The sequence below is a fragment of the Lissotriton vulgaris genome, chromosome 3_1 (genome assembly GCF_964263255.1).
Source record: "Lissotriton vulgaris chromosome 3_1, aLisVul1.2, whole genome shotgun sequence".
Classification (NCBI taxonomy): domain Eukaryota; kingdom Metazoa; phylum Chordata; class Amphibia; order Caudata; family Salamandridae; genus Lissotriton; species Lissotriton vulgaris.
The window spans coordinates 1,211,475,594-1,211,547,682 of NC_141689.1; positions in this window are offsets into that span (position 1 = coordinate 1,211,475,594).

Here is a 72,089-nt window from a genome sequence, read left to right on the forward strand (position 1 = left end):
GTGAGGGTGATAGATAGATAGATAGATAGAACGATAGATAGATAGATAGATAGATAGATAGATAGATAGATAGATAGATAGATAGATAGATAGATAGATAGATAGATAGATAGATAGATAGATAGATAGATAGATAGATAGATAGACAGAGTGAGGGTGAAAGATCGATAGAGGGCGATAGATAGATAGAGTGAGGGAAAAAGATAGATAGATAGATAGATAGATAGATAGATAGATAGATAGATAGATAGATAGATAGATAGGGTGTGGGCGACAGATAGAGTGAAGGAGAAAGATAGATAGATAGATAGATAGATAGATAGATAGATAGATAGATAGATAGATAGATAGATAGATAGATAGATAGATAGATAGATAGATAGATAGATAGATAGATAGATAGATAGATAGATAGATAGAACTAAACCTTTCATGTCTATTTTACAACATCTAGATAGCAAAAGACTGGGATCCAATGAAGAAAGTGGAGGGGACACCAAAATAGCTGGAAGCAACAATATAATTTAGGGGCGCATTACCTCGGCTGTTTAATCGGGTGTGATCTTGGGCATGACAGCCTTCAGTGAGCAAAGCCATAAACGGCGGAGGCAGGGGAGCGGATCCCTTTGAAGTCTGATGCCGGCTGCAAGCAAACCAGCATGACTGAGGAGAGAGGCAAATGGTGTGCGATTTGCACGTGCCCGCACACATGCCCTGTAGGCAATCGGCCTTTGGGTGCATTTTTGAGAGCCCTTACTTAAGTCTCCCTGAGAACGCATGCGCGTTCGCTCAGCGAGACCTAAAAAACAGACAGAGGCTTGGCGAGTATCCAATCAGTCCGTCAATAAAACTTTTTTCGGCTTAGCTAGTCATAAAAGTATATATATGCAATGCATATATTTATAACTTCACTTAAAGGTTAACACACATACATATGAAAAGGATCGAATCAAATAGGTGGGTTTTGCCAGGATGTGGGAGCATGTTTGCCTCCCGAAGTTTAGCTGTCTCTTTCTGGGTCTGCCTAAGGATGTAACGCATGATACTTCCTACCTTCTGTGAGGCTTCTGATTTAGCTGACATTTGAGGTCGTTAATATACTTAAAGAAAACATTAAGGCAATATGTTTTGTTATAATTATTAAGAACTGAAATGTGGCATTTTATGTTATAAAATGGTATATTTTCAGAAAATGTCAAGTATTTTTCAGTAAATTACGAATAAAAAGCTAGTATTATCATAAAAGATGTTGTATTGTACAAAATGCAATTGTTTGGGCTAAGAACGTATGTACTAAAACGACAAATAGCTTTTTTCCGAAATGACAAAGATAACGAAGGACAACATCACTTTGTTTACTCAAAGTGAAAACCTGTGCCTTAGGGAAAGATGGTAGTATTTATTGAAAATGCCATGCGCATATTAGGACCCATACCTTGTGGTGCATTTGCGAAAAAAATCACCTCGATATGAGTGACAGTTCTTTCGGGCGTGGGTACACCCTGTACTCATGACAAGGCATAATTTGGCTGGTGTTTCAGGACAGTATCACCCGCATATCAAATCCATTTTTTAAATGCACTGCTTATGGAATGTATTTGCTAATCGGACGACTGTTTCATCAGCGAGTCTTACAATTGTTCATGCATTCCGATTTATGTATAAAATCGAGGATTGAAATGTACCATTTTCACACAAAAAAAACCTTCCTATGTGGTGTGGGCTAAATTACAATGATCATTTAGTCCATGACCCACCGGTGTGATTATTTCACCTCCCACCACATGAAATGGCTCCTCTTAAGGACCATGTTGTCAGCTTCCTGGTACGAATAAACCAGGACTTTGCCACTGGGCAGATAGCACGGCCCACAACAAGAAAAATCTAATATGAGAAAGTTCAATATTTATTCAGCAAGTTATCATATCCTGCCAAGATTCAGATGTATTTTGCAGGTTGCTTTAAGGACATTAATATAGCCTTATAGCCCGCCGTAGAGGGCTATACCGGCTATTAAAGGCCCTCTCCAGCGTTAAAGGCCCCGAGCCGCAGGCGAGGGCCTTTAACAAGGGAGAGGGACTTTAATAGCGGTATAGCCCATCTACGAAGTGCTATAAGGCTATTAGAACATTCTGTCACTAGAGGACAGAATGTTCTAACAAACAAAACAAAGCCTTTTGGGAGCGTGAGGGGATTGGAATCCCCTCAGGCTCCCTGAACCCTTTGTTCACAGCCAGAGCTGTGAACAAAGAAACATTGGAATGTTGGAGCTCCAGGCTTATACCAGCCATTATAAGCCCAGAGCACTCCATTGTTTTCAATATAGCTCCCAACATTCCAATGTTCTAATATGTTTGTAAAGGAAAAGTAGCAAAACGGCCCATTCTTAATCTTACATGGTTATGCAGATATTGATAAGGCAGTTTTGGAACCTATACTATCACTGAGTGATTACATATGTACTAAACTTGGTTATGAATGTTTCTCTGTAGATTATTATCAGAATATAAACTGAATAAAAGTGTAAAAAATAAATACAGTATAACCTGGGTCTTCACCACATGGTATATTCATGAATATAACTTCATTTGTGTACGAAGTTTTTACGATTCAGAAAAAGTAAATTTAAGCACGTTCTGGCCCATTCTTGGAAAAAAACCTTTAACACAAGTAACTGTTCCCTGGACGTAAGCCGCAGGGCAATTTGTACAGGTCCAACCACATACCCTGCAGGGTTGGCTAAGCATCCTTACTGAAACAGCCAATCTTTTGAGGGTCAGGATGGGAGTGGTCGGAAACAACTCTCTGAGGATCACACCTCAGGGGTTAGTCAAGAGAATCATGGGCACCTGTGTTCTGCTTGTGAGTAATAATGTCGTCACTCGGAGGATGACAAACTAGAAAAAGTTTCACAAAACACTTTTTTTCATGTGTACTAGTACAAACGGAATGTGCTTTGATCTTTGTTGGACAGATTTGTTCTCCTTTAGGTGTAAAAATGCCATAAGAATTATTTGGTAAAAAAAATCGAATTCACAATGTTTCAGCTTCGTTTATCGGGCCTAATGTAGTTCGAGTTTGTGCACAGTTTGTGACCACTTGTAAACTGATTTTTTGCAACATGACTCTGTACTAGTATGCCACAAAATCGCCATTTGCAGGGGTCGCAGAGCGGCCTGCCTAATAATGAATATTATTTAGGATGCCCACAACTTGCGCCCACTGCCGTTCACTAGAAGCAGAGATGGTGGCCTACAAGGGACAGCTGACCACCAGACCACCATTCTTGTGTTTGCTTTCCCAAATAAGGATTTTTTTTTTTTAAGGAACCTATCAGCCAGATTCATCAAACCAAAATCCGCTCGCAAAGGGCCAGATTCTGAGAATCTGGCCCTTTGCGGGCGGTATTTTTGCATTTTGAATGCATCATCCCAAATGCAAAAATCGCAATATTAGAAATCGCTGCATTGCGATTATTTGGATTTAAGGAATCTCAATTTGAGTTTCTTTAAATGCAATGCATGAACCATTTCAAAATTGCGAGTTCGCAATCTGGGGCCGCTATTTATGGCGAAGTCTAACCTAAGTAAATAGCATAAACTTAGAAAAATGCACTTTAGTGCATTTTACTAAGTTGTATGTTACACACACACATGTCCTTGGGACATGTGTGTGCGCAACACCAGGGTACATTATCATTTCAGGTGTGCAACAGGGTGTCCTTTGGACACCCTGGCACCCTTGAAATTGCTTCCTTATTTGAGATTCGTTAATTGCTAATCGTAAATAAGGAATTACTCCCCATTCATTCCTATGGGCCTTTAGGCCCATAGGAATGAATGGGAAAGCCATTCCTTATTTGCGATTAGCAATTGGCGAATCGCAAATAAGGAAGCAGTAGAAATCGCTAAAAATATTGCAATTTCTACATGCATCCCGGTTCTGCGAGTCTTTAATAGCGATTCCTTAAAATTCGCTATTAAGGACTCGCAAAACATGACTTTGATGAATCTGGGGGTAAGTTCCTTAAAAAACACAGGCTCTGCTTAAAAAAAAAACACATAAGCTTCTCATTTGGAAAAACATCGGAAGGAGCTGAGAATTGTGAGGTTTACTCTTTAGCAAGGGTTTTTTAAGATCATTTTTGTTGGTTTAGATGCGTTTTGTCGCATTTTCGAAAGGGAAGGCTTCTCTTCCCCTCCATTGAACAATCCCTAATCTGTTAGTGCTGCTTCAAATACCAGCAGAGTGGACTCCATCTTCTGCATAAAGCTGCAGGACATTTCCAGCACCGCCCCCTCCCCCCCACCTTCCTTCTGAGTTCCCTAGGGAAGACATGTACAGTCCGATTCCTAAATGATGGTTGTTTGGGTCCCATTTCTATATAGTAACTAAAAGAACATTGCATCTATTTTCAGTCGAGGCCTGTTTTGTTTTCACCCTAAACCGGCCCTATGTGTATCGAAGTATGTGTAAGTTTATGATTGGAAAACATTCACTTTCTTTTAATTGGTATAGATGGCGGACTAATGATCTAATGCCAATTGGTTAATGTGCTGCTTTGCGCACATGTAAATATTATATATTTATACGTTTGTGGAAATGTAATAGTAAGTTAGTAATATAATTTCTTCTTTTTGTTTTCCGTGAAGCACTGTCTTTTTCCATTTAAATGCAAAATCTTTCAAATTGTGCAATATTGTGAAAAGGAATGACGTGGTTGTAGGCCTGTCTCCGAAACCTGCATGAGGGGTTGGTTGCGAAACGCCAGTGCACACCCTTATGATAGAGTTTAAAGGTCTTTGAGGAAATATCTGCGTGTCATTTCTACAGTAGCGACATAGAGAGTGACAGCATCAGCTTAAAATGGACAGACCCACGTAATCCTTGTTTGTCTTCAAACTGCCGATCGATTTTATTTACATACTCTGTAACTCGTTTGCACAGGTCGTATTGCTCAAACACCTTCAGTGTCTGCCATACATGTGTTCTTTACGGCACGAAGCTCCAGGTTGTTCATTCTAAATTATTAGGACATTTGTTGTAACAAGCTGCATTTACTGCTTGCACGTTGCAGGCCAGCTTTCTACGCCTGTGGGTTCTTTTGAGGGTGCACCGTGTGAGCTGTGCCCCTCCATCTTCTTGGTGAGGCTGGTTTTACAGAATCGAACATAACCCGTGACCCGGGCAAACTTTTGATCTGCTCCGAAGCCTATTCTGGCCGGGGTTCGTAGGGATCGCTTTTGAGTGGTGTTCCGCGGATCAAATATTAAAGATTAAGGAAGGTGTCCCAACAATAGAATTACAATTTTATCACAAGCATCATTCAATCAATCACGAGTTCAGACTGCCATTGTACAAAAATAACACTTTAAATAAGTACTTCTCAATGCAGTGCTATGAGGGGCCTACTAGTGTCAAAGGTTCGGCGTTAAAGAACAGTCGATGTTGTAGCACCCGGGAGAATGTGCTGCATGGCTTAGAAATTATGAGGTCCCAAAAGCAAGACCTATTGGCTATGCCAATGCTTGTTGATATGTTAATAATCTTAGTGGAGAGTTTTACGCATATTGCAATGTGATCGTCATATGTTGTGTGCATGAGACCCAAGAGCCAGAACAATGACTCCAAGAATAGAATAATAATCCACGAGAAATAATCATCCATACTGAAGTACATTGCTCCTGGTGTCCCGGGTCCTGACTTTCTTATGGATTTTGAGGAACTAGGCCAAATATCCCTTCTGTCTTTGACTGTCAGGACAGCGTGGTTTGACGAGTGTAATGGCCTTATTATTAGTTTAGCAGTCCTGGTTTACCGTAACTGCGGCGCTTGCAGGAGGACTGTCAAACCTGTGGTGCCCTTGAATGCCGGATTATGAGTTTAATCCAGGGCGGGCGGGTGGTGCTGCGGCTGTGTCACGGCAGTGGCTGTGTTATGCTCATAGGAGAGCCTTAGCAGTAGACTGCCACTGTGACAGCGCCTGTAACATGTTCCTGCACAGAGTGGCCTGCACCATGCCATACATACCACAACGTGCAGGAACGGGGGTGAAATTCCAGGGGAGCACAACATGTGTCCCTCTCGCATGCACTACGGGCCCAGAAGTGGCATAGCTGTATCTATGCCACCCTTTTCATTGTGGGCTCACTGCCATAAAATGGGCGGTGGTAAAGCAACTCAGAATATCCTTGGCGGTGCAGCAGTGGCACTGCCAGTATATTCCTGCTGCTTACTGCTGCACCACCGCTGCAGGATCCTGGATCCCAGCAGATACGGCAGTCCTATGGTTCTCCGGCTGATGTGGATCCTCCCCACATCATCTCTGATTTGGGGCGAGAGCTGGCTAACCCTATTAAGGAAATTTGTAATCTATCTTTATCATCTGCCTCTTTTCCGTTGAAATGGAAAAAGGCATTTATTAAACCTTTGTCAAAAAAATCCTCGGCTGATCAGAGTGATCTTCAAAATTACAGTCCCATTTCTCTTTTGCCCCTATGCTAAAAAATTATGGAGTCTATGGTGAACCATCAACTTTCAGACTATCTGGAACATCATAACCTCCTTGACCCCTCACAGTCGGGCTTCCGTGCAGGTTTTAGCACAGAGTCTGTACTAACTGAAGTCTCAGATACGATCAGGCTCCTGGTGGATGAAGGGACACCCACTATGCTAGTTCTTTTGGACCTATCAGCAGCCTTTGACACTATCTCTCACAGTATCCTATTAGAGAAACTGCGAGGGATCGGTGTCAGGGGGAGGGCGCTGGATTGGGTACAGAGCTTCCTCTCTGAAAGATCTCAATGTGTTCAACCGGACACTTTCGTGTCCAGGACCACAATTGTGGATAAGGGAGTTCCTCAGGCCTCTGTGCTAAGTCCCACACTGTTCAATATCTACATGTCATCTTTGGGTTCCTTTATTAGATCATGCGGGTTTCATATCATCTTGTATGCCGACGACACCCATATTATTGTCCCGATAGAGAAGGACACAGGAGGGGCTAGAGACAGATTCAAGGTATGCATGTCCAAAATTGCAGTATGGATCAAAAAGAACTTCCTGCAATTGAACTCAAATAAAACTGAGATCCTACTGTTCAGCAAAGCCAAGCAGATATGGACTAAGGATTGATGGCCGTAGGAACTTGGAGAAGCACCCTGCTCCAAAAATTGGGCAAAAATGTGGGTGTGCTAATTGACTCTAAACTATCCATGGAGGAGCATGTGAAAACTTTATCTGGTAAATGTTTTGGACTAATCTGCATGCTAAAGGAGATCTTCCCATGGATTCCGCTCTCTACCAGAAAGGTCCTGCTACAGGTACTTTTAGTCAGCAGGCTTGACTATGGAAATGTCCTGTTGGTAGGGATGAGGGAAGATCTATTTTCCCAACTTCAAGTCGTGCAAAATACAGCAGCCCGCCTAGCTCTCAATAAACCTGCACGCACCCCCTCTGACCCATTATTGAATGAGTTGCATTAGCTACCAATGAGGAAAAGAGCAGTTTTTAACCTCCTGTGTCTGGTTTTCAAAGCCTGGGTTGTGCTAGGACCAGAATATCTAAGGAAAAGATTAATATGGCACACTCCATCCCATCAGTTAAGATCCAGTGGCCATTAGTTCCTCCAAATTCCTAGAATTAAAAAGGTTAGGATGGGTGGACGTGCTTTCTCTTATGTTGCCCCTAAATACTGGAACGCATTACCAGAAGACCTGCGGATCTGTCCTACATTCATGGCCTTTAAGAAAAAATGAAAAACATGGCTATATTAGTGTAATGATGTTGTATATCGCTGTCTGCAATCCGGGCGCCGAGAGATCCCTCTGGGGATGATTCAAGCACCATACAAATAATAATAATAATAATAATAATAATAATAATATGGTGGTCATTTCTAATTTTGAGTGCTAACGGTTCAATATATACATTGAACAGTAGTGGAGATAATGGGCACCTCGGTCCCATCCCCCTAGTTATTCTAAATGGGGAAATAAGATTTCCATTTACGAAACGTTGGCACAAGGGTTGTGATAGATCAATGCCAGCGTCCTGCAAAAGTGTTCTCCTAAGTTATAGAACTTCAGCATGGATTTCAAATAAACCCAATTTTCACAGTCAAATGCTTTTGTGGCATCTAAAGTTATTGCCCCTAGGGGTACCTTATATCAAGATCTATAGCACCCCTTAAGCTATAACTCAACTTGTGCAATGCCCTGCCCCTTAGAAAGCCCTTCTGGTTCTCATGTATGAGCCCCCAAATCACTCCATTAAGCCTCTCCTAATATCTTATAATCACAGTTTAGGAGTGATTCTGGCCTGCATGACTTACATCTCCTCGGGCATTTCCCAGGTTTCAAATTAGTGTAACTGTAGCTTCATTCCATGATGAAGGTATCGCACAAAGTTTTTTCTCATGTGGTAAGCCATCGGGGCCTGCTGCCTTACCTAGTTAACCAGATAAGTCTGCTCCTGGCAATTACCGAATCGGTAAATATCGATTCGGTAAAATTACCGAATAGTCAAGGGTAGCAGGGTGTCACTTTGACACCCTGTTACACCCCTGATTCAGGCTTGTGTGTGTGTCACATGGCACAGGTGTACATGCACAGATTTGCATGTACACAGGTATTCATTATTTACCACCAACTAATTCTTGGTGGTAAATAACGAATCCTTAAGGCCCTGTGGCACTGTTTTCAGTGCCACCTGCATCTCGAATTACCAATTCTGTAAATATACCGATTCGGTAATTTACAGAATCAGTAAATTTACTGATTCAGTAAATTTACCGATTCAGTCATTTTTAAGCCCCCTACATCTCAAAATTCAAACACCGGTCGGTAACGGACGAAATCGGCCGTTACCGACCGGCATTTGGCGACCTACATCTGGCCCTTAATGTTTTTTTTTTGTCAAATTGATTGTATAACTGACTTATTAAGTATATCTTAGTGAATACATGTAATAGCGAGTAATGTTTAAATATGTAAATATCTGTATCAGTGTCTCAATTTGTGTATAAGTAGCTGCATGGGTTAGTGAGTAGCTACATGAGTTTCTGTATGGGTTATTAGTTAGTTTTTTGAGTATCAGAATGAGTGTCTGTATGGTTTGATGGGGTATTACTTAGCAGACAGATGCATGAATAACTGACTCACTGTTTGTATGTATTTTGAAGACAGCATGTGTGCAGGGCTGTATAGGTGGATGAGTGTGTGTACGGGTGTGTTAGTGAGTGAATGACTGCCTCAATAGTGTCTTTATGAGTAAATACATATGTTTTAAACTAGTATATGTGAGTATTGATGTATATAAGTAAGGATATTTGACAGTGACAGATTGGAAGAGTTCCTGTATAAATAAGTATGTGTTTCTATAACTAATTGTTTAAGAGAGTATGTATGTGTACGTTTCTGTAGAAATAAGTGTAGTGGTGAGTGTAGAGCTGTATATGCAAGTAAATTGATGTTTGATAGTTTATTTGCATGTGTGAGTATATGTGTGAATAACTCTATGTATAAGTGTAGGTGTGTAATAGGATGTATAGGTGTACGAGTACATATGATGAGTGAGTACATGTATGAGTGACTATATAGAACTATTTGTGAATGAGTAGAAGTGTATGTAGATTTTGGAATTACTGAATAGGTTGTTCTAACTGGTATTGGTATCTCTATTTTTTTTTAAATGTTAGGTTCTATTTTTGAATGTATGTATCAAAGGTTATATTAGTGTGAGAGGAGGTCTGCCACTCTTTCACAAGGATGATGCCATCAGTGATGTCATCAGTGATATCATTTGAGATGTCATCAGTGATGTCATGAGTGATGTCACAGACCATGTCATGAGTGATGTAATATGTGACGTCATCAGCAGCGCATTGCGGGCGCACAAGTTATAGTTAGCTGAACTAACTATAACCGGGGAATTTCAATGGTTTTGTATGAGTGAAATGCCCAGCTAACTATAACATGTGGGAAACCTAATTTTCTTCAGTGAATTTCTAAGGTTTTTTAAATGCTAATTCCTAACTATAACGTGGCTGAAACCTATGGTTTTTTCAGTGAATTTCAAAGGTTTTGTAAATGATAATATTTAAATGTATTCATTTTTATATTTTTTATACTAATTTACTTCATTGTTTTAAAGTATTTAATTTTTAGATATTTTATTTTTTAAATTACATTACATATTTTTAATATAATTTGAAAAAAAATGTTTTTAAAAATATTGAAATTGTAATTTTTTTATTTAATATTTTTTTAATTTATATATATTTTATATAGCAGGCAATGATATCAAGTTACTGGTAAGTACAGTTAAATTTACTTTTGAGGAATTTACTTTTTAGTGAGCTGAAAGATGCAGCACTGAGGTATCTCCTGATAACAGGTGAGGAAATTGGAATTCGTAGTTCGACTGATTTTTGAGGAATTCTTTTAAGTTCAAAACTCCACACTTAGAAGTATTTCTACGTGAAAACAGTCAATGTTAGCCTATGGAAGGAAATTAAAGTTACTATAACTATGATTAGAATTACTTTTCATGATCAGTAGTGGGCTGAAAGATGCAGCACTGAGGTCTCTCCTGATAACAGGTGAGTAAATCAGAATTTGTAGTTCGGCTGATTTTTGAGGAAATTTTTTAATTTCCAAAACTCCACACTTAGAAAAATCTCCAAGTGAAACCAGTCAATGATAGCCTATGGAAGGAAATTCAAGTTACTATAAGTATGGTTAGAATTAATTTTCAGGATCAGTAGTGGGCTGAAAGATGCAGCACTGAGGTCTCTCCTGATAACAGGTGAGTAAATCTGAATTCGTAGTTCGGCTGTTTTTTAAGGATTTTTTTAAAGTTCCAGAACTGCACACTGAAAAATTTCCAAGGCAAATCAGTCAATGTTAGCATATGGAAGGAAATTCAAGTTACTGTAAGTACGATTAGAATTACTTTTCAGGATCAGTAGCGGGCTGAAAGATGCAGCACTGATGTCTCTCCTGATAACAGGTGAGTAAATCGGAATTCGTAGTTCGGCTGATTTCAGAGAAATATTTGTACGTTTCAAAAATAGACACAAACTTTTCTGGTGAAAACCACACAATAGATTCCTATGGAAGAAAATACAAGTTACTGGTAAATACGCTTAAATTTACTTTTCAGGGTCTGTACTGGGCTCAAAGATGCAGCATTGACGTCTCTCGTGATAACAGGTGAGTAAATCAGAATTCGTAGTTCCGCTAATTTTAGAGGAATATTGTGCTCAATAGTGAAGAAGGGGGTGGGGCCTGTGGTGACATGTGTGCAAACACGCCCTGTGGCACATTTTAGATTTGGGAATTATTTCCTCTTCAATCCTGAGTTCCTCTGTGAGCCAACCAGCCCACCAGGTACCTCCAGTATGCGCCAGGGAACTGTGTTGCAGAGAGGTGTTCAGAGGGCGCGCCCCCTTTTTACAACACGCTGCAACGCAGCTCCGTGGCGCTTAAGGGCGGTACCTTTTGGCCTAGTTGGACCCTAGGGAACCTCTGGATTGAAGAGGTATTAATTCCCCAACTTAAAACGCGCCACAGGGCATGTTTGCACACCTATCACCTCAAGCCCCACCCTCTACCTTCACCACTGTGCAAACACACCCCATAGCGTGTTCTAAGTTGGGAGATTAAGTCTCGTTGCATACTGGGGGTCTCTGGAGCCCAACTAGCCCACCAGGTACCTCCAGTGTGTGCCAGAGGGCTGCGTTGCAGAGAGGTGTAAAAAGGGGCTTGGCCTCATTACACCTCTCTGCAACGCAGCCCCCTGGCATGTTTGCAGAGGGAGAACTAATTCCCCTTGCATACTGGGGTTCCCTAGGGGCCAACTAGCCCACCAGGAACATCCAGTATGCGCCAGGGGGCTGCGTAGAACAGAGGTGTAATGAGGCCCGGCCCCTTTTTACACCTCTCTGCAATGCAGCCCCTTGGCGTGTTTACAGAGGGGAGACTAATTCTCCTTGCATATTGGGGGTCCCTGGATGCCAACTACCCACCAGGAACTTCCAGTATGCGCCAGGGTGCTGCGTTGCAGAGAGGTGTAAAAAGGAGGGTGGCCTCTTTACACGTCTCTGCAAGGCAGCCCCTTAGTGAATACTGGAGGTTCCTGGTGTGCTACTTGGCCCCTAGGGACCCCCAGTATTTAAGGGGAATTATTCCCCCTCTGCAAACGTGCCATGGGGTGCATTTGCAGAGTGGTGCCTTAATGGTTTTTTTTGGGGATCGGCAGGGTACGCGTACCCTGCACGTATCCCAGGATTTAAAAAAATAATAATTTTTTTGGGCGACCCCGTGAGCAGGCCTAGGGGGTCAGGAACCTCCAGTATGCGCTAGGGGCCTGCGTTGCAGAGAGATGCAAAAGCGGTGTGGCCTCTTTACACGTCTCTGCAAGGCAGCCCCCTGGCTCGTTTGCAGAGGGGGAACTAATACCCTTGAATACTGGAGTCTATAGGGCCCAACTAGCCCACCAGGAACCTCCAGTATGCGCCAGGGGGCTGCGCTGCACAGAGGTTTAATGAGGCCCCGCCCCTTTTTACACCTCTCTGCAACGCAGCCCCCTGGCGCGTTTACAGAGGGGGAACTATCTCCCCTTGCATATTGGGGGTCCCTGAGGGCCAACTAGCCCGCCAGGAACCTCCAGTATGTGCCAGGAAGCTGAATTGCAGAGAGGTGTAATAAGGCCACGCTCCTTTTTACACCTCTCTGCAACGCAGCCCCCTGGTGCGTTTACAGAGGGGGAACTAATTCCCCTTCCATATTGGGAGTCCCTGGGGGCCAACTGGCCCACCAGGAACCTCCAGTATCCACCAGGTAACTGTATTGCAGAGAGCCGTAATGAGGCAACGCCCCTGTTTGCAACACTCTGCAAAGCAACTCCGTTGGACTTACTGGAGTTACCTGGTGAGCTAGTTGGTCCCCATGGACCCCCAGTATTCAAGGGAAATTACTTCACCCTCTGCAAAAGCGCCAGAGGGCGCATTTGCAGAGTGGTGCAGGGAGGGGGCAGGGCTTGAGGTGACAATTGCACCACTCTGCAAACACGCCCCCTGGTGCGTTTGCACTGGGGGAAATAATTCCCCTTGAATACTGGGGGTCCCTGGAGGCCAACTAGCCCACCAGGGACCTCCAGTATGCGCTATGGGGATACGTTGCAGAGAGGTGTAAAACGGAGCGTGGCCTCTTTACAAGACTCTGCAAGGCAGTCCCCTAGCCCATACTGAAGGTTCTTTGTGGGCTACTTGACCCCCAGTGACCCCCAGTATTCAAGGGGAATTATTTCCCAATCTGCAAACACGCCAGGGTGGCGCATTTGCAGAGTGGTGCCTTTAGGTTTTTTTTGGGATCCGCAGGGTACGTGTACCCTGCACTTATCCGCCCCTTTTTATACCTCTCTGCAACGCAGCTCTCTTGCACATTTACAGAGGGGAAACTAATTCCCCTTGTATATTGGGGGTCCCTGGGGCCCAACTAGCCCACCAGGAACCTCCAGTATGCACCATGGAGCTGCATTGCAGAGAGGTGTAATGAGGCCACGCCCCCTTTTTACAACACTCTGCAAAGCAGCTCCATGGCACTTACTGGAGGTAACTGGTGAGCTAGTTGGCCCCCAGGGACCCCCAGTATTCGAGGAAGACATAAGATTTTACCACTTCCAATCTTTGTCCACCTACAGACCAAGCAAAGCGCACATATTTCAACTTTTTCCTTCCCGTCATGCACATTACTTTACTTTTTGGCACATTTATCTTCAGATAGTGTGCCTCTGCATATTCATGAAGTACCTGTAGACAATTATTTAATCCTTTTGGTGTTAAATCCAGAATTAATATATCATCTGCATACAGCAGACAGACAATCGGTATACCCCTCAGGATGGGTGCAATTCCTTCAATTAAGGACAAAACATGAGGGAGATTGGATATGTAAAGAGAAAATAATAAAGGGGCCAATAAACAGCCTTGTTTTAACCCATTGGCTGAAGAAATTACTTGAGAAAGTCTCCTTTCCCCACCTAGCAAGACTCTACACCAGGTGTCAGAGTGGAGAGCCCGGACTAGCTCCAGGAGGGTGGACGGCATGCCAAGTTCCGATAATTTCCTCCAAAGCAAAGAGCGATCTACTTTGTCAAATGCTGTGGAGAAATCTATAAAATCTCCATAGACTCTCCCTCCTCGGACCTTGATATATTTTTCAGTTAAGACTTGCAATGCCGTTAAATTGTCCATGGTACCATGCCTTTGCCTGAACCCAGTCTGCTCGAGGGGTAAGATTTCACCCTTAACCACCCAATCATTAATCAACTTAAGAAGACATTTTGTGAAGACTTTGCCTATGGCGTCCAAAAGAGCAATTTGACGGTGGTTGTGTAGGGGGACCAATATGCTCCCCCTCCAGGAGGGGAGAACAAATTGACGGGAAAAACAAAAACTGGGAAGAGAATTTTGCTCCACATCTCACTATTTTGTTTTATGACTGAAATGGAAAGCTCATCCGGACCCATTGCTCCGGAAGAACGCAAGACCTTAATAGCCAGTTCAATGTCCTTTTCGGATGGCGGTCCATATGGAGAGCTATCCACATATGTTCTGCCACATTCAAACACCAATCCAATGCTGGCATATAGATTCTCAATATACCCAACCCAAGTTTGCTCTTCAATGGGAATTGGCAGTGGTCTAGATCTTACTCCACAACCCTCCCCAATAAGCGACCTAAATGTTCTGGCTTGACCCTTGCATGCTGCTTCATGCAGTTTAATCCATAAAGTGTCTTTATTCTCTCGTTTCAATTTAGGCTTCACCCTGCTCCTCCTTCTTCTTAATGAGACTATTCTGTGGTATCTTTCGGGAGTATAAATCAGGTACTGTTCCCGTACTAATTTGTTTATTTCGATATTAAGATACCGAAGGCAACTGGGAATTACTTTGGTATTTCCTATAGGATAAGGTTTTTTTGCAATGGAAGGTACTACAGTCATAAAATCAGCAAAACATATTAATTCAAAACCATTCCAATAAATCAGATTCTCCACAGTAGCCTCTAAGATACTTGCCAAGCCCTTAATAGCCCTGAAATTCCAATGGCATCTCCCAGATTTGTCTCCAAAACTCACCAATTCGCTATTTCAAAACCACGATTCCGTCAAGGGCGGATTTAAATTTACGGTAATAGTGAGTACCTTATGATCACTAAATACTGTGTTGGAGACCGAAAGGTCTTTCAAGAGGGAAAAAGAGGAACTTCCCACTACCACATAATCAAGAATAGACTCACTATTGTTGGACTTATGGGTGAAATTTGCCGGGGTATCAGAAGACAGCCTTCCATTTACTATGATGCCATCAACCTCTTCTAACAATTCCTCCAGAAATAATCTCCCTCTCTTATTAGTCTTGATATTGCCTGGAAAGAGGGCTTGAGGTATCTGTAAGGATTCCTCCTTAAGCTTATTTCTAAACAGCTCTAAACTACAGTTAGAGATTTTACAATTAAAATCCCCTAATAGAATTATGTGGGGAGAGGGTTCAGAATCAAGAATTTTCTTTATATAGGAGAAAACCTTCTTTAAACATATATTATAACATGCGTCTGGAGGAATATAAACAGTTATCAATACAGTCGATTTACGTGGGTTACTTACCATTAACAAGGTTGGACAGTGTTATTACCTGGAAAAGATTACTGGGATCTAAATAATGGGCAAAGTTCCATTTTATCTTATTAGACAGCAAACAGGCCACTCCACCCTTAGCATGGCCACTCCTAGAGGGAGTGGGTCTGCCATCCAACGAGTAGTAGTCCTTACCCGCAAAAAATTTCACATCACACCAGGTCTCCTGGAGACAGATCACATTAGCTTCTAATGTGTGCAAATATTGTAATTTTTCTGGACTATTCTTTATTCCAGCCACATTCCATGATATAATTTTTAAATCAGTGCTAAAGATGGGGATATGGTTTGGGATTATTCATAGATTTACTTGACAAGACACCGGGCAACCAATTCCATTTAAGACTCTCTTCTGCCACATTCGGTTGGCAATGGAGGGGGTTTATGTATGTCACATGCCGTACATTTTTCGAGATACAAATTTTTAGTTCATCAATTTCAACGGGCCTATCTATACTGCCCAAGACTGCCTGGGGAGTAGGGACTTATTTGCGAGTCTTCCGTTACGAGATTCCACTAGAAATGTAATGACATCAATCCCCCTACTTTGTAATCCTTCAGACCATTGTAAGATATGATTTATAACAAGTTTAGAAAAAAATCTAACCCTCGCTAGATTCCCAACCTCTAATTTCACAATGGAAACTACATCTATATCATTAGTTTGAATGAGTTTCAGACTTTCGATCTCCCAAAAACATTTGAAGAACGAAGATCTATTTAGTGTGAGATCCGTATCAAACTACGGAACAAAATCTAGATGGAAGGTGTCTATGCTTTCCTTTTCAGGAACAGTATTTGGCTAGAAGGTATCTATACTTTCCTTTACAAGAACAGCATTTAGCCACGTAAAAGCCTTCTCACATCCAATCGTAACGGGGAATGGCTTAGCTAAGGGATTAAGGGCTGTTGAAAGAGGACTAGCTGGTTTTATCTATTCGACAGATCGAATACTGTTAGAAGACCTCCCTGGTACGGTGATCATAAGTTCTTGGTCTGATTTGATTTGTCCAATCATATCTTGGGATGCATTAAGCAAAGAGTCTTGGAGGAGGTTTTTTTCTATGGGGGTATCTAGGTTTTCATCAAAATTAATTTTCCTCTGTCTTTTTTTTGCAAATCTACGAGTTGGTTTCCTCTTTTTTCCTCTGAACTTTTTATGTTTTCCTGTTTTTTCCTTTTTTCCCTCATACGAAGAGTTCAAAGCATCCTCTTTCTCTTCTTTTATCTGGGGTTTAAATATAGGGAATAACTCCTTATCTATCATTTTTTCAGGGTCCATCAAGAATTCTATTTCTTGATCAAGCTCGATAACACAATTGGCTACAGCTGCTTTTGATGTACTTACCGGGGTATTCCCCAGTGTAACTACTAGTTTCTTTCTATCAGTAGGAAGGGAATTCTCATCATGTCCAATTCAAACTAAATCTGGATCTTGAGGGCGCTCTCAAACTTGTTCTCTGCCATCTTATCTTTCATTACTTGCGCGTCTACTGGGAATGACTCATGATGTAAGCTAGATTCGACCCCTTGTTTACTAGTTAATAATCCCTTAAGTATTTGGGTTACAGTTTCTAGCACACAATCTGAGCCACCAACAAATTTTTCCAGGAATAGTAAAATAGAGGAAAGCAGATGTTCTAAGGATGTCAAAGAATCGGAGAATGGTTTATCATGCCTAATGGGATGGTTAGAATGAGTGTCAGTAATGTTAAAATCAGGGCTTGTGGAGATATTTGACTGTGATATAAAAAATTGAGATTTATTAGAAGGGGTACTACTATATAGTTGAAGCCCTGTGGGGGCTGGAGCTGCTGGACTATTTGCTTGATCTAAAACCTTGCTAGAGTCATAAGTAATATATCTCTTGCAGAGCTCGATGTCTATATCAGGGAGAGTAAAGTCATTACCACAAGCAACCGCAAGATGGGACGGTCCAGGGGAGTCTTTTAAACCTTCACCAGGGGAAGAAGAGGAGTTGTGCACTAACACCTCAACTGTTTTAGAGGTGAAGCCGTGGAGGGGCGCAATACTGTTTAAGCTTGTTTCCCCGGAAACTTGCTTTAAAGGCACCGGCGATTTTAGGGGGTCTGGGGGCCCATCCACCCCAGCGGTGGGAAGAACAGCAACCTTTACTGTATTTACCAAAACAATAGAAGCATCTTGATTGCTGTACCCTCTCGTAGTAGTTCTGCCTTCTTCTTTACCTTTATCATTAGTGTCTTCTGACATTGAACCCCCAGTCTGGGCCTTATCCTTTCCCCTGTCCCATAAGCTATATAATTGACATTTTCCCTTCAACTGCATGACAGAAACATCCTTATTTCGTAGGGGATTTGATTTAGGCTTAGAGCAGGTCCTGCCCACCAATAATCGCCCAGACAGTAACTTTTTAGCAGTCATTTTCGAAAGACAATTCACCAATAAGAGGTGCAAAACCCAATAACGTTAAGAAACAATTAAATAGCAAACAGCTTTACTCCTATTGGATATTCTCTGACTTAAGCATACAGGAAAAGGGATTACAAGCACAACTAGCTCCAAAGCAGCCTTTAGTGCGCAGAGACCACAACACAAAATTATTACAGACACCTAATAATAGATTTATTTTAGATGAAACTAAGGGGGGGGGGGTGCCCCAGCCCAGCCGTCTCCAGCCTCGGAGGGCCTCAGAGGGCCCGCCCTTTGCCCGGGCTTAGTCCGGCTTGCCCGCGCGCGTCCCGCGTGCGTGTGGCCCTAGTCAATTAAATAGGAAGAGGAGGTCGGGCGGGAAGAGGACCAGCTGCGGCAGATTGAGCAACGCACTGCCCGCTGGTCCTCGCAGTCCCACTGGGGTCCGGGGTGAGTCTCTTCACAGCCCTCCAACAATGTTTCCTCTCTCGAGCGGCACCCACGGAGCGGGGGCCGTGAAAAGTGGGCTGGAGTCCAGGGGGCAGGAAGCAACAAGCACAGCACTCCCGTAGGTCAGGCGCTGCGATATCCCTCAGCGCGTTTAACACAGCAATCCGCAGAGGTGAGGTCTGCTCGGCACTTTAATTGATCCGGAAAGGGGGCGGGAAGAGGACCAGCTGCGGCAGATTGAGCAACGCACTGCCCGCTGGTCCTCGCAGTCCCGCTGGGGTCCGGGGTGAGTCTCTTCACAGCCCTTAAACAATGTCTCCTCTCTCGAGCGGCGCCAGAAGTGGGCTGGAGTCCAGGGGGCAATAAGCAGCAAGCACAGCACTCCCGCAGGTCAGGCGCTGCGATATCCCTCAGCGCATTTAACACAGCAATCCGCAGAGGTGAGGTCTGCTCGACACTTTAATTGATCCGGGAGTTGGGGCGGGAAGAGGACCAGCTGCAACAGATTGAGCAACGCACTGCCCGCTGGTCCTCCCAGTCCCGCTGGGGTCAGGGGTAAGTCTCTTCACAGCCCTCCAACAATGTCTCCTCTCTCGAGCGGCTCCCGCAGAGCGGGGGCCGCGAGGAGTGGGCTGCAGTCCAGGGGGCAAGAAGCAACAAGCACAGCACTCCCACAGGTCAGGCGCTGCGATATCCCTCAGCACGTTTAACACAGCAATCCGCCATTCAGAAGAATCAGTGGGTGTGATGATATCTTCAGTGACCAATTTGTCTAACAACACCTTAAGATCATCTCTAACACTGAAAGGAATGGGCCTGGCTTTGTGAAGGATGGGGATAGCATTAGTTTTTAACTTGATAACATGTTCAACCTTTGTGATTTTTCCTATTTTTGATGTGAAAATATCAGGGAATTCAGTGATCATTTTGGAAGAGACATCAGAACAGTCAGGGTAATTCTCCGAGATAGAGGAAACAGAAACATTATCATTAATTTGAACTGGATTAACAGAACCTGGGACCAATTGTAGCCCCATTCTTGCTAAATCCTGCCATCCAACGATGTTCTTCCCTTTGAAAGCTACATACACTTTAGTATAAATTTTGCAACCAAGACACGTTATGTGTTCAAGAAAGAAACCAGACATATCAATGATATGATCACCATATGCCTTAGGAATGATGTCTAATGGTTCTAATGACTTGTGAGAGGACCAATGTTCTTAAATATGATGTCTGAAACAATAGTGACAGGTGCTGCAGAATCTGCCATCATATTAAAAACATGATCACCCACAGTGACTTCGCAGAGTGGATATTTAAATCTATGAGTTAAAGGTGTTAAAAATTGAGAGTCAATAGACAGCACGAGTCTTTCAACATCAATGGACAATTGTGAATTGGGGTCAGAAGTGGGATTATTTGAGCAATCAGTAGTTTGTAGACTTGGAGTGAATCAACAGGATTCACTTATTACAAGCACACACAAAATAATGCAACTTGTCAATAACCCAACCCAGTCTAAAGGCAATGCACTGTGCCTCATCCTAATAGCCTTCCTTAATATAAACTGCTACACACCTGTATCAATGCATTTGGCCAACCACATTGCCATCCATTTCACAATCACATATACTACACCTCCGGCATCAAAGGCAAGGGAAAAAAGAAAGAATAATCTTCCTTTTCATCTTCATCAAAAACCACCATATGTAAGGCACCCAACAGAAAGTATACCATCTTCAAGGCTACCAAACAATGCACCAGTCCTCTCCCAGAAACCATAGTCCTTGCTTAAGTCAACAAATGGAATGCCATTAACCTGTTCTTCTTTGAGAAATTCACAAAATCAGATCTATCATTGTAACCACTGTCACTGTAACTTTACTTCCAACCATCCCCCACTGCTACACCCCTTAATAGATCTCTTCCAATCTATTCTAACACTTTCATCCCTCCAATATCACACACTCTCTCAAGGTAATCTCTTATGAAGATGTCCCACTTAATTCTTATATCATCATTATGCTCAAAATAGAGGTACTCACACCCTTTCTCCACATTTTCAGTGACTTCTTAAGCGGAGAAAAAGTGCTGGATACCCTTAAGACAGATCAGAGTCTTCTCTTGCTAAATAAACCATGTTAGGATCCAGCAAATCTCACCAACTTACATCTTACCACCCACCTTCCATTAATGGGGAAAATTAAAAATGCTGCAGGAGCATATCTACAAGTCTAATTGTCTTCAGGCCTAGCAATAATACTTCAGACCATACATATATGTGGCATCCTGCCAATGCAGCTTGTTGCCAGGTTACCACATGCATTAGAATGCTCTGTACAGATTCTGAGATTGTTGTGTTTAGAGTATCTAGGCAGTTAAGCTTGGACCTTGCTACTGGTGACTGCTAATCCTGTGGATGGGATCCTATTCTACAATAAATACTTATTTTACCTACAACTCACCCTTGAACTTCTTTACAATATATTCAGAGGTAGTAGTGGTAATACAAGATCACACATCCAATTAGAGCAAAATAATATGTTGATATTTGAAATAGGTCTCAATTTAAAAGTGAGTACTGTGGTACCAGCATATATCAGAAACCCTACTACCAATAGTGCCAAAAACAAGAGTTTGTTGGAAGAATCCACCACTCAGCATATTAAATACAAATGATATTGCAGCACTCACAACAAACAGTGGTCCACCAGTAAACAATTCAGTCCATTAAATCACATTAGAAAAATGTATTAATCCATGCTTGTTTCTTTTATTCATCTTGAACACCAAGTGGTACATCCAACATCACACAGTACAGCCAACGTGTGTTTAGTCACAGAGGTGTCTTCTTCAAGGCTCTGAACATAGTCAAAACATTTCAGGAGTAGTCTTAAAATTAGCTGTCCAAACCACAAAGAGGGTATGCGCTAAAATTCCCAGTTGGGTTCCACTAGGCTAGTAGATACGACAATTGTAAGCTTTTTCACAAGTTGACAAAGTTCGATGTAATAGCTCCTTAAATCAATTTTCAAATTCAAAGATGGTTACAACACCCTCTGAAGAATAGTATGACTGTCAGATAGTAAGTTCAATCAATTCACATGGTTTTGTAGTCAACTGGTAACGAGTATGTGTAAACCCAACCAGTTGCTGTGTGTGGGAAGATTTGATAAACACGAGAGTAGGGTGCGTAATAGTATCCACTGCGATTGGCGTCCTGTAGACAACCACTACCTTCTGGTCTTCCCTGTAGCCTTTGCCTGGTCGACCATTCAACTCCGATTAGCACTCTCAAAACATGCTTAAGCTTTTCAGGCATGCTACACCACAAACTGGCACCACATTGAGAAAATAAGTTTTAAAAGGTCATGGACAATCTCCATCTTCTGACGAGTACCCCAGGGCTTCACTGTTTCTTTCATCATCATTAATCTCTATATAGAACCCTTTTAATCCTGTCTTACATAGAGCAATAACAAAATCCTAAGAAATTCTGATTATACCCAACGCTACATAGAAATACCCTAAACCAATGACTCAATCGCTGCCTCAAACTCATCAGGTCTTGGCTGTTAACATATTTCTTTAAGCTAAATCTTACAAATGCTGAATTCAGACTCAGACCTGGCACTGGAATTTAAATCTGGCAGGTTTTACACCCCAACTGTTAAACCATGGAAAATCGGAGAGTCACCTTCAATAAGTACCTCCCATTCAAGCAACACATCTATAGGAAGACCAACACAGCTTGGTTCCTCCTCTCCCTCTCGAAGAAAGTGAAATTGTTTCTCCCAGAAGAATACTTCAACAACAGGACCATCCCCCATCCCATTTCCCCTCCTACTCTCAGCCCCCATTACCCTTCCTGCTCCCCAACCACGACTTTCAATCTCCCAGCATACACCCTGACCCCCCCGCCTACCACCAATGCCCTCACTCTTACCACCAACCTCCTCCCTACCTCATCTACACCCCTCCCGCCCAAAACATCTCCCCTCCCTAACACCTTCCCGTACACCAACACAACGCATACCTCCTCGTACACCAGCCCACGCTCCCACCTGCACATGAATTCCCTGGTCAACCATTCACCTCCGACTGCCGCCCCCACCTCCACCACCTACCCTACGATGGACATCATCATGGCCACCCTCGCTCAGATCAAAGAAGACATACACAACATCAAGGAACTACTCGCCACCCACCCCATGCACCCAGCACCCACCTCCCCTCCCAACTTGTCCCCTTGCCCTCCAGCTGATTCCCCCACTCAACACGCCCCAAACCGGGCGTCAACTACTGCCCATAGGCGCAGCAACTGCCCCCGTCTCCCTCGTCGCCCCTACAACCCCCCCTCACACAACTACACCTCCCCGCCCAACGGGTCCCCCACCCTTCCGACTAACTCTCTCACTCAACTCTCCCCCAACCTGAACTCACTCCCAGCTAGCAATCGCAACAACCACCCCCGTCGCACCCACAACTCTACTTCTGACCGTGACACTCTCACCCATCTACGCTCCTACGACCCAGCCCCCCAAAATCACATAATTACCCCACACCTCAACATTCCCACGATACACTCAAATCCCCTTAGACCCCCCACACTAAACAGCAGATTCTCCATCCCCAATAACCTCAGAAAAGTCCCTCTCTCGCTAGAACAATCTACCACCCACATCACACCTCGTCTCAAATGCACCCTCCTCAACTGTAGATCGGCCTTGAAACACTCTGCCGCAATTGCTGATCTACTCTTATTAACGGACCTTGACCTAATCATCCTGACCGAAACATGGCTAACTGAATCCTCGACACCTATAATGGACATTCTGGTCCCTCCCAACTACCACATTATCAGGCTAGACAGAATAGGCAAATTAGGTGGTGGAATCGCATGCATCTACAGGAATAACCTCTCTGTTCAGAAAGTCAATTCTACTTCCCTACCATTCCCAACAACCTGGGAATACATCTGCCTTGACATTATCAGTGAGGGCAAACCGATATGTTCTCTTCACAGCATCTACTGCCCATCCAGGGACAACTCCAACTCCACCTTTTCCCAACAAATCATGGATATGATCTCAAACAATTCTGGACGGCAGCTCACCCAAATATACCTTGGTGACTTCAACCTCCACTGGAATGATGGCAAGGACGCGGTGGTAAATAGTCTTAAAAACTTCCTCGATGCCCTCAACCTCACCCAAATATGTAACAGCCCGACCCACGAGAAAGGTTCTATCCTCGACCTGGTCATCTCCAAAGAGGATTCCATCCAACTCGACTCCATCCAACCCTGTGACTGGTCAGATCATCATACTGTCACATTCTTCATCAATGAAAAAGTTAAAGTTAACCCGGCTCAAGTATCCAAGCCAAAAGTCTGGAAAAGAGACATGAAAAAACTCAACCCAGACTCTCTGCCCCCTAACAGGTGCAATCTCCTACTGCCACCGACAGGCGATTCGAACGTTCAAACACTGACTGACCAGTATCTCAACGCTATGACCTCCATAATTAATGAGGCTGCACCTTTGCAGCTAAAAAGAACCTCTACTAAAATCTCCAAACCATGGTACGACGGGAGACTCAATAAAGATAGACGAGACATGCGAATGGCAGAGCGTAGCTGGAGATCAGCACCATCGGCAATGCACCTAAAAGACCTATAGGAAAAGAGAAACGCCTACTTCAGGAAAATAAAACGCTCAAAATCAGACTTCTTCAGCCTCCAGCTCGATCAAGCAAAAAACCGTCCGAGAAAACTGTTTGAGCTAATCAGATCACAATCCAAGGATCAACCCCAACCACTCATCACTGCGCGTGAGGCGCCTTCCTGTGAAGACTTCGCTGCTTTCTTTTCCCAAAAAACTGACAACATAAAGAGCGATCTCCTTATTGACGCAAGCCTCTACTCCAAACCACAGTGCCTAGCAGCCACTGAACCAAAAAACAATGCCACATGGTCAACCTTTGGCACATACTCAGAAGAAGAAATTGGCAAACTGCTCAGCACCCTGAAACCATCCAATCACCTCACGGACCCCCTTCCTGCTGCAGCAGTAAAAGACTTTACCCCCTTGCTTATCCCTCTCTGGACTAAAATTATCAACAGCTCTCTCCAACAGGGAAGCATACCTGACTCACTAAAAGTTGGTCAGGTCACACCTCTCCTAAAGAAACCTACAGCCGACCCCTCTGATCTCAACAACTACCGTCCCATTACCAACATTCCCACCCTCGCCAAACTGCTGGAAAAATGTGCACAACTACAATTGGTCAAACACATTGATCAATTTGATCTTCTCAACCCGCATCAGTCAGGCTTCCGAGCAGGGCACAGTACAGAAACGGCTATGACTCACATAATTGACGACGCACTTTAAATGCTAGACCGGAACGACACCTGCCTCCTCATCCTCCTTGATCTCTCCTCAGCATTTGATACTGTTAAACATGAGAATCTACTAGAGCTCCTAAACACAAGAATGGGCTTATCTGGAACTGTTCTCAAGTGGTTCACCTCCTTTCTTCACAACAGGTCGCAGAAATTCAAGAGCAACAACAGGATGTCCTCGCCAATACCAGTAACGCTAGGTGTCCCCCAAGGATCCTCGCTATCCCCAACTCTATTCAACCTAGTCATGGAACCGCTCACCACCTTGCTACAAGCATCCAATGTACACTTTCACATGTACGCAGATGACACCCAACTCTATCTCAAATTACAGTCCCCCAAGGACATGTTGCTCCTGAACTCAACGATCAGATGCACCCAATCCTGGCTGGCCGATAATCATCTCAAACTCAATGCCCTGAAAACAGAATTCCTTCTGATCTCACCTCCAGCGAAGGCCTCCACCACGCAAATTTGGCTTAAAGACCTAACTGCACTCAATGTCCAACCCACCATCGTGGACTCAGCAAAATCCCTAGGCATAACACTCGACACCAATTTGAGCATGCAGCAACATATCAGCAAGGCAACAAAGGGAGCAAACTTCCAGATCAACACTCTGAGGAAACTTAAACCCTTCCTCCCAGCCAAAGACTTCCAAACCGCAGTACAAGCACTAGTCATCCCTCGAATTGAATACGGCAGCATCGCCCTCTGTGGACTCCCCCTAACTACAACCGCACCCCTAAGAGCTTCTTTAAACGCTGCAGCGAGACTCATCACTGGGTCAAAAAAACACTCCCATATTACCCCGGACTTGAGATCCCTGAACTGGCTGCCATTTGAAGCTAGAATACATCTGAAAATCGCCTGCCTGACACACAAGGCGGTACATCTAAACTCACCCAGATACCTCGCTCAGAAACTGACAATCTCTGGAGGAGCTAGAAATACCAGAGGCTCAAACAATCTTCTGTTGAAACCTCGAAGATTCCGGAAGGAAAAAACATATAAGCGCTCCTTCTCGGGAATGGCGCCCAGGATCTGGAACTCTCTCCCGCCCGAAACAAGACTTATCTCTTCCACCACACTCTTTAAAAAATGAAGTAAAAGCTATCCTCATGGCTAAATACACCTGAACTACTATCTGTTAGTACTCTGCACCGATCTATACTACTTGTTTGACCCTTTTGATTTTGTATTAACTGCTCTATTACTCACATGTGTGGCCTTGTAGCCACCTATTTGTACTACCTTGTACTCATGTTGAGCTTAGTTGCCACCTACTTGTATTATTTGACCTATTGATTTATCTGTTTAACCATGCCCATGTACTTCTCTGTGTAAAGCACTCTGATATCTGCAAGGATCTTGTCCGCGCTATATAAAACGTTCAAAATAAATAAAAAATAAAAATAAACTATAAGAGCATCATTTGCCTACTGTCTAAATGGAGACAATGCCCTATTCAGTGGCCCCCAATGGCACACAAGGACCCCTGAAATAGATGCAGCAGCTCTGCTCATCAAGGACTTAAAGACATTTGACCACATCAGCTCCTCTGGCACCCCTTCAGCCTAGATCATCTTGAAGACTATATGCATTACCTAAAAAGCCCTCAGCAACAAGACACCAGCTTACATGTCAAACAAACTAGCTGACTATGGGGGACAGCGCTAGAACAGGAGCTGGGATAGCTCCAGACTCGAGACAAAAGAGTGGAGTAAGGATAAAACACAGAAACAAGCCTTCTCAGTTTGCCATGATCTGGAACACCATCCCTCAGATCAACACTGACTCTCCAACACTTCAGAAAAAATCTCCAAACACACCTTTTCAAGGAGATGCACCCATGATCTGACAATCTACTATTGCCCTTCCCTAAATAATTATTTCTTCCAGGGGTGGGGGCATGCCCCCTGATCAGAGGTCTGTTGCTCTCTGACTAGGTTTGCGCTTGAAAAATAGCAAAACATATATGCATGCATGTCTGTCTTTTGTTCTCAGTTTGTGTTCTTTTGTTCATAAAAAATTTCAACTTTGTGAGCTTGTGTCTTTTCTAAGTGCTGTCCAACTACCTTACTCCCATTTTAATTCTACAAAGACAAACTATGAACTCTAGGCTTTAAACATATTTTCGCTTATAGGCTATGGGTATTAATGTATGTGTTTTCTTAAGTGTTCTTGGCGTAACTGCGTAGTGGACCACCTGGGGCTTACAATGCTGATAAGGGATAACCGTCAGCTCTCAACATTGTAGTTACCTCCTGAGTCGCTGCCGCAGGGACAGGTTACACTGCATTCTTTGTGAAAAACAAAAGGTGGTGAGTTCTCCACCTGACTAACTGCCAAGCTCACATCTTTTTCTGGGGGAGTTAATGGCAACCGTATGTTTTGTGAATCTTCTCGCTGATTTTTGTTGTCTCACAACTACAAAAATACATTTAGGAAAATACTAGACACTTAAAAAAATGCAATGTAGTGCTACATAGCACTTCAATGCAAAGTAATGCCATTTGTGTATAAGGTTTGTATAACCTGTTTCCTATAACACCAGCACTTGGGCAGCAAAGAACATACTTTAAAGGCAGCATTTGCATGAAATTTGTGCAAAGGTTGTGTGTGATCTCAACATCCTGAACAACAGATTTTTATATATATTTTTTATTATTTCAAAAGTATAGGTTGTCTTAAAATCGATTAAAAACTCACCTGGAGTTCATTGCCATAAGTAGAAATCCGAACACAGTGATCTCTTCCTAAATGTGAAAACAGAAATTGCTCATGGATTCATCCACTCGGGGCTTTGCAACATCCCAACCCAGTAGCGTGGATGTGTACTTCAGAGAGTGACTGGAAACACTGCTGGATTGAGGAGGATACAGCTGGATCCTGGATCTGGCAGCTATTGTTGAGGCAGATCAGGGATCTGTCCGGCCCCACTGAAACATGTTAGATGTGTCCCATTGTAATTTGCCAACACCAGGACACATTCTGCAGCGCCCACCCGTTGTCTGCCTTCTGTTCAGAGCACCAACTTGCAGGTGGTTCCAGCTGGGCCCAAAACATAGGTTGAATTTAACGGGCATTCAACCCTTTTTTTTAGGTCGAGCAGACCTACTCTCAATGCGTGAGCATTGAGAGTGTCTGCTTCAGACCTTTTGTGGCCCGTATTTAGGAATGTGGACAGCTACCAGACGCGCGCTTTGACGAGGTCAGATTTCACCTCGGGAGCGAGCGTCTGGTAGCTGCGCATGCGCAAAGCCCTTGCTCACACACAGGCAGCCCCCACCCCTCTGCATGGACGCACGCACGCACACACAGGCGCGCGCATGCACACGCAGGCATACGGCACACATACAGGCACACATACAGGCACACTATCCCCTACCTCGCATTCTCTCTCAATCACACATAGTCACGCATGCGCACACACATTCCCTCGCGCACACACGCGCGCACACACTCCCCCCCTCCCCCACCCCCCCAGGCATACACACAGGCACGCACGCACGCACTTCACATCAGCCCTGGGCCCGACTCACCGACTGCGCTCTTCCGGCGGGGCTCCTCTCGCGCTCCGCTCCTCACGGCGTCTCGTCTCCTCTTCTTCTCAGGTCCGAGGAGCCCCGCAACAGGCGCCACACTCCTCCTTCTCCACGGCCCCCTCCTGGAGACCCGGGCTACCTCGGACCGGCAGGGCGCTCCATGCGCCGGCAGCTCGCAGACCTCGGGAGGCGGGACTTCCGGTCGGCCGCGACCGGATTGGCCGGCCGGCCAAGACCTTCCGGGTCGCCGCAGGACTTGTTTGTAAAGGGTATTCTCAGTACCACTGCAATTTCGTTCACACTGTGCTGACTGTTCGAGGTGTGTTTTGTATACCCGAGCGCTGGTTTAATAATGTAAAACATGTTTCAAGATGATCTGTTTGAGCCGAAATAGAGACAGAAAGTGGACTTCCGCCTCAGACTACATAAGAATAAAGCAGCCATCTTGCAAAGGATATTCTTCAAACATGTAACAATTGAAAAAAAAAAGACTTTGGACTAAAATCGAACAGAAAAAACTGTCCAATGGTATTGAAAATAAGTCTCATTCTTGCCTTTCATGCAAGATTATAAAACATTAATAAATACGTTATCTATAAGTTTGTATAATATTCTTGGGGGGGGCGGGGAATAACGATGCACCGGTATTTAGTCTAAGCCTTCATAGGTCTGATAAAATGAGCGTTTCATTTCGATTTAGCCTTCGCGTTCACAAGAGCACCGTTATACATAGAGATGTGACGTTGCATTTTTCAGGAAGTAATCTCTAACGGAGCACTTGAAAATGTACCCTTATGTCCCATGGATGCAAAAGAAAACCATAATAGATGCTTTCCTGTCACGTGACTATGACGAGCAGCTTCTGCGAGCCGTCTGACCCACGTGCAGATGCGCCTGCGCCGCATGTTGCTTCCTGTCCATCCAGCAACATGGCAGGGATGGAGAGCTGGGTTTGCAGCCAGGTGGAGGAGTTTGTGGTTGGGCAACAGGACAGCAAAGCTGCAGAGGTGGCAGCAGGTACGAGAGGCACAGGGGCATCGAGCCGATGAAATGGCATTCAGTTGATTAACGCATGCCTTACTTTCAGGCAAGAGCAGACTGCACGTTTCCCAACCACAGAGTGTTGATTCATTTCTCAGGGGTGCATTTCATGTATGGGCATAAAAGTATATGCTTTGTTTTCACGACCGATGCACGTCAACTGCTATATCCCCTTAACCTATTGGCACGATTTATCATTTTAGATAAGGTATGCTCTACAGCGGTTGCAGTTAAGTTGCATGTTGAGTACAACTTGTTCATAACCTATATAAGGGTTGCACGCTGAGTAAACTATGTTTTTAGTTGATTGCTTTTTGAGTTGAGTGCTTGTCAATAGGGCCCCTATATACCATTCGCCCTCTTAAGTGTCCAAGGAGCGTTCTCATGAAGCCTGGACGATCCATTTCAATTCTAATTCATATGAAAAATGTTTTGGTGGCAGTGAGAGTTTGTTAGCAGGGAGACCTTATTTAGGCCCGTAGAGTGTTTTGGCTTATTTGATGCTTGAAGATGATCCCCCGAAGGTTACTTGATATGATGTCTGAGAGTCTTCATGGCAGTATGTCTCAATGGCAGCTTATTGTGGCGGAACTTTGGTTGGTGTATGTCTATGGAAGCTTTAAGTGTTAACATTGACTGTAAAGTGCATTGTGCCATGCCAAATAACTGTGGATTCTGCTTGCTGTATTCTCCATGCCTACGTTAGATTGGGATGGATGTTGAGTTTACTTTTCTCGAGGCAAATTTGGTGGCCCCTATAATGGGTGTTGCCCCATTCAACAACAACTGGTTGAAATATGTTCTCTCAATGTTTCAAGCTTTATTACAAATGTCACAAAAAGATGTTAATATTTCACTTCTGTTCTTGGATTTTCGTCACAATAAAATACACTGAACATAATCTTCACAAAAGTTATTTACAAAAGTTTAAGCTATTGCCATTATAAATTACAATCACTTTTATTTAAGTATTAATTATTTAAAAAAATTAAAAGCCATTGTAATTTGTAATATCAATACATCTAAGTCACGTGAATACAAAACATGTTGCATTACAAATGCTATAGGTGTCACATTTGCGAAAGTTCTAACTATTGGCATTGTAAATGACAAAGCTATTAATTTAGCTATTTTCAAAACAAACACATCAATAAAAAAATTGTCATTTACAAGACCAATAGCTCAAACTTTCCTTATGCGAGACCTATTGCATTGCAAATGCTTGTGTTGCAGTACTATTCAGACTGGGACTTATCTGGATGGATGGACTCACCTAAATGCCAATGAAGGGAAACCAAGGCTCCCTGATTGTTATCACTTCACAAGAATTTAAGAGAAACTACGATTTGGGAGCAGGTTTTTGACTTCGTACAACCCCTTTATATAAGATATATGCATGCAATGTGAGATTTATTGGTCGGTAGAGGAATAATAAGGTAAATAGCACTTGTTCATTGTTTAGTTTAATTCCTTTACGTGCTTCTCATCCCAATCTAGGGTGTCAGAGCACTTTGTATCACACGCACACATTATACATTGACAATAAATCATACAAGTGTGTAAATTAGTGTACTGGATGTTACATAAAACAATGAGGGTTTCAAGGTATACAAATCACACATCGTGGTGGTAGGGATTACAGGTTAAGAGTGCATAGCCGGGAGAAAATCAGGTCAGGATTTAACATGTAACACAGGGCTTGGGGTTGTCATTACTAATAAGACTTTATCACTACCATAAGAAACGCTTATTAGTAGCCTTATAGTAATAAAAGTTTCCTGCAGGTCCTTGATGTCGGTTCATAGCTCAGTGTGCTATATTAGAAGAACTGCAGTTTATCAGCTGCAAGTAATAAAATGATCTCTGTTCTCAAATGCAGTAACTCACTTACCTATCTACTTAAAATAAAATCCACTTACCTATGGACATAAACGAGAAATCTGTCATCTTCATGTTACACAATGTGCTTTATAGGAGATAAATTAACCCTCTGTGCAACTTATGTCAGAACTGTGACCAGACAAAGCACAGATCTCTCCAGCAAGTATATTAAACACCAGAGTTATATCACCATTATTTGTATTCCCTGACATTTACTGGGCAGCGCACACTCTCTGCAAGGGGCGATTTACTCCTATAAGTTATTTTGAAATGCAGCCTTTGCAACCAATTACGCCAGAACAGATTTACTGTCACATTGCTCCTTGATGCCAGTTTCTTTGTGGCAGATTTTTTTTTAATACATAAGTTAACTATCAAACTGCTTTCATGTCACCACATCTTGTGATTGCAACCACTTTTTTGTTGCCACACCTTGACCACAAGTTGTGTGTTTTGCGAGTAAAGTTTTCACTATCCCAGCACTGACTGGCAAAGATAATAGAGAAAATAAACTGCAAACGTCACCTTCGTCTACCATTTAACATATCTCTTGGGAACGTAGGTAAGCAAGTGCAAGGTGCTGCCCATGCCCGGCACAGTGCTCCTCAGTGGCAGATGACACAGGTAAACGTGGTAGGGCAGGGTGGGGCGGGGGAAGTTGAGGGAATAGGTATAATTAAATAAATAAATAACACCTATTCTGTCATTTGTCGGCTCCCCCCACTGCCAACTCGCCCACATCCCCCCCCTCTCACCACGCCTACCTGTGCCGGTCGCTGCTGGCGCTCCTCCCCTCCCTTTAGCAAGGGCATCATTTAGTTGTGGGCTAATGAATATCAAATAGGGGACGCCTCGCTGTACCTGTGTTCTTGACCTGCTGAGGATTGCTGCCACTTATCTACTTCTTGCGGAACCCGCTTCGCGGGTCCCGCTGCGTTGGGAGGCTTGCCTGCTGTCAGTTGAAAGGGGACGCTGAGGGAAGACTATTTGCCGGGGCTGCGAGCGAGTGCGAGTGTGCGCGCTCAACTGGGACTACATATCCCAGGAGCGCCCGCTGCCTGCCTGATCTGTTCCACCTGGGCCGCTCTCCCCGACCCCTCCCCCCCTACATGGAGCACTTATCATCTGCACCTTTTGGACCTGGCGAGTGGGACGCCTCGCTGTACCTGTGTTCTTGACCTGCTGAGGATTGCTGCCACTTATCTACTTCTTGCGGAACCCGCTTCGCGGGTCCCGCTGCGTTGGGAGGCTTGCCTGCTGTCAGTTGAAAGGGGACGCTGAGGGAAGACTATTTGCCGGGGCTGCGAGCGAGTGCGAGTGTGCGCGCTCAACTGGGACTACATATCCCAGGAGCGCCCGCTGCCTGCCTGATCTGTTCCACCTGGGCCGCTCTCCCCGACCCCTCCCCCCCTACACGGAGCACTTATCATCTGCACCTTTTGGACCTGGCGAGTGGGACGCCTCGCTGTACCTGTGTTCTTGACCTGCTGAGGATTGCTGCCACTTATCTACTTCTTGCGGAACCCGCTTCGCGGGTCCCGCTGCGTTGGGAGGCTTGCCTGCTGTCAGTTGAAAGGGGACGCTGAGGGAAGACTATTTGCCGGGGCTGCGAGCGAGTGCGAGTGTGCGCGCTCAACTGGGACTACATATCCCAGGAGCGCCCGCTGCCTGCCTGATCTGTTCCACCTGGGCCGCTCTCCCCGACCCCTCCCCCCCTACACGGAGCACTTATCATCTGCACCTTTTGGACCTGGCGAGTGGGACGCCTCGCTGTACCTGTGTTCTTGACCTGCTGAGGATTGCTGCCACTTATCTACTTCTTGCGGAACCCGCTTCGCGGGTCCCGCTGCGTTGGGAGGCTTGCCTGCTGTCAGTTGAAAGGGGACGCTGAGGGAAGACTATTTGCCGGGGCTGCGAGCGAGTGCGAGTGTGCGCGCTCAACTGGGACTACATATCCCAGGAGCGCCCGCTGCCTGCCTGATCTGTTCCACCTGGGCCGCTCTCCCCGACCCCTCCCCCCCTACACGGAGCACTTATCATCTGCACCTTTTGGACCTGGCGAGTGGGACGCCTCGCTGTACCTGTGTTCTTGACCTGCTGAGGATTGCTGCCACTTATCTACTTCTTGCGGAACCCGCTTCGCGGGTCCCGCTGCGTTGGGAGGCTTGCCTGCTGTCAGTTGAAAGGGGACGCTGAGGGAAGACTATTTGCCGGGGCTGCGAGCGAGTGCGAGTGTGCGCGCTCAACTGGGACTACATATCCCAGGAGCGCCCGCTGCCTGCCTGATCTGTTCCACATGGGCCGCTCTCCCCGACCCCTCCCCCCCTACACGGAGCACTTATCATCTGCACCTTTTGGACCTGGCGAGTGGGACGCCTCGCTGTACCTGTGTTCTTGACCTGCTGAGGATTGCTGCCACTTATCTACTTCTTGCGGAACCCGCTTCGCGGGTCCCGCTGCGTTGGGAGGCTTGCCTGCTGTCAGTTGAAAGGGGACGCTGAGGGAAGACTATTTGCCGGGGCTGCGAGCGAGTGCGAGTGTGCGCGCTCAACTGGGACTACATATCCCAGGAGCGCCCGCTGCCTGCCTGATCTGTTCCACCTGGGCCGCTCTCCACGACCACTCCCCCCCCTTCACCTATTGGCGACCTCACTCTATATTGAGCGCCTTGTATCCCCGCTGCGCGGGAGCGCGCGGGAGGGCGCCGGGAGAAGCCCGGGACAAGGGCGGGACCGTTTGAGGCCGTTCGAGGTCTGAGCGGACTGGACTGGGCCATCCCTCTAAGCCTCTCGATACGGGCTTCATTGTCACCACCAGAAACCATGTCATCTAGGGAGTATAAGGTGAGGGCGGCAAAATCCAAATTAAAAAATGGAACATTAGATGATTTCATTTCCAAAACCCATTCCGCCATAGACAGTGAGATTGCCAAAATGCAGCGTCGAGTCTCATCTGAATTGGACGCTGCAAGGAGGCTATCAGTGGAGATAGCCGCGGCAAAAAAATCCTCCTTAGGTGCCTTCGCTTTTGCCAAAACCCCTGACCGCTCTACCGCCCAGCCACCGAAATTGATTGAAACCATTGCAGATATCCATCAGTCAATTGTTTCCGCTACACCCACACCAAAGGAGACCTTACCATTGCCTCTAGTATCCCCTACTACTTTCCCAAAAGTATCTATGTCTGGGGGAGTGGAGGTAATAGAGGAAATGAATGAGTGTAAGAAAGATGTGCCGGTGTTGGGTCCAAAATTTACATCTATAGGGCAGGCTGGGGGATTTTCTGAAAATAAACAACAAGGGCCATATACCAAAAGGAAGCGTGGTAATCAAACATCATATGCTAGGAAAAAGGTAAAGGTTGCAAAATCCCAATTATCCACTAAACTGCCCACCCCGCCCCCGGTGACAACTACACAACCTGCTGACTCCACTCCCGTGGTCAATATGGATGCGTTAGAGATCACCCAGGACAGGGACAAATTGATAATAATGAAGGAAAACAATGAAACTCCTCTTTGTGTTATAAATGGGGAAGACTTTGAATTCTTGAATGTAGTATGGGAAACTCTCAAAAAGCTTTTAAATCCCCTTGAGGACAGATTAGCACAGATAGGTTCCCAAATTTCCAATATGGAAAAGAATTTTTTACAGCCAGGGAAAAAGCCCTCCTCTAAGGAAGACAAGGACCTAATGATTGGTGTTGAGAAACTTGTAAAAAGCCTATTGAATCCCCTGATAGAGAAAACTCAAATAATAAATCTAAAATTAGATCAACTGGAGTTCTTAACATCTAAGAACACCGCTCTATTGGAAAGCCTGGTAGGAAATAAAAAACAACCAGCTCCCATAGACGGTAAAACTAAAAGTGATAATATCAGTGTAGGAAAAAAGGGCCCTAAGCCTAATCAGATACCTCAACCTCCACCTAGCGGTACTACTCCCTGTATTACCCCCTGTCCGGTTCTAACTCCCTTAATAAAAAATCACCAGGGGAACACAGTGGGACAAAAGCCAAGTAACTCGCTGGTGGTAACTACGCCAGTTGTTACATCTGGGCCTGGCCAGATTGATAATAAAGAAAAAGATAAAGATAAAGATAAAGTGAAAGAAACCCCATTGAGTAAACCTCAGGTCCCCAGTAAAACTCCACTACAAGGTAGACAAATCTACGTAAATATACCACCGGAGTCTGCTCCATACATGGCTATCTTGACGGGTGTACCATTAATCCCAGAGAATAAATATGAGAAAAATGAGGACCTCCTGAACAAAACAAAATATTGGCTAAACACAAATAGGCCATTAACTGAGGATACTATCACAAAAATCCTAAGTGTACGGAGGGTTCCCTGGGTTGGACCTAGTAAAAAAGACCTGGAGGGTGACTGTATATTGATAAACTTTAGAGATAACTGGGTCAAGGATATTATCTGCAGTAAGGCTAGGTTTGGGCGGATGGGGGATATCCAGTGCATTGGTCTAGAATATTTTTATCCCAATCTCCATCAGTCTTTCCCTGACCCAAATTCCTCTTGCCAAGGATATGGTATAAATAGTAGACACCAAACGGGGTGGGCACATAATCCAAATATGAATTATGGCCCGCATCACCTTTATACTCCTTGGCATGAGACAGCTAATCTTATGGGGCTACAAAGTATGGGAAATTTCATGCAAGTCCCTTATAACCCGCGAAGATCCAGGTTCATGGGAGCAGAATATCCTGGCTGGTTCCCAAATAACAATAATAATTATAACAACAACATCCAATTGAGGAATCGATTTGACCCTTTGATGAACCTAGATGAGGTAGATTGACTGTCGCCCAGAGTTAAGGTCATAGAAATATCAAAAATTGAGGGTATAAAAGTAGACCAAGGGATATGTATTCATGATGGTAATTCAGTATGGGATACTCTTGAAGGCGTGCCGATGGCCAACACAGATAAGGGATATGACCAGAATATGTTATCATTGCTTAACCCAGATACCACTGTTGTAGGAGATGTTTTGGGAAATAGAGATGAAACGCAGGGGTCTTCACCTTCATCCTCATCTTCATTAATCTCCTTATTGTGCTGGAACATTTTCGGAATAACAAATAAGCTAGAGGATGACATTTGGATAGACTTTGTGAAAACTCATGAAATCTTGTGTCTACAAGAGACATGGTCTAAGACCACCTGTGACATTGAGGGTTTTCAATCATTGGGTGTCCCGGCTGTTCCATCCACATCGGGAAGGGCCAAAGGTGGAATATTAACTGCTTTATCCATAAAACTTCAGGATTCCAAAATCTCATCACTGGCAAAAACAAACTGGTACCAAGTATTGTTGTTGGAGCACCTTCTCCCTGAACCTGTGTTATTAATTAATTGGTACTATAACATCTTTAATGGGCATGACACCTCAATAATTCAGGATTTGGAGTATGTCTTGGTTAAAGTCCGTGGTAGGCACCCTTCTTCCCCACTTATCTGGGTGGGTGATTTTAACTGTACACTTTGTATTCATGCAGGGTCGAATGTATGTGGTCTGGAGGACCTGAATGCTCAGCCTCTAAACCACTTTAGGCACACACCGCAGGGGGACGCCCTGAATAATATTATTTTAACAAACGATCTGTGTATAGTAGATCCCTGGTCACCCCCAGACACCTTGCATTTACCAAGCTTTCAGGGCTTGAGGGGTGAAATGAGTACAATTGATTTTGTTTTGGTATCAGGCACCTTTTTAAAGTATGTAGATAAGTTGGAGGTGGTAGCAAACCCCGCCAGTGATCATAATCCTCTAATATTATCAATCTGGGTTCCGACACATGAATCACTAAGGTCTTGTGAACAACCTATTCAGTACAAGAAAAATCAGGGTGTCACTCTGAAATGGAAGAAGATAAATGTGTCCCAGTTGCAGGATGACATTACTGCAAACTGTAAAGCCGAAATAGATACATGTTTAGCAGGATCTGATTCTCAAAAGGTCATAGGAAGTTTTGAGAAGTTGTGTTGTCACATAGGACAGTGTCTAAAAAAGCCTAAAGGGAAAGGTGGCCAAAGGGCCTTTAGATGGTTTGATTCTGTGTGCTCTGCGACGCATAGGTCATTAAAATCAGCTTTGTCCCAAAAGCCAAGAAATAAGGAGCTTGTAAAAACCAGTAGGAAAGCTTATAGAGATGCCATTACAAAAAGAAAGCAAGATTTGAGAGATATGGCCTGGGATGACCTTGAAAAGGCAGCAGAACTTAAAGATAGCAGGCTATTCTGGGAGGTTATAAATCGTCCCCTTTTTAAGAGTGATAACAATGAAGCTATAGCTATGCAGGTCACGGCCGAACAATGGGTCCAACACTATAGCAAGATTTTTAACCCTAAATCATATTCATTTATTTCGGGGGTGGAGGAGATAGGGGGCGTGGTGGAACCATCTCCCTCGGCTTTGACCCTCAGCTCATCAATTACCTTGATCGAGATTGAGGAAGCCTTAGGGAAAGGAGCATCTTTAAAAGCGCCAGGCCCCGATGCTGTTCCCCTTGATCTTTTTAAATCTAACACTAGCCTGTGGGCACCCATCTTATTAAATGTATTTAAAGCTGTGGTGGTTGGTCGCATCCCCGGCACATGGAAAGAGGCAACCGTTGTGCCAATTTTTAAGAAGGGTAACAGATCTGATCCCTGCTGTTACCGCCCAATTTCTTTGATAGACTCTGCTTGTAAAATTCTTGGCAGAGTCATTCTGGCGAGACTGGAAAGTTGGGCAGATTCGGTTGGCCTATTAGTCGACTCCCAATATGGTTTTAGGCACGGAAAGGGGACAAACGAGCAGTGTCTTAATTTGGCCCTGATCCTTGGCAAGTATATGAAGGCCAAAAAATCTGTTATTCATTTGGCCTTCATGGACCTGACAAGTGCTTTCGACACAGTCTGCAGGAGTAAGTTGTGGAAGATGATGACTGATATGGGCTTTGAGGAACCCCTGGTGACCTTGCTCCGTAGATTGCATGAAGCAACAAATGTGTCCATTAGATTTGGCCCGGGAGGGGAATTAACGAAGCCAATACCCTCGACGGAAGGAGTACGTCAAGGATGTATCTTGGCGCCTTTCCTTTTCTTGGTTTACACAAATGGTTTAGAACAATACCTATTAAACCAGGGTTGTGATTTTCCAAAAATTAATGGTAAAAGCATTCCAATGCTTTCATATGCGGACGATACTGTCCTAATGACACTAACAGGCAACAGCATGCAAACGTGCTTAAATGCTTTTAACAAATTCATGCTTGATTTAGATTTAAAGGTAAACTTTGAGAAATCCTTTATAATGTCCTGTGGCCCAAAGGGGCCGTCGACTAGGAAGTTCGAGGTAAACAGCCGCACAATAGGGAAAGTCGATAACTTTAATTATCTTGGTAACCTGTTTGACAGTAAACTAAGTTGGACACCGGTAATGAAGGTCCGAGCCCAGAACATGACAAGGGCTATTGAGGGGATCTTCCGCTTCTGTAGTAAACTGGGGCAAAAACACATTATGCACCTCAGAACCCTTTACACCTCAAAGTGCCTATCCGTTGCCACCTATGGGGCAGGGGTGTGGGGGACTGAAATGCCTGCCGTAATACAGGTGGTAGAAAATAACTTCATAAAAAGGGTCTTGGCAGTTCCTAAAAGTACCTCAAACACCTTTTGTCATGATGAAATTGGTATGGTCAGTGTATCTGATATAATCAGTATGTCCCCCTTACTTTTATGGGGCAAAATTTGGCAATCAGAGGACTTGCAACTAACTAAAGAAATTATAACTGATTGTATGGCTTTAGACAATTCTAAACAGATCCCCTGGTTATCGTATGTTTGTAACACGCTGAATAAAATTGAACTCGGTTTCTATTTCAATAGCCCTGAGAAAATCAAGGGGAATTATAAAAATGAAATAAAACTAAAGTTTAGGACGTCGGGTATCCAGCCTCTTATGGATAAAACTGGCACTGAAATCGTGCATGTTTGTAAACCATACCCGCAGTTCTATTTAACATTTACTCTTAATGCGCAATGGCGATTTCTGTTAACACGGTTTAGGCTGGAGACTCTTCACTATTTATTTGCTTTCCCCAAACAAGGGGGCTGGGTTGAGAGACTGCTCCCTTGTCCATGTAGTAACAAGGACAGGCAGAGTACCTTACATTTGGTTCTCTTCTGTTCCCTGTATAAAGAGTCAAGACTCCGGTTTATTAAACCTATTTTGAAGGGTAGGCAACCCTGTACCTACAGGGAAGGCTATGAACATTTGTTATCCTTATCCTCTGTGGAAATCTGTTGCGCAATGTTAAATTTTATCAGAATCTCTCTAAAGATCAGAAAGAATTATGGGTAGCTTTATAGGTTAAGAATATTGTAAAACTTTTAAACTGTAATTTTTTAATTCTATTACTGTTATTATTATGTCTCTTTTATAATCAAATTGTGTTTACCAATTGGTTTTAAATGGCTAGTAGAAATGATCTGAAATGTGATATGATTGTTTGTTCAATACTTTTATGATTCATTTTATGTATCGAATAAAGTTTTTGAATACGATACGATACGAATATCAAATAAAAAATACAGCTATAAAAAATACAGCTAATAACTAAGCACAGAAGCCAACCCAGAGGTTCATAAGCTACATTATATACTTAACAGTTAATGAATGAGCTAGCTGAGAAAATAGTATTCATAGACTAGAGGGCACGGTATGATAAGTAATATTAATATCCAAGCACAAATACAGGTACTGTGAGTCACAGAGGATATATTGAGTAAGAACTGAGAGATTTTATGATCTGGCAACATAAGGTAAATTGTTCCGACCATAAAACCATGATATATTACATTTGCAAACAAGAAAAATAATCTCTGAAGATAGCAGATAGAATGGGCATGGTGAAAGTATTTAATCTGCTGCTAATATGAAATGCAGCAGTCTGAGTTCTGTACTTCAGTCACTAGACTTTCCATTTACATTTAAAAAATCAGGAAAAAACACCAGGGCTGCTTTTCGTGACTATAGACGGGGTAGTTTGCAAAGGCGAACAGCGAATGTGAATCCTCACTCTTGCTTTCATTTACACAGTATTTTTACCCTCTCGATTAAAGTTTGTTGGGTAGTATACTAGATCCAACTCCTAGGAAAATAATCTTTACACCGTTGTGCACATTCGTTTGCTGTGCAGCAAGTGTTGGCCAAAGGATCAGGTCTTTGGCTAGGCCTTCGGTGACGGTTAACTTCCATTGCACATGGTTTTGGGCTATGTGCAACGATTGCAGGTGGTAGGTCCAGCATCATTCTGGCCCTCTGCAATCAAACCCAGCTGAAAATGGCCAAAGGCCAATCAGAGTAGAAATTGGCTGCTAGGGGCGTGATACAGCCTGGCTCTTCACCAAAACTTTTGCCGACATTCACCCCACACAAAATAATGCTTTCAAATGGCATAGCAGCATTTATTTTTAAAAACGATTTATTTTTAAAAACAAGTTGTTGAGGGCTGATGAACTCCACTGTGGGTGCTTAAACCGTTAGTGGCTTGTAAACCCTTGTTGTTTTACAGCCCATGTTTTGCGAATCCCGTCACGGGACTGCAAACTTGAAAGGGGACCAACAAGGACCCAAGAGACCTTGCCATGCAGTTTGCACACCTTAAGGCAGGGTTATGTTATGTTAGAGAACGTAAAAAGCGCTTTTTTGACCCGAAGGTCTTATGGTGTTATTAATACATGTGCATAAGGTTGGCATTAAATTAGCAAACAGAAAAGTTTCTTGTTTTTTCCTAAAAGGAAGTTGAGACCGAGTCTTCCTTCACTCCAGGCAGCTGATTTCTGAATTTTGGAGCCAGAAACAAAAGAAGCCTTCCACCTTTAACGGTTTTCTTAAGTCTAGGGGTACTTAGTGGACCAGACCACCTCAATAGTTGTCAACAAATCCTTTCTAAAGGTCTGTGAACCGTATGGCAAAATCTACCATGTTTTAAAAATTAGGTCTCTTTGGAACCCCTTATCTGAACCAGGTTTTATTTGCAGATGTAGGACTGAGCAATTCTCCAATGGTGACGACGTCATATTTTTCAAAATTGTGACCAGCCAATCAAAGTTTTTTGGTCTGCAGACCTAGCTTTCCAATGCTGGACCAAATTCACTGGGGTGAGAAAACTCCTCCCATCCATCCAATTAAATGTGTGTGTTTTTTTTAATTTGGTTCCGCAGATTGTTAGTAAACCCTTTTTCGCAGGCCACTCGTGGACTAATAGCGCAGATATGCCCATCCCATGCAAGCTCTTCCAACAGATTTTTGTAACTCTAAAACTTCCCAAAAACTACTGAATAGGTTTATACCAAATCAAGCAAAAGGCACTTCCTTGAGCAAAGTTCTACTTGCATGCAAAGTTTTGTGTAATTCTGGTCAGCCTTTTTTCCATAGTGGACAGCAAAGAATATTATGGGATTTATAAAGGAAAATGTCACTTTCCCCCCCATTTACCCCCCAGTTTACCCTTCCCATAAAGTATCTGCACAAAATTTACCAAGGTGTCCCAAAATCAGATGAATTTTATTTTCTGGAAAGTTTCATGCAGATGTTTTGAATGGTACCAAAGTTATTAAGAAAAGAAACTGCCATTCCTTGACTTAACCATAAATGCAGAGTCGCTATCACCATTATAGTGGTATAGGGTTAGACATAATGAAATTCAGAAGTTAATGTGGTACCTTCAGGCCATTATCAATTACTGTACTGTGCTACAAATAGTCTGTTTTAGTGAATCAACCTCAACCCTCACCTTTCCGGTTGGTATATTTCTATGTTTTGGTGACTTTATAAAAGTATGCTGTTGGTTGTATAGCTGTATAAATGATGTGCAGGGTTGTGATTGTGTAGTCTGCCACTTAGTTTGAAATTAGTCTTTGATATTGGGAAGAAAATATATTGAGCATAGGAGTCATGATTGGCTTAGCACAGGCCAGTTATTTCATCAATTGAAGGTAAACTTTTAAATTTCTGAACTTTTTTGTGGCAATGCTTCTATGAATTGTTAAGCCTTAACTCCCTCACTTGTTTTTTTATTTTATTTAAGGAAATCTCTTTTTTTAGAACTTACATTTATTCGATTTATATGTTTCTACATAATTATTAATGTCCATGCTTATTTAAAAAAAATGTTTTTAAATTCTGATTGCTGTTTACAAACATTTACAAAGACGTCTTTAACATTATTTGAATTTTTAAAAATGGTTTCTTTTCACTCTTTGTAATTTGCAGATATAGGTAACACATTACATTATAGCGTATTGAAAGTTCTGTCAGGCATGCAGTTTAATTTCCTTTAATTTCCTCTACTATCATCTCTCCAATAACCTCTATGGCTGTTTAAGGGAGTTTTAGTAAAATTAATGTATCGTTCACAAACATAACTTTTATGTTCACAAGCATCAGTCACCCAAGTAAAGATAAGTTTCACTTAAACATTGTCTCATCTACTTTTAAACAATTTGGTGGTCCAAGAATGATGATGATCTTAGGCGAGGGAGTACGAAAGAAATGTACACAATATGTTACAATACAGAAAAACTTGAAGACTCCGTTTCTCTTTCACCACATGCTGCTGTTCAAATGACTGAACTGCTTCAGCATTTTCATTTTGGAACTGTCAAAGACCCGGAGGTAGATGTAGAAGAATGTTGTGAGGAATGCTGTTACAGTAGAAAATACACACATGCCTTATCTGTGTTGTACCTAGATTATGGCAGCAATGAAGGTTACCATTTTTAAGAACATCATCACATTGTTAAAAGATTACTGCTTCCACTTGCTTACCATCTACACCCAGGCAATACCAAAAAACTGCTATACTAAAGATTCGACTTTACACAACCCTTCCAAGTTCACTCCCCATGCCCGCCAAGTCCCCCATGAGATCCTCACTTTTGAGCAGGCGGTCCTGAAAGAGGCAACCAAGGGGAACAAGAAACAACCTTTCTTCAATCTCTCTTATGTTGAGACTACAGCAGTTAATACCCTTGCCAATGACACCACTATCACAATCACACCAGCAGACAAGGACCGGGCCATCATGATTTTATCCACTGACGATTATGATAGGAAATGCCTGTTGCAACTATCTAATCGCCAGTGTTACACCCCTATCGATCAAGACCCGACAGGGATGTTAACCACTCATCACCTCCATGGTATATACAGCTGACACTGAGGGATGGATTAGCACAAGAGAGGCGGACTTCCCTGGTCAAAAATGAACTCAAGGCCCATTACTTCTACATACTCCCCAAGATCCATAAGAATCGGAATCCCCCACCCGGACGTCCAATTGTCTCCGGGATTGGTTCTTTGCCCGACCCCTCTCCATGTACTGCAACCACTTCCTCCAACCAGTGGTCCAGAGTTGTGTGGGTCTCTCCCAAATCCATCAGCTTAATTATGGAGTGTGCCATTCTAGCACTGACCCAAAACGTCTCCCAATTCAAAAGCAATTTTACCACCAAAGACATGGTACAATGAATGGGGAGCACCTTTGCACCCAGCCTAGCCTGCCTGTACATGGCAGCCTTTGAGGCAAGGTGCATCTTCGATATTTCTAACCCATTCTTTCATAACATACTCCTATGGCGAAGGTACATAGACAACATATTGATACTCTAGAAGGGGGACCAACTGACATGCAATGATCTCTGTAGGTGGGTGAACACTCTCTACCCATATTGACGCTTCACAAGCACCATCTCTGACACTCGCATTCCATTTCTGAATCTGGAAATAACATTTACGGAGGGTAGATTACACACGAAGGTCCACAAAAAACCAACCGGCCTAACAGTCTGTTATTGTATGGGAGCCATCATCTGAAGGCTCTTAGGTACAACCTACCGTTTCGGCAGTTTTTGCACCTCAGGCGTAACTGCAGCACCAACCGGGAATATGATGATGTAGCATCACAACTGGCACACAAACGAATACAAAGGGATTACCCAGTGCATAGCATAAACACTGCAAGGAAGAGGGCCAGGAACAATAACAGTGAGGCCTTCATCGATATAACACCCAAAAATGAGGAGGACTTACTGACTTGTGTGACCATATTCACCCTACATTCCAACAGGATTAAAAACATAATTAAAAAGAACTGGGGTATCCTATAGACGGGGAACCTGGCACTAGCACCACCCAAGTTTGCATTCAAACGTACAAGCAACCTGAAGGACCTTTTGGTCCACACACGCCCCAGCCCTGGTCCACGCCACGATTACCAACCATCTCTATGGGGTCTACCTCCTGTCATGGGTCACTCAGCGTGTGGCTTGTGCTCTGTGTGCCCTCTCACTGAGAGAACCAAAGAACTACAGCTATTGATCAATTTTCAAATGTTCAGGGTCACACACCAATTGCAACACCAGCAATTGTATTTACACCATTACCTGCCTATGCAAGCAGCAGTACATTGGCATGACGACTAGGGCAGTGAAGGTCATGATTATGGAACACCGCAGCAACATACGCTGTAACAGACTAACTACCAAACTTTGCCAACATATTACAGAGAAGGGACACACACCTGACAGCTTAAGGTGGACAGTGATTGAGGCCCACCCCAACCTTAGCAAACAATGTCTCTTTAGAAGAGAACAACGCTGGATCTTTAGACTATCCTGGGATAGTGATGGGATCAATGAGGACATTCGTGAGGGGACTTGAATAATTAGAGCCTCCTCCACCCTCTGTCTGCTCTTTTGGATTCCCTCTGTATGGAGTTTTTGTCACTAGCCGCACAAAAAACCGCCGTCACTAGCTGTGACTTTGTATCTCATGAACACAGTTAACTGTATGAACTTTGCTGTAACAACCAAATCTCATTTTATACATTCCCAGATACCATGGCCATGGGGATCCCCTCCTTCTCTTTACTGATTTTAAACCTCTCATATATGATGACATTCACAACATCCTACAGGGGTTTGTCGCATCTAGAAACTCCACAATTTACCCCCACAGGTCCTGCAACACTGCTGTGACTCGACCAACTTGCAGACACTCCAACATATGATCATTGTGCCTCGTTATGTCAATTTTGGCTTTGGCATAAATGTCGACAGTGTTGATAAGTGAGGCACACCTTTAACCATTTTTAACATTGCACTTATTTTGCCTGCTACATAGTCAGGGCATGTATTCTTGATGGTTTGCCTCAAGAAGTTTATAAGGCCCTGGGCAATACGTTAACTCCCATATTAGTGAGGGTATTTAATGATCTATTTATTGGAGGGTGTGGTATGCCAGCCTCCTGGAAGGAAGCCACTATTTCTTTAATTCTAAAGCCAGGAAAATGCCCTAAAACTGTGACTCCTATCGGCCAACCTCGTTATTAAATAGCGATTATAAAATCTCCGCTAAGATCTTGGCCAATAGGTTGAAAGGGTTTATGGCTAAAATGGTATATGAGGATCAGAAGGGGTTTATACGGGGTAGAGCACTAAAAGATCTAACTTATACTCTGGTTGGCTCAATAGATTTAGCCACAACTTACAAGCTCCCTCTGGTCGTAGTGGCTTTAGATGCCACAAAGGATTTTGATCGGGTCAATTGGACCTATTTAAAAGCTGTGGCAAAGTTCTCAAATCTGGGGTCAAATTTCTGCTATGCCCTGGCGGACATCTATGAAGCTCCAGAAGCTAGAGTTCTGGTCAATGGTGCTTTAACCGATCCTGTATGCATCACTAGAGGTACGAGGCAGGGTTGCCCTCTGTCACCGCTCCTTTTTAATCTCTAAATAAAACCTTTAGCCGGTAAAATCAGGGAAGATCTTTTTATTCCACCTTTTAAGTTCAATGACTGGAATAAAAAACTGGGTTTATATGCGGATGATATTCTCATCTACAACAAAAACTTACCCTATCTCGTATTATGACTCTGATGACAAATTTTGGAAGAATGTCAGGTTATGAGATCGATAGGGGTAAGATGGAGATCATGACCTGGAATTTAGATGCAGGAGGGCTTGTCGGGAAAAATTAAATGAGATATTTGGGAGTTATGATATCACAGGACATCAATAAAATCACCAAGGTAAATTTTGAGAAAGTTAAGAAGAAGGTCTGCAGACTCCTGAAGATGTGGTTCCAACTTCAGTTATCACTTTTGAGACGGGTTAATCTAGTTAAAATAATAGTCCTCCCAAAGTTTACTTTTCTCTTTGACACAATACCCCTGCCCTTCAAGAAGGAATGGCTAAAGAAGATGCAAAGCCAAATGTGTTCTTTTATTTGGTCGAACAAAGGTACCAGAATAACATGGACAAAACTGAGAAGGAGGGCAGAGAAAGATGGCCTGGCATTGCCGGACCTGCTTTTCTACTCTTGGGCCTTCCTTCTAAAGAATGGGAGAAGTTTGTTTTGGTAGCCCAAGTACAACCAAGATGGGAGGCATGTGGGCCATGATGTCAAGTCTAGAGCCAGAATGCAAACAAGGTTTTTGTTTAAATATGTGGGCCCGAAAAAGTCAGGTGAAACATCTTAAAAGGTTTGGCTGAGATATGGTATAAGGTCAGGAACCTTATGAAAATACCATACCATAGTATGCTGACTCCTATCTGGGATTCACCGGGCTCTCCGGGATGGACAAACGATGCTCTAGCAAGAACACTTTTAAGGGCAGGCTTTACAGGTTAGAACCATATAATCTTAGAAGGTGAACTGATCACATGGGAAGTGTGTAATCAACAACCAGACCATCAACTATTCAGTTTTAAATACATACAAGTGCGAAGCTGGTACCAGGACTCAGAAACAAAAATTGGGAAGCAAAATGATCTGGAAACCCGATTGATGTTAGAGACTGTATCTAAAAAGGAGCTGGCTGCTATCTATTGGCTAATGATCGATTTGGAGGACGGAGATTTCACTTTGCCATGGAACTGTGGGTAAGATACTTTCCGGAGGCATCGTTGGAATGTCAATGGCAAGTATCTATGAGCTTGTTATTTAAAATAGTTAAGCCTGCATACCTTAGACGAAATCATCTTTTCTACATCCACAGAGCTTATAAGAATGAAGCCAGGATGTCAAAGGCTAGAGAGGAGAATCACTCACTTTTTTAAAAAGGTTCTTCCAGGCTATGTTCTTTAAACTACCAATTTGGATTTGTTGGCCCAGCGAGATTCCGCGTGGTCATCCAAGGAGCCCCCAAGGTCTTTACGGATCCACAGAGATTCAAAAGATTCCTTGATGGCCGGGAGGAACTTTCTATGGACACGACAACACCTGGTCCTTCCGCTGCAAACACATGAGTATCCTTCTAATATGGCCCTAATACAAGGCCAACGTGATTGTGGTTTTTACTGCTTTGTATTGTATCCTAGATTCTGTCTACTGTGGTGGTCTTACAACTACTTGAAATGCCTTATAATTGCCTGAAATGTCTCATCAGATTCTTAGCTAAGTCTTCCCTTTGAAGTTCCTCAAGCTGTTGGAAGTGGTTCTTGGAATTATGACAATAACTGATGCTTTTGTTGCAGGCCTTGGAGTTTCCATATAAATTACTTCACTAGTTGGTTGGATCTTACTGATATGTGTTGTGTCCAAAATTATGGTTGGATGATGCTCTTTACTATTGCTTGAAATATTTTTGCAGGTTCTTCTTGTCACTCATAAGTGAACATCACTCCAGGACTAAGCCATAGCCAACACTTTGTTGCCGATCCTCGTAATTCAGAGACAGCCGAGTCTTCAAGTATCCTCTGCACGGATTACACTACCTTTACTTATGCAATGATCGATGTTATATCCTTTATATATGTCAATCTAGCAGTCAAGATATGTTAGTAACGTGCTAGGTACATCCATTGGACCATGTTAATGTCTGCCTCATACTTAGTTAACATTAGTCATTTGGCTAATATTGGCCACACTTTTAGCATTCACTGTTTAGCATTCACTGTTCTGGATACTGGACTAGACTTAATAGTCCATAATGGTTTTGTTTATTGCCATGGGAGGGGAGCTGTTTTCCCCTTGTCACCATGTCTACTAGCTTTTTTCAGGGTGGGGTGGGCGGGATTAGGGAGAGGGGCGGGGGGGGGGGTTGGGTCCGACTTCAATTTGGTTATTTTTATGTATTGTTATAATTTTTTGCCTATTTTTGTCTGTATGTTATTATTATCTTTGCGCAAGTGCCAAATTTAAGTGTATAACTATGGCCCCATGTCTAAAGTTGAAAAGATGCCCCAACATTCATTTGTCTACCAGCGTGGACCAAGTTGTAACATAACATATCTGTTTTGGTCAAATGTGCAGGCCTCACTGGCACACGTGGTATGCAGGGAACATGTGGTTTAATAGCTACATAAGGCTCTCTAACAGCGCTCATGCCATATGTGTAGTTGACTCTCTAAGATCCTATACCCCTGTGTACGTCCTGTACACGCTGTCAGCTCACATGAAACAAAATCTCGGTGACCTCAACAGCAGCAGTGACACTGATCTAATCTGGATCTCTCTTTTTTTTGACACAACTATAATGTCGCACTCCATGATCAAAACCCCCTTAGGGACCGCTAGGCTGGAGAACTTGAAAATACTCTTGCTTAACGTCAAAGGGCTTAACCACCCGGTTAAGCAGAGAAATATTCTGGATTACCTTCAGAGACAGAAGGGGGATGTTGTTCTTTTACAGGAAACAAAGATCGATGCCAAACAATTTAACACACTTAAAAATAGATTTTACACTGAAGTAGTAGGTTCTGAGGCAATAGGTAAGAAAACCGGTGTCCTGACCCTTATAGCGAAAAAATTGAATATCGAGATAAGAACACACACGACTGACACCAATGGGCGGTGGGGTCACAACCAAATTGATTAAAAACAATACGGAGTTCTTTATTACCAATATCTACGCTCCCAACACTAGTGAATTACCTAACTAAACAAATTGAAACTATCCCTGATTCGGCCATGCATATCTTAGCAGGAGACTTTAATCTACTGTTAGACCCAGCATTAGACAGAGACTCAAAGGTGTGTTTATCGCAGCAACACATCTCATAAAGCCTTTACTAACCTATGCTCACGTTTGAATTTGCTGCACTCTTGGAGACTACAAAATCCCACAGGGAGGGAGTACACTTTTTACTCAAAACCTCACAACTCATACACACGTATTGACTATCTATTTATCACAAGTAATGCCACCTTTAGAATCGTGGAGACGTCGATGAACCCAGATTGGTATCAGATCATTCCTGTATCTCGCTCTCCATATCCAATATACAATCGTCCTGTCGTCAGTCCATCTTGAGGCTGAATGATGCAGTGTTGGATAGGGAACAATATAGGAAACTCATAGAAAGTGCTATCCAGTCTTACCTTTTACACAATAAAAGGAATGAAACTTCTGATCCTGAACCGCTGGGAGGCTCTGAAAAGCACTATTAGGGGTGAAATTATTAAAATCAGTTCAGCCATAATCAAGGATTACAACAAGGCCCTTGAAGAGTTAGACAAGGAGATCTCAGCCCTAGAAAGTAAACACATTGCATCTAGAGATGAATTAGTAATGAACAAGTTGGTAAATAAGAAATATGAATGTAATAAAATAATAAGCAATAGAGCTGGAGTCTGGATCAATAGGCAAAAGAAATTTAGACTCTGTAAATCAAATAAAGCGGCCAAGAGCCTAGCTGCATACATAAAATTTAGGATACAGAAAAACACGAGCAATAGTATTAAGGATTACAAGGGTGTAACATATTCTGACCCAGAAAAGATTGCGGAAACCTTCAAAGATTTTTACAACTCCTTATATTAAAAAAACAAAGGTGTTGATAATGATAAGATCCAGGATTACCTAAACGAGCGCAACCTACCAACTCTATCAGATTCGGAGCAATCAGAACTTAATAGTCCAATAACCGCACTGAAAATTTAAAAAATCAATTAAATCACTTAAATGTGGGAAGGCACCTGGCCCCGATGGGTTTAGTGCAAAATTCTATAAATGTTTCCCCTCGCTTTTATCTCTACCGCTCTTATATTTGTTCCACGAATTCAGCGAGGCAGGCAAAATCACAGGTGCACTGGCTGAAGCCATCATTGCAGTCCTCCCCCTGGAAGGAAGGGAAAGACCCAACACTTCCTAAAAACTACAGACTGATTTCCCTCATCAACATAGATTGTAAGCTTTTTGCAATGATTCTAGCTAACCATCTACAGAAATTCCTGCCCAAACGTATTCACCTTTCTCAGGTTGGTTTTTTAAAGAATAGGCTTTCTAGCGACAACACCAGGATCTTAGCCCACATATTAGAGAGGGCAAAACTTACTAATTCACCTACAGTAGCCATCACGCTCGACGCCGAAAAGGCTTCTGATAAGGTTGATTGGACGTACCTAGATGCGACTCTACTTAAGTTTGGGCTTGGAGGAGAGTTCACACGGATGGTTATGTCGCTATATTTCAGCCCCTCGGCTAGGGTCCGGGCAGGTGGCTCGATATCGACTCCCTTCCAGTTACAACAAGAATCCAGACAAGGTTGCCCCCTCTCTCCCTCACTATTTTTACTTACTATTGAACCATTCTTGTATCACATTAGGAACAATGATCGTATATCAGGGGTCCACTTTAACGACTACACGGTTAAGATCACCGCTTACGCCGATGACGTTTTGGTTGTTTCAGAAAAGGCTGATGAAGCCATTCCTGCTCTCCTGTCCTAAATTGAAAGCTTCTCTAATGTGTCCAGTTATAAGCTAAACAAAGATAAAACTGAAGTAAAACTCCTGAATAATCGAGGCAACAAAGAGATTATGGGGGAGTCAGGCCTGACTTGGCAACCAAAATGTTTTAAGTCCCTCGGCCTTGACTTTGACAAAGGCTTGATCTCTACCCTTCACACCAATGAAAACCTAGTCCTTAAAAAGATCTTCACATTACTGGAAGGGTGGTCTCCTAAATATCTTTCATGGTGGGGCAGAGCTGAAACGCTGAAAATGATGGTGACACCTTTGGTGAATTATCTAGCTGGTATGCTACTGATGACTTTCTCCGTTGACTTTTTGAACAGGATTGATAAGCTCTTCAATACATTCCTCTGGCAGGGGAAGAAACCCAGAATATCACTGACTAAGCTACAACTATCTAAAGAAAAGGGCGGTCTGGGTCTCCCTAACTTCAGGAATTACCAATCAGCATTTCTATGCAATCAAGGAGCCAAATGGTTGACCGCACACCCAGACTATACACCGGTTTGGCTAGATATAGAGAGGTCACTCATAGACAAAATGCCTTTATCTGCTCTCCTCACCATGGATCTCTCCCATATTCCTCACTCTTGATATATTCTCCTCAACACCAGACGAGCCCTCCTGAGATTAGACCTCCAACATAAATTGAGAGTACATAAATCTAATATTGCCTCCTTGTGGCGAAAATCCTCTATAAGGATTGATGGCACCATGCTCCGTTGAGAGCTTTGGTCTCAGAAAGGTATAAACTTAGTAAAAGACGTTTATTCGGGCCCCAATCCGCTACCCTTCTCAATTCTTTAGAGCCAACACAATTTAACTCTAATGAATTTTTACGACTTTCTGAAATTGAATGCTCTCCTCTCAGCACACTCCATTAAACCTTGTGACCCTCCACTCACTTGTCAACTGTCACGATTTTTGAAAGCGGGTCATACTGTTTCTAAAATTTATAAACTTCTTCTACCTAACCCTTGAAAATCACATAAACGTAATGAGGCTAATTGGGAATCTGAACCCAACTCCACCAATATACCGTTTGAATGGGATAAAATAGAGAGCACGGCCTTCTCGAATAAAATATCTCCTATCCTGTCTCTGACTAAATACATGCTACTCAATAGGTCATACTGGACTCCTGAAAAACATTTTAAACTGCACTTAAAAGATACTCCGACATGCTGGAACTGTAGCTCCGCTGTTGGAGACCTTGCTCACTATTTCTTCACCTGCCCCACTCTGCAGCTTTTCTGGGATAACTTTTATAAATGTATAGAACACATATTCAACATCAACCCCCCTAGAGAATTTTCATATGTCTTATTAGGCCTTCTTGATCCAACACTAGTCAACGACAATGACTGTAAACTGATGGATCTTTTGCTCACCTTAGCCTGTAAAGTCATATTATGCAAATGGAAGAATTCTAGGGATGTATCCTTTAGAAAGAGGCAAGAATGGCTGTCCTTCTTAAGAGGTGTGGACAACCTGGCTCTCCATACCTCCCTGTGGCGTAAGACTAACCGGAGACTCTGGAAGTCCTTAGACGCCTCATCATTTTCGTTTGACCCTCCGTGATTCCATCCTATTGTGGTACTTTATGGAACTGTATTGTGACTTCATTGTATTGTATGTAACCACGCTGCTTTTTCATATGGTCACCTATGCCAGATATCTTCAATCGCTGCTGTTTTCTCATCAAGAGCCTTTCATGTAGATTCTGGGTGCAATCTACACGCACTTGGCTGTACCAACATGTTTGTAATAATTGTCATATATATGTATTATTTGAGTTGGGCCCATTTCCTTTGACATTTCATTTCATTTCCTTTCTTTTGTTTTAATTCCTTTATTTCCGCTGTTTCATTCATGTATGTATTTTTTTCTTTGGTATTTATATGTTCAATAAAATTAATTGAATACTAAAAAGGTTCTTCACTCACCAACCTAGTTGGTGACATGCTTCATCATTGGACCCCCACCAGAGAGGCCGAGTGTGTCTCCTGTGTGCTTTAACGCCTGATTACAGCGGAGCAGGATTTTGTGAGTGTTGAGTGCAAGTGCTGGTGCATTAAGTGATGTTAAAATAGCCTCTACTACTCCTTAAATTTTTTTTAATGTTAGGGTAATATGAGCAGATTAAAAAGAGTGTATGGTGGACTTTGTGACTGATTAAAATGGTCAGCCACATACGTATTTTTAGAACATTAGGTCACCATGTTTCAGCCTCTGTATGCAAGTTGCGAGGCTTTCCTCAGGACCGTGGACCATGGCGGTATACACACGCTAAGGCGCATCCTAACCTATGGCCCAAATAAGTACCGGACTACTCACGGTTCCAAACAATCACACCTTCAGCACTTCTGAACGCGTAACAGATCTGTAAAGCAAAAGCAACAGTGACAAAACATCAACACAGGACATAACACATACACCAATTTTCTCCTGATGCATGCTTTGAACAAAACAGTGATTCAGTGTGCCCGTAAATTGCCTTTGTGTTTGTGACTAACAAGGTTATTACCGTCACATTTCTTAGTTAGACCAATAGGCAAGTGATTTGGCCTAGAATCGCCCATTGTATGAGTTTCCAGGCATGATTACGCATTAACAGCAATTAAACTAGTGTGCTGATACTCTAATTAGGGTGTTTATGTGTAAGGTAAATGCACCGACACCAAGTGAGTTTCCGGTGACTGGTAATCAGCGTGACTTTTTAGTTGCTATTGAAATATCCTCGAAGAGTTGCCCAAGTGGAACGGGTGGAGCTACCCATGAAGTAAAACTGGTGAGAGGTTTAAGAAACCAAAATGTGTAAGCTTATGTTTAAAAAGGAGCGGAATTACAGCATGGGTACTGTCAGGGGACGTTGATTACAAAACCCTTGCTGGTGAGTGGGAGACAAAAAAAATGGAGGTCAATGGTGCTGTACCCCTTAGGGAGACATACCTTCTCTTGACTAGTGTGTCCTGCATCACTTACTGTTTAGAAGTCAGCTGCCCGCTTCGCCTATGTTGTGCCCGTCTACAGGACCCGGAACCCAGGGAGGTACCTTCAGCTCAAACATAAGTACGGGAGTGCCGTCTCTGTCACTTGGGCAGGGCACAAGCCGACGGAATGACATCTACGTGCATGCGCGAGCGTCAATCATGTTGAAAGAGGGCACCGCTAACCCAGTGACAGGGTAGCCAACGCTCTAGCAGTTGAGGAGCGCATGCGCGCACAAAGGTAACTATGTGCATTACATGAAGCGTGTAAGATATCACTACTAAACTAGTAGAAGTCTAAATAAATACGCAGTGTATGTTAGCGCATGCATAGAGCCTAAATGGGAACAGTGTATGTGGGAACTTTATAATAACTTTAACAGTAAGCACATATAATAGCGTGAATGGTTACTTAAGGCAGATCTGAAGGTCCAAGTTGAGCCCTTAAAGATCTCAAAACAGATATGCTGAATACATCAACAGAATATACACACATAACCCTACTAGTATTTAGAGAAGGACAATATATGTGAATTACTTAGTACCACAGCGTAAACAGGCACCAGTGGCAATGTGAAAGCTTACTCAAAAGGACAGGCTTAGAGGTGTGCGCAGACGACACCAACCTCAGGCTGGAGCATGTTAGTTAGTCATCTCTTCAAAACTGACCCCCACAGGATGTTGTTATTCATTCCCTGTTTGTGGGTGGCCAGACAGTAAATCCAGCGCTGCTCCTTCTCGAAGAGAGAGTTCTGCATGTTCTTGCCTGGTTTGAGTTCCTCAATTATTGTCCAGTGCATGCCATTTGTGGTATGATCAGCCTGCAGATAATGGTCTGTCAATTTAGTTGGATTCCTTTTGCACTGGTTGTTATTTCGGTGTTTGCAAATTCTTTGCTTAATTTTTCTGGTCGTCATGCCCAGGTAACGTAAGCGGCAGGGGCATGTGATCAGGTATACCACGTTACTCGAATTGCAGTTTGTGTGGGCTTTTTGAATCCATGTCCTATTTGGTTCAAAGTTAAGTGTTTTAGAAGCAGTGGTCAAGTGGCACATACTGCAGTGCCCACAGGTAAAGTGCCCAACTATATTCGGTAGGCCCCAAGTATTCAGGATTGATGGGTTGTTAGTAGGCACCGGTCTCTTGGGACGAGTGTGAACCAAACAGTCCTTGAGGCTCACCAACACTTGCACTCAACACTCACAAAATCCTGCTCCGCTGTAATCAGGCGTTGAAGCACACTGGAGAGGCACTCGGCCTCTCTGGTGGGGGTCCAATGATGAAGCATGTCACCATCTAGGTTGGTGAGTAATTACACTTTTTAAAAACATGAGTGATTCTCCTCTCTAGCCTTTGACATCCTGGATTCACTCTTCTGTTGTTTATTTGCCTTCATAACCCGCCACAGCATATTATTTTTTTTTTCATACAATGTAACAGAGGGACAAAAGGAAAATTCATATACACATACATCCTATGAAGAAGGGGACTGATTAGGATAGTACTAGTATGTTAGATTCCCTTATAAGACAACTTCACTTTATGCATTTTGACATGATACTTTTTCAATTTTAACAAAAGAACAAAAAGCTCTTTTGAGACCTGGGGACAGTCCAAGAGTAAAACAGAGAACTGAAATAATCTGAGTAGACCAGTGCATTAATACTTCTCACATTGAAGATTAGTTGTTATTTTGATGTACTTTACCTTTACCATGCACTTACTTACATTGCACCATCACAGACCTATTTTTACTTTGCATATTTGCTTACTTTTTTTTATTATTCGTCGTTCTTGCACAGATATTGCTATTTTATTATTTATAGCATATTTCAATTTTAATTTTCTAAAGTAAATAACAAAATACTAAAAAACATATATAAATTACTTTGAGGTTTAAGCCCCAATGAAGATGGAGACAGTTTTTTTCCCCTGTGTCACATTTATAACATTTGAATTCACCATTATTTAAAACATACGGTTCAGTCGTATATTTTAAACACATTTCTCACTGATTCTAAACACATATTTGTAAAAAAAAATGTAAACTTTTTTGAAACATATCAAATGCATTACCCACCATTTTGTGATCACACAGGAGGTGGCATCTTCCTTTTCATACACCATCTAACAAGGAGGAAGACAGTTCAATACAACAATGCAAGCTATTATACACTGTTACCTCAGGTAACACATAAATATATGAAATTTATATATTTTTATTTTTCAATTTTCAGACTACCCAAAGCTACATTTCGAGGTGAAGTTTTAAACCCATCAAGCGTGTATGTGATGCTAAATATACAATCCTCTAACTTATCTAAGGGGAACACCATACCACTTGACAAAGAAAACTTCTTCTACAACCCAATCTGAATTCAGATAAAGACAGTTTTTCAAAATGCTGCTATCAAAGTAAACCAATAATAATGGTTTCCTTTTCACAGTACAAATAAAAAGATATTGTATTAAATATTTAGGAAAAATATAAATTAATAACAATCTTTTTACAGGTTCTGACTTTAGAAAATTGCCTACAATGAAAACATAACAACAGTGCACAGATAAAGCAAACCCAATTAAACATCCGTCAAACACAGATCAAGCTGCTGATACATGAACCACATCAGAATCTGAAGCAAATTAAAAACAATTCTAAAGCAAATTATTTGTCAAGCACGGTAACTTTTAAAATGTATAACACATGTTAAGAACATCGCTGTGAAGTCCTGATTTCCCAAATATAATTTTTTGTGTATTTCTCTATCTTATCAGACCTAAAATTGAGTATGGAAAACGTGCTACCAAAGTTTACACGTATGGGGTATGTTTATTGTAGGGAAAGGTCAACAGAACCTAGGGCTCACTAGAAGTGTATGTACTATTTCTCTGGCCATTGCATGGACAGAGCATTTACTCTGGGGTACCTCATATCATAACCAGTGTGCCACTGCCTTAGATGTAGGAGTTAGAGAAGTGGTTGAAAATTAAAGGCAGTAGTGAGCTCTCAGGTGCAATCCTATGAGGGGTTGCACAGACTGTACTCATGCAAGTTGCATGAACAATGCTTGCAAGCTCAAATCCGAAAAGGATTATTGACAGAAAAAGGCAAGCAAGTAGGGATCTTCTACCCCAACTAAAAACATACTCCAATATTTGATTTCCTGTGCACCTTTAGTATTGAACCATTTCTTTTGCATGTTAATCGGGACCCTTTAAAATGCATGCTAATATTTTCTTTACAGTGTAACCTGCTAACACTAGAAGGAAGTGATATTTGGATGATGGATGGTAATTTTAAAACTTGTCCCCATCCATTTACCCAAATATACACCATACATGTTAATACAAACATAAATGGTCTACTGTCTGATTAGCATTCCTCTCCCTAAATACATTTTTTGGCGGTAATATTTGAAAAACAATTTCAAGGATGTTGTTTACAGTTTTCCCAAGCAGTCTTGCAGAGAATACAACATAACATGTTGTGCATAGGACTACATGTCAGACAGTAAATTAAAATTTGAAAATAAAAAACTATCTGCTTTTGCAGTTCTTCATATCAAGTTGACAAACATTTCAGTGCTATTAGTAAAAGTCAATCAATAATTTAGTAATCATGAAGAAATTTGGCTTGGATATCAGATGACTATCACGTTGTTTTCCTTGGAGGGGTGTCCAAAAGTCTAACAATGCCATAAAGGGTTGGCATAACTCCATTGCTTCTTTAATTGTAACATTCCTTCTTAAATTCTATAATTACTGATACTTTTTAAAGCAAGAACAAAGTTTTGAAGAAATGAGGGAGCCACAATGAATTTCAGTAACATATGACCTAGAACTTCCAAAAAAACAAAGAAATGAATGCAAATCATTCAAAATTGCAATCCGGCATATTTCCAGGTATAAACTACCTAGAAACTTTAGCATGCATACTGCCTTAAGAAACCCCGCAAACTTTAAGCCAAGATAGTCTTTAAAAAATGGACATGGAAGTAGTAAAAAAAAGGTTAAAAAAATTGGTATGTAAACATTGGCTCTCAACGTATTGTCTCCTGGCAAAAAATAAAGGGACACATTTAGAAATCACATAAGGCCCATTGTTGATCTCTGTACCTTGATAGGAACTGCCTTCGAGGTGGTTCCTTTCAAGGTACAAATTGTTTCATGAGTGGCTGCCATTGGTTTTGATAGCCATTTCTCATATTTTTTTAATCTTTCTTCTGGTTTTTATGTGTATGTGCTTTTATGGTTTGCATTTATGGAAGAAAGAAAGAAAGAAAGAAAGAAAGAAAGAAAGAAAGAAAGAAAGAAAGAAAGAAAGAAAGAAAGAAAGAAAGAAAAAGAAAGAGAAAGGAAGAAAGACTTCAGGCAGTCATTCACTCGACTTGAACAGCATTTTTGGTTTTCAAAGCAAACACCCATAGTGGAACGTTGTTATTGAAAAACAAATAACTAATGACCCCAACACTCAGAGAGTTTTTTCCCTGGTTGTTGGATCATTCTTTTTTTTTTCTCCAAGCCAATGTGGGCTCTGCCTCTGGAAAGCTGATGGGCTGTTTGATTCTAAATGAGGCAGTGGACTGAGGGATTGACGGACAGTGTTCTACATCATGTTTGTACCTTGTCCACCCAATTATAAATCTGTTCCAAACCACCTTGATGCCATCCACATTAAATCCAGAATCAAAATCATTAAAACCCTCAATAAGAATGGGATTCATTTGCTCCCAAAAAAACTCCATTACAAATGGAGAAAAAATGGTAGAGAAAAGTTGGGAAATCCAAGTGCGTAACATCCACAGTACTCATCCGCTCATATTCGAAACCATCAAAAACCTGAAAAGTCACTAAATAAAATGTTTAAAAAACACTTCAGGAAAAACCCAAAAAAATAAAGAGTATGTAACTTTTAATTTAAAGAGTACTCTTGACTCTCACCGCAGGACTATTTCAGTTCTGTTCAGTTCAAATCACTTTATCTTGGCAGCCAGGGCCATAAAAGTAAAAACAGTACAACACACATAAAATCAGTAAAATATGCTTAAAAGATTCTCCAGCAAAACAGGTTAGGAGATTAAAAACTAAATGCAATATGACGACATTATGTAAAACAATTATGCACAATGATTTGTGGTTAAGTTCATGAACTGTCTAAAAAAAGCCAACATACACAAACTTTCTTGGATAAGGGAGGATGCCTTCATAATAGGCTACTGTTAAACACTTGAATACATGTAACCTAGTAATACACTTAAACAGAGTCAAGCGATAGAACAACGAAGAGCCTTGTTATGGAGCACCCACGTGGTACCCAAAAATTTAGAGATGGAAATGGCTGTTAATGGGCTGGGATCTGACCTAAGAATATGGAGGGCATCCCGATTGTTCCGTGCTCCTAATAGCCTGCACGCAGGTGCAAGCCAGGTAACTCGGTGGGAGACATAACCTAGGCTCACAAACAAAACATGTAGAATACTCCCTTCTCAGGAGTTACAAATAGGGCAGCCAGTGTCTCCTCCATAAACCCAACCAAATGTGGACACTCAAACAGGTAAGGTGCCTATTCCAAACTGGAAATATAATTTTCTGTGCAGCGGAACAGAAACAAGATCTCAGAATCACTCAAACCCATAATGACTTCATGTCAATAAAGTCACTGGCAGGTTTGAGATGAGCTGATCTTCGGGATTCCTCAGCCACCGCTAATGACCAGTATTGCTTTTTCACAAAGGCCTTGGATGGAAAAATAGGAGAGGCCAGATGATTCCACAGATTGTACAACCCTAACGAGTATAGTGCTGACTTCATATTCAAGAGCCAGGAAATCTTATTAAATGGGCCAGCCTTCATAACGTCCTTTGGACTTTCCACAAGACTATTTTGAAATACAAACAATTCCTGGCAGGCATGAAGTCTGGCCTTTAAAACAAAATACATGTAAAAACATGAAAAATATTCAGAATTGCGCACAGTTTTCCCATAAACTAACCCCTACTATGCATTCTCCACAATAAACGTACCTCTAGATACCTCTAATGGTTAAAAACATAAGTTTCTTCCATGAGCACAGCAGCGGCACCCTACCATCGTTGACCATGACACGCCACTGACTAAAGACATAGATGCAGCAACAGAAAACGTAAAACAAAATGGCAATCCTTAAATCGAAAGAAAGGACCAATTCTACTATAGGAACCAATGCAAATCTGTGGTAAAAACCAACAGCAATGTTAAAGAAATGTATTAATTTGTTTAACTTTTTTCATTGTGGCCTAAAAATGTGTATATATGTGTGTTAATATTTAACATTATGTGAATAATACATATAAATATATAATTTAGTTTTATCTATTTTTCTCAACGTATTTACAAAATTAAATGGTAATAATAAACATGTATTAATACTGTGTTCTATTTTGCCTTTTGTTTTTGAAAGTTTATAATTTACTACATGATACTGTTATGCATATATATTACACTGCACACCCATAGCCCCTATAAAATCCTCCCTAAAAACTTGTCATTGAACCTTAAGAAACATAAGGAAATAAAGAGTGCACCCCCTCTAAAAAGCTGGCCTTAGCTACCAAAATGTAACCCAATACCCTTTAACGTAACATCCGAATTTGAACACGCAAAAAAGTACCTCACAGTTAATACACTATCCACCCATATCCCTTCGGAACTCAGAAACCTGAAAAACCTGTCCCGCCACCCTTAAAAAAATAAAAACTGCACCCCAAATAATATCCAACCTGTAAACCCAATATGAACCTGCAAAAACAGAACACAAAAATGAATACAGGACCAACCCATCGCCCATATAAACCCAACACCCACTCCCTGAAAATGTATTACTGGACACTGATACAAATCAAAAAATCAAAACTTCACCCAATAAAAAACCCCAGCTCTAATCCTTAAGTGTAAAGCAATAACCCTTAACATAAAACCCAACGCTGAATTCTAAAACATGTGCACTAAAATAAAAATTCTACCCAACAGCCCCTTTAAACCCAAGAATCCATGCCGAAAATCTGTCTCTGAGTCATAGTAAAATAAAAACTGCACCCTAAAATATTTTCCACCCATAACCCCAAACAATTAACTCAATAGCCCCTAACTTAAAATCCTTCTCAAAACCCTAAAAAAGTAGCCCCAAAACTGTTTTAATGTCTGCTATGTTTGCGCAGGCTTCTCTTAGAAATAGATATTATTAATCCAATGCATATTCTGCATGGCATAAAATGAGAAACCAAGCTAGTGCTCCTTTTGTTATGTAGCACACAACATACTTCAGAGCTTTTACACTGATGTTTTCGATCTTCAGATATTTACCAAAATATTCCTAGTGTCTAGAAATGTACTAGTAATTTCTCCTCAATATTTTTTGTAATGTATGCTTTAAATAGTTTATACTCATATTCTTGTAAACTGTGCTACATTTTAAAGAGTGTATCAACACGTAACAAATGATTGAAACTTAAATTCAAATAGCAGAAGGAACATGTACTGTACATTATATTTTGTCTAAATCTAAGGTGTTGACAGTACATTTGAACTATACGGTATGCAGATGCAGTAATTTGTAACGGTCGTTCTTATAGCCGTCCTCCATTTTCTTTGAGAAAAACCATTCAAAGGAAAAGCTGCTAGACTTATTTTTTCAACTATGATTGGCTGTTATTGTGTTTGCTTCATTTCATCAACATCTATGGCTGCCTACATTATATCCTTTGAATATAAATGTGTGGAGTACACACAGGGAACAGTCTTTGATGGGCCCACAGTATTTAGTACTCTTCTGTACTTCTCTTACATGCAGCCTTGAGAACTTGTTTCAAGTTTATTCCTAGCACATTGCATTACAATAAAGTATACTTCAGTCACAGAGATTAGCATTAAAACGTACTTCACTTCAAATTCTTCCCTTTAATTGTAAATGTACAGGTAAATGGGCTAATAGATGGTTTCCGCAGGTTACATGCCCTTTTCCTCTTTATTCTCACTGCAAATCTGACAATCTTCCTATATTATTTATTCAAACAGAGAGATATGTCAATTACCTTGATGCTGCTAAATGTGTGGAATGGTAGTACGTCACCTGAAATACTCAAATACCGTTTCACTAAAACACATCTGCAGTTTCAGGAATGTGTAACCTTTCCCGGAATAAGCCTGAGAAAGGCCACAGCTAACTCTTAATTCATAGGTTACTCTACAGACTATATGAATGAAGGTTCCTCTCAAAGTTACGTTCATAAAACTGCTACTCCAAACCTCCACCCCTTTACTGCAGTGAGATTGTTTCCTATTTGAAGTCGACATTAGATATAAGGTATAGAAAACAGGTTACAAAACAGTAGTCCTAACCCTAGACATAGATCCATTACCAGTTGCCTTCGCAGTGTCATGTAATTTGATCGTGGATACTGCTGGAACAGGCTCTCTCGTCTTCAAGGCTTGATCATCTTTAACAACTTTTAAGTTCTCTTCCTCTTTTCTGAAATGAGCACTGTAAATCTTTTGACCAGAAGTGTGGCACATGTCAGTTGTTACATTAGTGTACTTTACTTTACAGCTCTTTAAATTGTGTTTTTTACTGCAAATATCTTTACTTCACAATGTGATGTACTACTATGTAATTTGGCATTACAACACAACGTTATATTGTTTAAATATTTTATATTGTGTTTTGCAAAACAATTAAACTAACTTCTCTATGTTACCATACTGAAAATGATAATTTTTTAACTTTTAAAGTCTCAAAACAATTTACTACAAAATGCTAGTCTCATTTTGTATTAAATGACCTTTCACAACTGATTGTAAATATTTTCCCAAATCAAGACGGCAACTTTTATGTACTATTGAAAATTAGAAAATGTACTCTTCAAATATAAATGGTGCAGTCAGATATTAAAAGCAGATTTTTCCTGGATTCTGAAACACGTTTAAAAAACAAGAGGATATGTAACGTGAAGTCTACTATTTTGTGATCACTTGTGAGGAGACTTCTGTCTTGGACAGTTGTGCCCAAGTTAACAGGGAGACTTGTATACTACCACAGTGGTATCTAACTTCTTTTTATCAAAACAAACGAGAATGTCTATAATTTACATATCTTTTATTTTATCTGTTGACCAGATTTTCCAACCCAATTGTTGTGGAAAAATATATAACAATCTTGCTGGAAGATGAGAGTCCCTACTCTTCATGCCAAGTTGATTCTAACAAGGAATTTCAGTTCCCACGAACTTCTGATTAGATTATTTCTTCAAATAAACAACCAAGTAAGTAATTTTTAAAACATAAAATAAAATTGTGAACAATTCTATAAACCCATATAATGTTTTTTTCAAAGCACAATGAAAAAATGAAACCTAATACCTGTTAAAATGAAAGAATTCTTTTAAATATTAGCAACACTTTTCGTGACGTGACGGTTTATAAAAATATATAACACGTTATTTTTCTCCTTTTTTTGAACCAGTGAACTAGAATACAGGGATCAATGGAAAATAAAGAATAGCTTTAGATATAAACCCTAATCCTGTTTTCTTTTTGCAAGTATTTTAATAGAAATACAATGCATCTATGGAAAACATGACCCCAGTCGAGTATATGATATCTCAGAGCGCGTAAGATGCTGCTAAGCCATATGGGGTATAATTTGTTGTAGGGAAAAATATAATGAACCCAGGGCTCATTTGAATTGGTTCAACTATATCTCTGGCTGCTACATAGGCACAGTGTGTACTCTGAGGAACATTGTGGAAAGTACCTCATAGCATAACCACTTGTCCATTAGCTGTGGCCATTGGAGAAACTGTTGAAAAATAAAGAGAGTTGTGTGCACTTAAAGCAAGTCCTCTGGTCTAATACTCTGTGTGGTGGCCCAAAACATATGTCAATCCACAAAAAATACTCCAATGAACCAGCATGTGGTTAGTAGAACAGATGTCTAACTGTAAAAAAGGGGAACTATCAAGTGTAAGGATACACCTAACTCAACCTGAATGGGAGGATGGAAAACACTATTGGTTAAATTACCCTCACACACCCTAGTGGTGTCATGCTTCATCATCGGGTCACACTGACGCCTACAAGTCGGGGTGGGCTCAACCACAGTGTTGGGAGCTCTAATGATAAATGAAGACCAGGGGGATTAAAGATTAAAAAACCTCAGGCAGAATCGGACTTCCCATTATTTTTGGGTCGGTCAGGGTTGTTAAAAAAACCTTAAAAATCGGGCCTATAGGCGTGTTATGGTCCTAAGACCCTAGTGCCTAGTGTGTGAGGGTAATTAAACATATAGTGTTTTCCTTCCGCCCATTCAGGTTGAGTTAGGCGTATCCCTACATTTGATAGTTCCCCTTTTTTACAGTTAGACATTTGTTCTACTAATCACATGCTGGTTCCTTGGAGTATGTTTTGTGGATTAAGGTTTTGAAATAGAGGGTTATACTCTAACAAAGAATCCTCTCAATCCTTCAGGTACAGGGGAAGTTTTCCCATTACCTTACTGTATACCCAAAACATGTCAACATAATGTTGGACAAATACTTGCCATTTCAAACCTTGAAAGAATTACAATAAGGAAATGGCAAGCGAGTGAGAATCTTCCCACAGTCCAATTTTTTTCTGATGTTAATATTCATGAAAATGTAAAACTAACATTCTTCAATTACCCTTTCCTATTCTATGACAAGCTAGATCCCCAAAAATGGCTAATAATCTTTTCAACTCAACATGAGCTACTAACCTTAGAAAGAAGCAATATTAGTTGATGAATGGTACCTTCACAGCTTGTTCCCACCTATTCAGCCAACAATACACCATACATGTGAAAAGTGTTAATGTGCCCCTAGTGTTTAGTCTACCATCTGACAAACAGGTCATGCTTATACTGATTTTTTGACAGTAATTAAAAAAAATAGACAAAAACATTCAAAAGTATTAATCAATTTCGACAAATGTGCAAAAAATTGTTACTTGGCGTTTAGTGGTGAGCAAGATGGTGTCCGTATAGTCTGCCTCGTTCCTTGCTCTCCATGAGCTCTTTCCGACAGTAGCGGAGTGAAGGAATTTGGCCGAAAGGATGCGGGGGCTCGACCAGTCTTGCATCGGATAACTTGACTAGGTAAAGCAGTATGACAAGCTGGTCGTGATTACACTACCCGAGCATGCGAACTGGCATCTCCGTCGAGCAGGAAAGTCTGACTCTGGCCCTGAGGGCAGTTCGATCAGCATGCTGCTACTTGCAAGGTTGTAGCCGATCACTGGTGCAGCGGATGGCAGAACAAAGTATGCTTAGCTTAGGATCTAAAACCGGTAAGACCTGGGCTAAAGCTGGTTTGGTTCTTGCTCAACATTCCAGTTAATACACTTGGAAGAAAACGGGCGAGCCTGTTGGAGCTCCGACCAAGACCTGGTTGGTTGAATCTAAGAAAACTCCACAACAGGCTGGTAAGCGGACTCCTCATCAGGATAGTGATGGCTCGCAGCCTTTAATTGCAGGAATTTTTCCTGTGATTATGGAAGGTGGCCCCTCCAACATTTCAATATATAACAAACATCCAAGGATCAGTTTCGGGCTTTCAGCCCGCATCAGCCAGGATAGCTTGATTCCAGTGACATGGAGAGCACGGGACTCACATCTGAGCATACTCGTCCCGCTCGGGGTAACAAATGCAAAACCAACAGTTGATGGACAGAATTCACAACAATGTCATATATTCATCCCAGTACAGAGATGTGGGCCTAAATCCATTGTTTTTTTCTCACCATGCCATTCCAGTTTGAACCCAGCCATATAAAAATCAGTCTTGACCCTTTGCCCCATGGGAACAGTCCAGCCCGAACTGCCAAGCCAGGTCCTCCTTGAATTGGAAACAAGCATCCTGGGACCGGTTTCGGGTGTTCAGCCCTCATCAGCCGGGATAGCTTGATTCTAGTGGCATGGAGAGCACAGGACTCACGTCTGAGCATACCCGTCCCACTCAAGGTGACTAATGCAAAAACAACAATTGATGGACAGAATACAGAACAATGTCATACATTCATCCCAGTACAAAGATCTGGGCCTAAATCCATTGTTTTCTTACTCACCATGCCATTCCAGTTTGAACCCAGCCATATACAAATCAGTCTTGCCCTTGTACCCCATGGGAACAGTCCAGCCTCAACTGCCAAGCCAGTTCCTCCCTGGACTGGAAACAAGCATCCTAGGACCGATTTAGGGCTTTCAGCCCTCATCAGCCAGGATAGCATGATTCCAGTGGCATGGAGAGCATGGGACTCACGTCTGAGCATACCCGTCCCACTCGGGGTGACAAATGCAAAAACAACAATTGATGGACAGAATGAAGAACAATGTCATACATTCATCCTAGTACAGAGATCTGGGCATAAATCTATCGATTTATTGCTCACCATGCCGTTCCAGTTTGAACACAGCCATATACAAATCAGTCTTGACCCTGTGCCCCATGGAAACAGTCCAGCCCGAACTGCCAAGCCAGGTCCTCCCTGGACTTGAAACAAGCATCCTACGACCGGTTTCGGGCTTTCAGCCCTCATCAGCCAGGATAGCTGGATTCCAGTGGCATGGAGAGCATGGGACTCACGTCTGAGCAAACCCGTCCCACTCGGGGTGACACATGCAAAAACAACAGTTGATGGACAGAATGCAGAACAATATCATACTTTCATCCCAGTACAGAGATCTGGGCCGAAATCCATCTTTTTTTGCACACCACGCATTCTAGTTTGAACACATTCATATACAAATCAGTCTTGACCCTGTGTCCCATGGGAACAGTCCTGCCCAAACTGCCAAGCCAGGTCCTCCCTGAACTGGAAACAAGCATCCTAGTACCGGTTTTGGGCTTTCAGCCCTCATCAGCCTGGATAGCTTGATTCCAGTGGCATGGTGAGCACGGGACTCATTTCTGAGCATACCCATCCCACTCGGGGTGACAAATTCAAAAACAGCAGTTGATGGACAGAATGCAGAACAATGTCATACATTCATCCTAGTACAGAGATCTGGGCCTAAATCCATTGTTTTTTGTTCACCATGCCATTCCGGTTTGAACCCAGCCATATACAAATCAGTCTTGACCCTGTACCCCATGGGAACAGTCCTGTCCGGCCTGCCAAGCCAGGTCCTCTCTGGACTGGAAACAAGCTTCCTAGGACCGGTTTCGGGCTTTCAGCCCTTATCAGCCTGAATAGCTTGATTCCAGTGGCATGGAGAGCACAGGACTCACGTCTGAGCATACCCATTCCACTTGGGGTGACAAATGCAAAAACAACAGTTGATGGACAGAATGCAGAACAATGTCATACTTCATCCTAGTACAGAGATCTGGGCCTAAATCCATTGTTTTTTTGCTCACCATGCCATTCAAGTTTGAACCCAGCCATACACAAATCAGCCTTGCCCTTCTGCCCCATGGGAACAGTCCAGCCCGAACTGCAAAGCCAGGTCCTCCCTGGACTGGAAACAAGCATTCTAGGACCGGTTTTGGGCTTTCAGCCCTCATCAGGCAGGATAGCTTGATTCCAGTGGAATGGAGAGTACAATACTCATGTCTGAGCATACCCGTCCCACTCGGGGTGACTAATGCAAAAACAACAGTTGGTGGACAGAATGCAGAACAATATCATACATTCATCCCAGTACAGAGATCTGGGCCTAAAACCATCGTTTTTTTGCTCACCATGTCAATCCAGTTTGAACCCAGTCATATACAAATCAGTCTTGACCCTGTGCTCCATGGGAAAAGACCAGTCCGAACTGCCAATCCAGGTCCTCCCTGGACTGGAAACAAGTATCCTAGGACCGGCTTTGGGCTTTCAGCCCTCATCAGCCAGGATAGCTTGATTCCAGTGGCATGGAGAGCACGGGACTCATGTCTGAGCATACCCGTCCCACTCGGGGTGACAAATTCAAAAACAACAGTTGATGGTGAGAATGCAGAAAAATGTCATACATTCATCCCAGTACAGAGATCTGGGCCGAAATCCATTATTTTGTGCTCACCATGCCATTCCAGTTTAAACCCTGCCATATACAAATCAGTCTTGACCCTGTGCCCCATGGGAACAGTCCAGCCTGAACTGGCAAGCCAGGTCCTCCCTGTACTAGAAGCAAGCATCCTAGGACCGGTTTCTGGTTTTCAGCCCTCATCAGCCAGGATAGCTTGATTCCAGTGGCATGGAGAGCACAGGACTCACGTCTGAGCATACCCATCCAACTCAAGGTGACTAATGCAAAAACAACAGTTGATGGACAGAATGCAGAACAATGTCATGCATTAATCCCAGGACAGAGATCTGGGCCTAAATCCATCGGTTTTTTTTCTCACCATGCCATTCCAGTTTGAACCCAGCCATATACAAATCAGTCTTGACTCTGTGCCCCATGGGAACAGTCCAGCCCAAACTGCCAAGCTAGGCCCTCCCTGGACTGGAAACAAGCATCCCAGGACCGATTTCGGGCTTTCAGCCTCATCAGCCAGGATAGCTGGATTCCAGTGGCATGGAGAGCACAGGACTCACGTCTGAGTATACCGTCCCGCTCGGGGTGACAAATGCAAAAACAAAAGTTGATGGACAGAATGCAGAAAAATGTCATACATTCATCCCAGTACAGAGATCTGGGCTTAAATCCATCGTTTATTTGCTCAAAATACCATTCCAGTTTAAACCCAGCCATATACAAATCAGTCTTGACCCTGTGCCCCATTGTAACAGTCCAACCTGAACTGGCAAGCCAGGTGCTCCCTGGACTGGAAACAAGCATCCTAGGAACGGTTTCGGGCTTTCAGCCCTCATCAGCCAGGATAGCTTGATTCCAATGGCATGGAGAACACAGGACTCACTTATGAGCATACCAGTCCCACTCGTGGTGACAAATTCAAAAACAACTGTTGATGGACAGAATGCAGAACAATGTCATATATTCATCCCAGTACAGAGATCAGGATTTTGACAGTGAGCTTACCTAAAGATCTGGTTCCTGATTTAGCTGAATGTAATACTTGGGGTAAAGTGTTTGCAGCGGTATATTCAATGTGCTTTGGCACACCTTCCATGACCGTACTCCAGTCCGTGATTATTCGTGTTCAAGATGAGCACGGTGCTGATGGGGCTGTAGAATTGGGTATGCGACTCATGGGAGTGTTTGATGTAGTGGCTGATATGATCCTTGCTAATGTAAAGAGGGATGACGTGAGTTTTCAGGTGGCTAACCGCCTTGAGGCCTTGGCTGAAGTAGACAAGCCACGAGAATTACCGAAAATTATTGCAAAGGCTTACAAGACTATAGGGCGCAAAGGATTGGGGGTTAAACTTTTTTCTCAAGTGCAGGCGGAGCCCCAGGCATCAAAAACCCAATATGATAAGGATGGAAAACCATTATTTTCCAAAAAAGAACTGGAAGAATAAAAGGGGCAGCTGCAACAGAAGCAGGAGTTGCGTGCTGGTTCACCGCCCTGACACCTCTGAACGTACTTATGATTTGCGCGACCGCGTGAAACATAAGTCACCCAATAGATTTCAAGTCCCTGAACAACGCTCTCCTCATTATTTACAGGACACATCGGGCTCACAAGTCAGTGCTAGAGACCGACAAGGTCATGGCAAAGGACCATTGAAGCAAGAGGGACGGGATCATTCTCTGCAGTTTGACGTCAAGGCCAAATCTGAGGAGCTGCCTCGGTTTTGTCCACTGTTTCCAAAGAAGAAAGTTGCTGCTTTGACAGCGAGATATGCCTCAGATTGTTGGAACCCAACTGCTGGATTGGACTTGGGCGGTGACTCTGTTAGACAGCGCAGCAGAAGTTACCATAGTGCGGGAAGCACAGCGTACTTGTCTGGAGGCGACAGCAACTGACACTTTCATTACTGTAGAGACAGCAGACACTCGATTTGCTCCTCCGACAGACTCTATAACCTAATTTTTCAAATTGAAGGTGACACTGAGCGTGTGATCACAGGGATTTTTTGGAAAAGCTTACCTCTTCTTACGACATTTTGATGGCGGAGGCGGATTGGCCTGACCTTTTGTCCTGGCCGCATCTAGAGGGTAAGACGTGATAATTCAGAGTTTTTTGCGTTATGTCCCCAAGGAGGATGCAGAGGTTTTTGCATCTGATCGGGCTTTGGCCCTTGCACCAGCGGTGTACCGTAATCAAGTGGGCTGGGATAAAGATTCTCCGCCACATGAGATTCCATTGCGGTCTATGCCACAGCCTTAACCCCAATATCCCATCCGGCGGGAAGCTTAAGGTCCCATTTCTGATGTTCTAACTGAGTTGGAGTATCAAGGTGTGATTGAGACGTGTGTGTCATCAATGAATAATCCTCTTTTTACTGTATCTAAACCCAATTGGAAAAGTCCAGCCGGAACTGCCAAGCCAGGTCCTCCCTGGACTGGAAACAAGCATCCTAGTACCGGTTTTGGGCTTTCAGCCCTCATCAGCCTGGATAGCTTGATTCCAGTGGCATGTTGAGCACGGGACTCATTTCTGAGCATACCCATCCCACTCGGGGTGACAAATTCAAAAACAGCAGTTGATGGACAGAATGCAGAACAATATCATACATTCATCCTAGTACAGAGATCTTGGCCTAAATCCATTGTTTTTTGTTCACCATGCCATTCCAGTTTGAACCCAGCCATATACAAATCAGTCTTGACCCTGTGCCCCATGGGAACAGTCCTGTCCGACCTGCCAAGCCAGGTCCTCTCTGGACTGGAAACAAGCTTCCTAGGACCGGTTTCGGGCTTTCAGCCCTCATCAGCCTGAATAGCTTGATTCCAGTGGCATGAAGATCACAGGACTCACGTCTGAGCATACCCATTCCACTTGGGGTGACAAATGCAAAAACAACAGTTGATGGACAGAATGCAGAACAATGTCATACTTCATCCTAGTACAGAGATCTGGGCCTAAATCCATTGTTTTTTTGCTCACCATGCCATTCAAGTTTGAACCCAGCCATACACAAATCAGCCTTGCCCTTCTGCCCCATGGGAACAGTCCAGCCCGAACTGCAAAGCCAGGTCCTCCCTGGACTGGAAACAAGCATTCTAGGACCGGTTTTGGGCTTTCAGCCCTCATCAGCCAGGATGCTTGATTCCAGTGGCATGGAGAGCACAGGACTCACTTATGAGCATACCCGTCCCACTCGTGGTGACAAATTCAAAAACAACTGTTGATGGACAGAATGCAGAACAATGTCATATATTCATCCCAGTACAGAGATCAGGATTTTGACAGTGAGCTTACCTAAAGATCTGGTTCCTGATTTAGCTGAATGTAATACTTGGGGTAAAGTGTTTGCAGCGGTATATTCAATGTGCTTTGGCACACCTTCCATGACTGTACTCCAGTCTGTGATTATTCGTGTTCAAGATGAGCACGGTGCTGATGGGGCTGTAGAATTGGGTATGCGACTCATGGGAGTGTTTGATGTAATGGCTGATATGATCCTTGCTAATGTAAAGAGGGATGCCGTGAGTTTTCAGGTGGCTAACCGCCTTGGGGCCTTGGCTGAAGTAGACAAGCCACGAGAATTACCGAAAATTATTGCAAAGGCTTACAAGACTATAGGGCGCAAAGGTTTGGGGGTTAAACCTTTTTCTCAAGTGCAGGCGGAGCCCCAGGCATCAAAAACATAATATGATAAGGATAGAAAACCATTATTTTCCAAAAAAGAACTGGAAGAATAAAATCACATAAGGCCCATTGTTGATCTCTGTACCTTGATAGGAACTGCCTTCGAGGTGGTTCCTTTCAAGGTACAAATTGTTTCATGAGTGGCTGCCATTGGTTTTGATAGCCATTTCTCATATTTTTTTAATCTTTCTTCTGGTTTTTATGTGTATGTGC